Source organism: Ursus americanus, chromosome 9 (genome assembly GCF_024610735.1).
Source record: "Ursus americanus isolate L20-20 chromosome 9, mUrsAme1.1.p, whole genome shotgun sequence".
Taxonomy (NCBI): Eukaryota; Metazoa; Chordata; class Mammalia; order Carnivora; family Ursidae; genus Ursus; species Ursus americanus.
The window spans coordinates 80,989,692-81,061,780 of record NC_142135.1 but is presented as its reverse complement, the minus strand read 5'-3'; the positions used below and the strand labels follow the sequence as shown (position 1 = coordinate 81,061,780).

The window sequence follows — 72,089 nt, the reverse complement described above, 5'->3', positions numbered from 1 at the left end:
ACATTTTTATAAATACAGAAAATGCATTCTATTAAATCCAATACCCATTCTCAATAAATCTCATAACAAAAGTCTCAGCTAACTAGGCATAAAGGGTGTACCGGGTTGAACAGTGTCCCCACAAAATTCACGTCCATCCAGAACATCAGAATGTGATCTAATTTGGAAACAGAGTTTTTGCAGATGTAATTAAGGTAAGGATCAAGCTATCATCACACTGAACTAGGATGGACTTTAAATCTAACACGTGTCCTCATAAGAGACAGAAAAGACACAAACGAGGGAGGCTATGTAAACACAGAGGCAGAGATTGGAATTATTCTGTCACAAGCCAAGAAATGCCAGGAGCCACCAGGAGATGGAAAAAGCAAAGAAAAATTCTTACCTAGAGTCTTCAGAGGGCATGTGGACCTGTTAACTACTTGATTTGGACTTCTGGCCTCCAGAACCTTCAGAAAATAAGTTCCTAGATTTTTAAGCCACAAAATTTGTGGTAATTTGTTACAGCAGCCCTAGAAAAATAAGATAGGAGGGAACTTATTCTGATAAATAGTATTTACACAAAAACTACAGGACACATTGCAGGTAATGTGATATATTAATAGCTTTCCCCTGAGATCAGAAATATGTCCACATTCTTCTTACAACTATTTCTATTTTGTATTTTACAAAGGGTATCACATGTAAAATAAAACAAAAATATTAAATAAAATGTATTAAAATTGAATGTTATAAATAAAACATTTCTTCACAGACATTAGTAGCTACAAGTTAATTACTTTCCCACAGGCTCATGCAGCATACCCTACCTCTTTATAAATAGTATTTAGTACACTATTGCCTGATGCTTTCAATAAATGGTAAAATAAATGAGATAGTCTTAGTACAACAAAATATAAACATAGTTTCCAAAGTGTTTTAAAAGCAAAAATATGCAAGCAATGAAAACTGAGCTGTCATCAAAGCAACACCAAATTCACAAAATTTTCAAAAATCCAACTATAAGTCTTAAAATCAACTGGAAACTATGACATATCAGGAAGAAAATAAATATAGCACTCACATTGTTTTAAGTTGAAAGTACAGTATGATTTTTAAAACACTAGGAAGGTAACCAACTTATGTAAGGCAGGGCATCTCAACTTCAGCACTATTGACATTTTGGGGAGTCTAAGTCTTTGTTGTGGGGAGCTGTCCTACATGTTGCGGGATTTATGACAGTATGTCTCACCTATACCCAGTAGATGCCAGTAGAAGCAAAGCTCACCCCCCACATTGTGAGAACCAAAAATATCTCCAGACATTACCAAATGTCCCTAAGGGACACAATCATCCTGGGTTGAAGATCACTATTTTAAGGGTAATTATGGATTTTCATTCAGTTCCTTCTTATGGAACTCACATTATACGCCAACTTCAAGCATTTAGTCTGTACTAAGAACTAGCAACACATCAGAAATGTATTATTATAAGAAATATATTATAAAAGGCATCCAAATGGTCAAGGAATAGGTCAAACATTCACTACTACAGATGATATGGTACTCTAGAGAAAACCCAAAAGACTCCACCAAAATTTGCTAGAACTGATACACCAAATTCAGCAAAGTCACAGGATACAAAATCAACATACACAAATCTGTTGCATCTCTATAAACTTATAATGAGCCAGCAGAAAAAGGAATTAAGGACTCAATCCCATTTACAACTGCACCAAAAACCATAAGATACCTAGGAATAAACCTCACCAAAGACATAAAAGATCTGTATTATGAAAACTATAAGACACTGATGAAAGAAATTTAAGATGACACAAAGAAATGGAAAAACATTCCATGCTCATGCACAGGAAAATATTGTTAAAATGTCTATACTACCCAAAGCAATCTAGACATTTAATGCAATCAAAATAATACCAGCATTTTTCACAGAGCTAGAACAAACAACCATAAAATTTGAATGGAACCACAAAAGATCCCAAATAGCCAAATAACCAAATAGCCGAAACAATCTTGAAAAAGAAAAGCAAAGCCAGAGGCATCACAATTCCAGACTTTAAATTATATTACAAAGTTGTAGTCATCAAGACAGTATGGTACTGGCACAAAAACAGACACCCTAGAGCAATGGAACAGAATAAAGAACCCAGAAATGGACCCACAACTATATGGTCAACCACTCTTCGACAAAGCAGGAAAGAATATCCAATGGAAAAAGACAGTCCCATCAACAAATGGTGTTGGGAAAACTGGACAGCCACATGCAGAAGAATGAAACTGGACCACTTTCTTATACCACACACAAAAACAAATTCAAAATGGATAAAAGACCTAAATGTGAGACAGGAAACCATAAAAATCCTAGAAGAGAGCAGAGGCTGTAACCTCTTTGACATCGACCATAGCTACTTCTTACTAGATATGTCTCTGAGGCAAGGGAAACAACAACAAAAAAATAAACAATTGGGACTTCATCAAAACAAAAAGCTTCTGCACAGTGAAGGAAACAATCAACAAGACTAAAAGGCAATGCACAGAATGGAATAAAATATTTTCAAACGACATATCTGATACAGGGTTAGCATGGAAAATCTGCAAAGAACTAATGAAACTCAACACCAAGAAAACAAATAATACAGTGAAGAATGGACAAAAGACATGACTACACATTTTTCCAAAGAAGACATCCAGAAGGGCAACAGACACATGAAAAGATGCTAAAAATATCACTCACAATCAGGGAAATAAAAATAAAAACTACAATGAGACATCACCTCACACCAGTCAGAATGGCTAAAATTAATAACTCAGGAAACAAAAGATGTTGGCAAGGATGAAGAGAAAGGGGAACCCTTACACAGTTGGTGGGAATGCAAACTGGTGCACCACTCTGGAAAACGATACGGAGGTTCCTCAAAAAGTTAAAAATAGAACTACCCTATGATCCAGCAATTGCACTCCTAGGTATTTACCCAAAGGATACAAAAATATTAATTCAAGGGGATACATGCACCCTGATACTTATAGTCGTATTATCAGCAATAGTCAAATTATGGAAAGAGCCCAAATGTCCACTTACTGATGAATGGGTAAAGAAGATATGACATATATACATTCCAGATATATATATATGGAATATTACTCAGCCATCAAAATGAATGAATTCTTGCCATTTGCAACAACATGGATATAGGTAGAAAGTATTATGCTAAGTGAAATAAGTCAGAGTGAAAAGAGAAAAACAAATATCATATGACTTCACTTACATGTGGAATTTAAGAAACAAAACAAATGAACATGGTTGGGGGAAGGGAGGGAAACTGAGAAACAGGCTCTTAACTATGGAGAACAAACTGAAGGTTACTGGAGCAGAGGTGCGGATGGGGGAGGGATGGGTTAAATAGGTGATAGGTATTAAGGAGGGCACTTTTTGTGATGAGTTTTGGGTGTTGTATTTAGGTGATGAATTACTAAATTCTACACCTGAAACTAATATTATACTGTATGTTAACTAAATGGAATTTAAATAAAAAATCTGGTGAATGAAATAAATTTAAATTTGCACACATGAAATAACAACAAAAAAGGAAACATATTCGGTCTACAGAGAATGGAAGAGCTTTGTTTTAAAATCCCAATGATCTACACTGTGCTTCACCTATAGGGGCCTAACAAATCCTCTACACAGTATCTATACATGTTTCAGAAACTACCCATTGCATCAAAAACCAGGGATGTACTGTATGGTGACTAACATAATATAATAAAAAATATTATTATTAAAAAATAAAAATTAAAAAAAAGAAACTACCCATTGCATCTACCCTAGACCACTGGTCTCCTGGAAATTATCCCAAAGGGATTGGCCTGTGAATTTGAGGGAAATATATTTCCCACTCTCTGGAATACATGTATGTAACAAAAGTGTCTAAATTTTTGCCACTTCTGGGGTGCCTGGGTGGCTCATTCAGTTAAGTGTCTGCCTTCAGCTCAGATCATGATCCCAGGGTCCAGGGATTGAGCCCCACATAGGGCTCCCTGCTCAGTGGTGAGTCTGCTTGTCTCTCTCCCTCCGCCTGCCACTCCTCCTGCTTGTGCTCTCCTTATCTCTGTCAAATAAATAAATAAATAAATAAATAAATAAATAAATAAATAAATAATAAAATCTTTAAGAATAAATAAAAATAAATAAAATTTTGCCACTTCCTTCTCACCACATCCAATAGCATTATATCATTACTGTAATGGACCTGGATGATGTCCTATGGAATAGAAAATGGAAGAGTTAATAGAGTCCTGAGATAGAACAGTGAGTACATGTTGCTGGATCTTCCAGTTGAAAACAAGATGCTTCTGAAAATTTTTACTAACAAATACAGAGGGGAAAAATCATTTACTAGATCAATAGGAATCAAGTGTATATTGCTTTAATACAGTAATGAACTGATATCTGGAACAAGAGGTATAATTGCAACTACTGCCTGGTTAAGTTTAACATAACGTACTATTGCCCTTAAAGATCATCAGCTTCTGCACAGGTCAAATATCCAAGTTGAAAGAGGAGGTTGGAATCCTCTTTGATGTAGGCATCAAAAACTCTACATCTTGGGGAGAATAATGTCAGCAAGATGGTGGAACCAGTAGCCCCACCTCTCATTCTTCCACAGAAACAGTTATTTGACAAAAATATATGGACCAAAAAAAAATGGACCAAAATACCTTTATGAGAGGTCTGGAATCCAGTTAAGAAGTAGCAGTACCTCAGACGAGCAAAACACCAAGAACAACCACAATTAAATTGATAAAGAAGAGCATTTCTCTCTATCTGAATAAGCCCTTCCACCAAGCCAGCACAGCTCAATGTGTAGAGATCACCTCAGTCTTACACTTCTCCCACTGAGGGAAGAGTGGAACGTGCATCCAAGGACCACAGCTCTTTTGGTGCATCAACCAAGGGGCAGTTTCTATTTTTTGTCACACAAGTGCTGTTGAACCAGCATAGTTTGGGTGACAGGGAGCAACTAAAAACAAAGGAAAAGGGCAGATGGCTCACTGCAAAAATAAGCAGAACAGAGAAAAGAAAGAAATCAGCTACACTAAAAGTATTTTTTTAAATACAAATATTCTCATTAATGATGCCATCAAAAGAATATAATACACAGGAATAAACTTAACCAAGGAAATAAAAGACTTGTACACTGAACACTATAGAACAATGATGAAAAAGATTAAAGCAGGCACAAGTAAATGGAAAGACATCTCATAGTCATGGATTAAAACACTTAATATCATTAAATGTCATTACTACTCAAAGTGATCTACAGACTCAATGCAATCCCTAACAAAACTTAAATGCCATTTTCACAGAAATAGAAATAATAATCCTAAAATTCATCTGAAATGAATAAACACCCCCAAATACCCAATCTTAAGAAAGGACAAAGCTGGAGGCATCACACATCCTGATTGCAAAATATATTACAAAGCTACGATAATTAAAATGGCATGGTACCAGCCAAAAAAAATTTTTTAAAAGCAGACATAGACAATAGAACAGAGAGCCCCTTCAAAAAACCCCACACGTACATAGTCAACTAATTTTTGACAAAGATGCAAAGACTATACAATGCAAAAAGGAGAGTGTCTTCAATGAATGGTATTGGGAAAACTGGATATCCAAATGCAAAAGAATGAAATCGGACCTTTATCTTACACCGCACACAAAAATCAATTAAAAATGAAATAAAGGTATAAAACTCCTAAAATAAAAGCTAAGAGAAATACTTCATGGTACTGTATTTGACAGTGATTTCTTAAACATGACATCAAAAACACATACAGTGTAAACAAAATACATCAAGTGCACTCCTTAATGCCCATCACCCAATTACTCCATCTCCCCATCTACCTTCCCTCCAGCAACCCACAGTTCAATCCCTATAGTTAAGAGTCTCTTATGATTTCCCTCCCTCTCTGTTTTTATCTTATTTTTTATTTCCTTCCCTTCCCTTATTTCATTACTTTTATTTCTCAAATTCCACATATGAGTGAAATCATATGATATTTGTCTTTCTCTGACTGACTTATTTCATTTAGCACAATACACTCTAGTTCCATCCATGTCGTTGCAAATGGCAAGATTTTATTCTTTTTAATGTCTGAGTAATATTCCACTGCATACATATACCACATCTTTATCCATTTATCCATCCATAGACATCTAGGCGCTTTCCATAGTTTGGTTATTGTGGATATTGCTGCTATAAACACTGGGGTGTGTGTACCCCTTCAAATCACTATTTTTGTATCCTTTGGATATATACCTAGTAGTGCAATTGCTAGATCATAGAGTAGTTCTATTTCTAAATTTTTGAGGAATCTCCATATTGTTTTCAGAGTGGCTGCACCAGTTTGCATTCCCACCAAAAGTGTAAGAGGGTTCCAGTTTCTCTGCATTCTCGACAACATCTATCATTTCCTTAATTGTTAATTTTAACATTCTGACAGGTATGAGGTATTATCTCATTGTGGTTTTGATTCGTATTTCCCTGATAATGAGTGATATTAAGCATTTTTAATGTGTCTGTTAGCCATTTGTATGTCTTCCTTAGAGAAATATCTGTTCATGTCTTCTGCCCATTTCATGACTGGATTTTTTGTTTTGTTTTGGGGGTGTTAAGTTTGATAATTTCTTTACAGACTTTGGATACTAGCCCTTTATCTGATATGTCATTTGCAAATATTCACCTATTCCATTGGTTGCCTTTTAGTTTAGCTGACTGTTTCCTTCACTGTGCAGAAACATTTTCTCCTGATGAAGTCCCAATGGTTCATTTTTGCTTTTGTTTCCCTTACCTCTGGAAATGTGTCTAGCAAGAAGTTACTGTGGCCTAGGTCAAGGAGGTTGCTGCCTGTACTCTCCTCTAGGATTTTGATGGATTCCTGTCTCACATTTAGCTCTCTCATCTATTTTGATTTATTTTTGTGTATGGAATCAAGAAAGTGGCCCAGTTACATTCTTCTGCATGTGGCTGTCCAATTTTCCCAAAACAATTTGTTGAAGAGACTGTCTTTTTTCCATTGGATATTCTTTCCTGCTTTGTCGAAGATTAGTTGACCACAGAGTTGATGGTCCATTTCTGGGTTCTCTATTCTGTTCTATTGATCTATGTGTCTGTTTTTGTGCCAGTACCATACTGTCTTGATGATTACAGATTTTTTTTTTTAAGATTGGTTCCATGCAAATTTTAGGATTGTTTGAAGGAATTGAGAAATGCTGCTGTTATTTTGATAGGGTTTGCATTGAATGTGTAGATTGTTTTGGGTAGCATAGACATTTTAACAATATTTGTTCTTCCTATCCATGAGCATGGAATGTTTTTCCATTTCTTTATTTATTCTTCCAGTCCTTTCATAAGTGTTCTATAGTTTTCAGAGTACAGATCCTTTACCTCTTTAATTAGGTTTATTACTAGATATCTTATGGTTTTTTTGGTGCAATTGTAAATAGGATTGATTCCTTGATTTCTCTTTCTTCTACCTCATTGTTAGTCTATAGAAATGCAACTGACCCCCGTACATTCCTTTTATATCCTATGACTTTGTTGAATTCCTGTCAGTTCTAGCACTTTTTGGGTGGAGTCTTTAGGATTTTCTACATAGAGTATCATGTCATCTGCAAAGAGTGAAAGTTTGACTTCTTTGCTGATTTGGATACCTTCTATTTCTTTTTGTTGTCTGATTGCTGAGGCTAGGTCTTTCAGTATTATGTTGAACAACAGTGGTGAGAGTGGGCATCCCTGTCATGTTCCTAATCTTAGGGGGAACGCTCTCAATTGTTTCCCATTGAGGATGATACTAGCTGTGGATCTTTCATATATGGCCTTTATGATGTTGGGGTATATTCCCTCTATCCTTATTTGTTGAGGGTATTTATAAGAAAGCAAGCTGTATTGTCAAACACTTTTTCTGCATCTATCGAGAGGATCATATAGTTCTTATCTTTTCTTTTATTAATGTGATGTATCGTATTGATTGATTTGTGGCTATTGACCCCCTTGCACCAGGAATAAATCCCACTTGGTCATGGTGATTAGTACTTTTGTATTGTTGGATTGAATTAGGCAGTATCTTGAAATTTTTGAAAATTTTTGCATCCATGTTCATCAAGGATGTTGGTCTTTAATTCTCCTTTTTAGTGGGTTCTCTGGTTTTGGGATCAAGGTAATGCTGGCCTCATAGCATGATTTTGGAAGTTTTTCTTCCATTTCTATTTTTTGGAACACTTTCAGAAGAACAGGTATTAATTCTTCTCTTTTGGTAGAATTCTACTGTGAGACCATCCAACCCTGGACTCTTGTTTGTTGGGAGATTGTTGATTACTGATTTAATTTCTTTACTGATTATGGGTCTGTTCAGGTTTTCTATTTCTTCCTGTTTCAATTTTGGTAATTTATAAGTTTCTAGGAATTTATTCACTTCTTCCAAATTGCCCAATTTGTTGGCATATAATTGCTCTTAATATTCTCTTATAATAGTTTGTATTTCTGCAATGTTTATTATGATCTCTCCTCTTTCATTCATGATTTTATTTATTTGGGTCCGTTCTCTTTTCTTTCTGATAAGTCTGGCTAGGGGTTTGTTGATCTTATTAATTTTTCAAGGAATCAGCCCCTAATTTCGTTGATCTGTTCTATTGTTTGTTTTTTTAATTTCTGTATCATTTATTTCTGGTCTAATCTTTATTATTTCACTTCTCATGCTGGAGTTAGGCCTTATTTGCTGTTCTTTTTCCAAGTCCTTTAGAAGTAAGATTAGGTTTGAGACTTTCCCTACTTCTTGACAAAGGCCTGTATTCCTATATACTTCCCTCTTAGGACCACCTTTGCTGCATGCCAAAGGTTTTGGACTGTCATGGTTTCATATACATTTGCTTCCATTTTTTTTTAATTCTTTAATTTTCTGGTTGACACATTCATTCTTTAGTAGGATGTTTTTAACCTTCATGTATTTGTGGTTCTTCCAAATTTTTCTTGTGGTCAACTTCAAGTTTTATAGCATTATGGTCTGAAAATACGTGTGGTATGAGTTCAATCTTCTTGTACCAGTTGAGTCCTGATTTGTAACCCAGTATGTGATCTTTCTGGAGAATGCTCCCAGGTGCACTCAAGAAGAATGTGTATTCTGCTGCTTTAGCATGTAATGCTCTAAATATATCTTTGAATCTGGTCCAGTGTGTCATTCAAAGGCCTTGTTTCCTTGTTGACCTTCTGCTTAGATGATCTGTCCATTGTTATGAGTGGGGTATTAAAGTCCCCTACTATTCTTCTTTATTATCAATGTGTTTCTTTAATTTTGTTATTAATTGGTTTATGTAATTGGCTGCTCCCAAGTTAGGGACCATAAATATTTACAAATGTGAGAACTTGTTTGGTAGACCCATTTATTATGATATAGTGTTCTTTGTTGCCTCTTCTTACAGTCTTTGGTTTAAAATCTAAACCAAATGGATGGCTACTCCAGCTTTCTTTGATGGCCACTGGCATGGTAAAAAATTCTCCACCCCTCACTTTCAGTCTGGAGGTGTCTTTGCATCTACAATGAGTCTCTTACAAGCAGCATATTGATGGACCTTGGCTTTTTATCCATTCTGACACCCTATGTCTTTTGATTAGAGCATTTAGTCCATTTACATTCAGAGAAATTATTGAAAGATATGAATTTAGTGCCATTGTGTTATCTGTAAAGTCACTGTTTTTATTAATTGTCTCTGTTCCTTCCTGGTCTTTGTTACTTTTGGCTCTCTCTCTCTCTGCTCAAAGGATCCCTTTTAATATTTCTAGCAGGCCTGGTTTAGTGTTCACAAATTCCTTTAGTTTTTGTTTGTCATGGAAACTCTATCTCTTCTTGTATTCCGAATGACTGCCTTGCTGGATAAGATATTCTTGGCTGCATGTTTTTCCCATTTAGCACATTGATTATATCATGCCAGTCCTTTCTGGCGTGGTAGTTCTCTGTGGACAGGTCTGCTGTCAGCCTTTCTACCTTTGCAGGTTAAGGATCTCTTGTCTGGCACTGCTTTCAGGATTTTCTCTTTATATTTGAAATCTGCAAGCTTCATTATGATATATTAGGGTATTGACCTGTTTTTGTTGATTTTGCGTGGAGTTCTCTGTGCCTCCTGGATGTGAATGCCTGTTTATTTCCCCAGATTAGGAAGTACTCACCTTTAACTTGTTCAAATAAACCCCTTTTCCTTCACTCTTCTTCTTCTGGGACTCCTTTGATACAGATATTATTTCGCTTTATGGAATTGCTTAATTCCCTAAGTCTACCCTTGTGATCTAATAGTTTTCTTTCCCTCTTCTTTTCAGCTTCGTTATTTTCCATAATTTTATCTCCTATATCATCTATCCTCTCCTTGCTTCTTCACTCCTTTTAGTGATTATATCCACTCTGGTTTGCATCTCAGTTATAGCATTTTTTATTTCAGCCTGACTAGTTTTTAGGTCTTTTATCTCTGCAGCAAGAGTTTCTCTGTTTTTTTTTCTAATGCTTTTTTTAAAGTCCAACTAGTAGTCTTATGACTGTTGATCTAAATTCTTGTTCAAATATATTGTTTAAATGTGTTGTGAAAGTCCCTGGCTGTGATACCTTCCTGACCTTTCACTTGGGGAGAATTCCTCCATCTTGTCGTTTGGCTAAGTTTCTATCTTTTGCACGTTATGAAAGCTGTTACATTTCCTGCACCTCAGAGTAATGCTATATTAAAAAGAGGTCATACACCATTCAAGGCCTGACACTTCAGGAAGTGTTTCTGGTGTATGCTGTGTGCACTCTGCTGTTTTGTTTTGGCTGCTCTTTCCCAATGGTCTGTCCTCTGCAGAGTTCCTCCCTGCTTGTAGTGGGGAGTGTTTGGACCTTTATCTAGCTGCACTTTGTTGAAAAAAGCCTGAAAAAAAGCAAGATAGAGAGAGACAGAGAGAGAGAGACAGAGAGAGAGAGAAGCCTGACCCAGAAAGAAAGGAAGAAAGAAAGAAAGAAAGAAAGAGAGAGAGAGAGAGAAAAGAGGAATGAAAAAATTAAAAAAAAAACCCAGACAATCAAAAAATCTTTAAGACTGATTCCAAAGAAAAAGGGGGGGGGAGAAAAAGAAAAGAAAAAAAAAGAAATCTTATCCAAACAAAGATAGAGAGAGAGAGAGAGAAGTAAATGAAAGAAAGAAACAAACAAAAAACTATGAGCCTGATTCTAAAGGAAAAAAGAGAGAGAGAGAAAATATAGCCTGGTCCAAATTCCACCAGAACTGAAGGGTCCCTTAAAAAGTTAAAAATTGATCTACCCTATGATCCAGCCATTGCACTACTGGGTGTTTACCCCAAAGATACAGACGTAGTGAAGAGAAGGGCCATATGCACCCCAATGTTCATAGCAGCAATGTCCACAATAGCTAAATCGTGGAAGGAGCCGAGATGCCCTTCAACAGATGACTGGATTAAGAAGTTGTGGTCCATATATACAATGGAATATTACTCAGCAATCAGAAAGAACGAGTTCTCAACATTTGCTACAACATGGACGGCACTGGAGGAGATAATGCTTAGTGAAATAAGTCAAGCAGAGAAAGACAACTATCATATGATTTCTCTCATCTATGGAACATAAGAACTAGAATGATCAGTAGGGGAAGAAAGGGATAAAGAAAGGGGGGGTAATCAGAAGGGGGAATGAAACATGAGAGACTATGGACTATGAGAAACAAACTGAGGGCTACAGAGGGGAGGGGGGTGGGGGAATGGGATAGACCGGTGATGGGTAGTAAGGAGGGCACATATTGCATGGTGCACTGGGTGTTATACACAACTAATGAATCATCGAGCCTTACATCGAAAACCGGGGATGTACTGTATGGTGACTAACATAATATAATAAAAAATCATTATTAAATAAAAAAAAAAAAGAACTGAAGGGGACACTGGGAGGCACCTTACGATCAGTAGACTTGGTGCATGTGGTGTGTTGCCTCTGTTGCTCCTCTGGGGTAGAGACCCTGATACACTGGTTCAGAGTCAATCCTGCCTAGTGAAAAAAGCACTTGCAGGGTTTGATGTAAGTGGCTCCCACCTCCACTGGTGATCACTGCATTGTTTTCTGAAGTCCAACTCTGTTGCTAGTGATGATAAAATGGTGCTGCTGCACTCTCTGCACCCCAGACAGGTGCTTTCACATTCCCCGCTATTCAGGAAGCTCTCACCAAAAGGTTAGGGCCCTCAGCACACCCAGTGCTACAGCTCTCCCGACGTTTATCCTTGGCGCCTGTGGGATTTAAAACCCCAAATCCTAAAGGAGCCCACACCACTCAGATCTGCTCCCACCCCCACATTAGAGCCTCCCACCCCCACATTAGTGCTAATGTCCTTTGTTTCGCAAATACAGTCCCACACCCACACAGTGCACAGAATCTATGGTGTAGACAGCAAAAAGTAGCTACCAGGTTACCCAGCCTCTGCACCTGCCTTTGTTTGCAGCAGATGAAACGCCATTTGCTGGCACTTTCAGGGTCTTTTGTCCTTGGAGAGGCAATGTACCCTCTTCCGAACGTACTCTAGGAAAAGGAACAATCTCTTTCAGGGCTACCCATGAGATCCCTACACCACTTTGCACATGCTTCTGGGCCAGAGCCATCCTTCTCTCCAGGAGTGCATGCTGCAGTTCCACTGGGGCGGAAGTCCCACACTCAGTTTGAGCTACACACACTGTTTGCAAAAAACCCTGTGCCACTCAGTTCCTCCAGCTCCCCAGTCTGAGGTCCAAGAGGTTTTCTTATTCTGTGTAACCAATGCTGCATTCTCTCAACCACTCCCTCCTTTTTCTCTCCCCACAGAAAGGATTCCCTCCCCTCCACAGCACAGCACAGCAGATTTTCTCTCCCCCAAATCTCTCCCACACACCTTGCATCTGCCACCCTGTTTCCCTCCAACTGTAGAAATCCTCCTTCCAATCCTCAGATCAATTTCCTGAGTGTTCCAAGTGATCTGAACTCAATACAGTTTTTTCATTTTTACATTTGTTCAAGGGAGGAGGAAAGCCTTGGGTCTCCCTACTTCTCTGGCATCTTAACTCCTCCTTCTTTTCTCATATCTTTAAGTTATTATAGAAAATTGGCCAATACACTTACCATCTAGAAGCCCAGAACTGAGAGCTAAAAGCTAATAATTATGCTAATATTTAATAAAGTCATTTCTTTTTCTCTTAAAGAGAAATTGAGTGGTTTCTTTATACAAGAGAGTAAAAAAGCAGTAGCTATATAGATGGAATTCAATGCAAACCTACACTGAAGACCTAGGTTTATTCATTGGTTTGTGGTGGCTGGCAAATAACACCTTAGTATGTTTAACCTATGAATAGACTCTGAGTTTTTTAAATACTTTATCTGTAGCCAATTCAATATGAAACAATTTGTGGTATTAGAATCCCAAGTGAGTCAGAATAGTAAGGAGCTCAGTAAATCCTTTCTTAAAAGTAATAATCAAAGTGAACAATTCTACAAGACAACCATTTCAGCACTCAAGTCAAGCAGCAAACTAAGAAGTCTTTATTCAAGTAAAATTATGGGACCTTGAGTGACAACAATAGAAGTCCATGGAGTTTTAGCTTGGGGATGCTCCCCCTGGCCTCCACTTCCATCATCCTCATGGTAGTTCTACCAGGACAGGAAAGCCATGAAAATCAAAAATTTCACTGTCACTACCACAAAGGGCTGACTTAATTTGGAGCAGGGAAAAAAACCATCTCTCTGGGTGTGTCAGAAATAGTAGTAATCCCTATAGCAAATGAATATAAAAGGCCACAATCATAGGTAGCTTGAGGAGAGCAAAAACCAATTGTCAGACTAGCCAGAAATTAACAGGGAAACCCAGGGAATGAAACATTCAAAGTGAACTCTGATAAACTCTAGCATACATCTGGTGTCTTAGTTTCTTATTGGTGCTATAGTGAATGAACACAAATTGAGTGGCTTAAAACAACACAAATTTATTATCTTACAGTTTTGGAAGTCAGAAGTCCAAAATGGATTACTTTGGGTGTGTTCCTTCTGAAGGCTCCAAGAAAAAATCCAATTCCTTGCTTTATACCACTACAGTACACTGTTTTCTTTGTTTATGGCCCAATCTTACTCCGATCTCTGTTCTCTTAGTCACTTATCTTAGTTTGCCTCTTTCTTATAAAAATCTTTGGGATTACATTTGGTTGACTGAAATAATCCAGGGTAATCTCCTCACCATAAAGTCCATAAAATAATCATATCTGCAAAGTCACCTCTGTCAAGTAAGGTAACATATTTGCATGTTTTAGGGATTAAGACATGGACATCCTTGAAAATATTATTCTGCCTACCACACCTGGTGACCTAAAAAGCTACACATGTGCAAGGCTGTACACAATTTCAGGAGACCCAAGAGAATACCCTAGCTATAATCATGTCTTTCCCTAAACCTGAGGTCTCATACAAACACAAAAGAATGAGAAGGAACCCCCCCCCGAAGGAAAAGCCAGACACACTTCTAATTGCTTGCATTTTGAATATGTTTCCCAATAGCATACAGATCCACTGCAAAGGTTGGAAGCCCTACTGGCTCAATGTGTTTGGAACAACTTCTGACCACTAATTGGCTGAATATTAATCTGTACTGAAAACAGGAGTGACTCCTAGGATGCTGGCTTAAAAAACAAAAATAACAAGAAGACACTGAATAGAGACTCCTGTGGTCATATACTGCAGAGAAGAGAAATTTTACAGAATCCAATAAAAAAATAAAAAATGAAACAGCCATAAAAATAATCCCCAGGTGTAAGGAAGAATTGGAATCCATACTTACAATAACATGTTACCTAAAACATCCAATTTTCAATAAAAATTTATGAAATATGCAAAAATACCAGTAAATGATATCTATACTCAGAGGGACATAAATAGACAATAGAAACTGTCTTTGGACGGACACAGATTTTGGATTTAGCAGACAAAAACTACAAATCACCTATTATTAATACGTTCAAAGAACTAAAGAAAGCCAAATTTAAAAGACTGATAGAAAGTATGGAAGCAATGACACAACAGAAGAATATCAATAAAGATAAATTATTTCATAATGATTAAATTTGAATTTGAGAGCTTAAGTGTGTAACTACCTTTCTTCAATTCACTAAATAGGCTCAAAAACAGCCATGAGATGGCAGAATAAAGAACCAGGGATTTAAAGACACACTAACAGAAATTATTCACTCTGAACAGCAAAAAGCAAGAAAGTGTATCAATATATCACTGAAGAGAGCCTCAGAGGCCTGTGCAACAGCAGCAAACACACCAATCTAGGCGATGAGAGACCCACAAGAGAGAGAAAAAGAGGCAGAAACAATTATTTGAAAATAATAATAGCCAAAAATTTCTCACAGTGGATTAAAAATAAATCTACAGATCCAAAATTTAAAGGCTCAATGAATTTCAAGGAGGATGAATATAAACCCTTACTTACTCCCATGTGCAAAAAATAACAAAATATATATCTCAAATATAAGAGCTATAGTTTAAAACTTTAGAACAAATCAAGGAGAAAATCTTCCATAAATTAGGCAGACTGTTCTAGGTAAGGCACCAAAAACATGATCCCTGTAAAAATAAAAATATATAAATGGCTCATACATGCTACAACATAGACAAATGTCAAAAAAAGTATAAGAGAAAGAAGCCAGTCACAACAAACTGCATCTTGTATGATTCCATTTATATGATATATCCAGAAAAAGCAAATCTATAGATGCAAGAAACAAATTACTTGTTGCCTGGGTCTAGGAATGGAAGTGGGGATTAATATAAATGGGCATGAGGAATATTTTTTGGGGTGATTGAATGTTCTAAAACTGAATTATGATGACAGTTACACAACTTTACAAATTTATTAAAACTCACTGAATAGTACATTTAAAAGGATACATTTTACGGTATACACATTAAACCTCCATAAAGTTGTTAAAAATACCAACTGAGATTTTCAAATCTAAATTTGCACCACTTTTGTAACTCCCCTGATTTGTTCAAATATCTGTTCATTATTTCTCAAAATTCTGAGGGAGACAAGTTGTTAAGGGTATAAGGTGATAGTTTCCTTAAACTTGATAGTGGTGCTAAACTGATATGATCAGTGGCTCATACGACTTGCAGTAACACAACGGACATCTAAAGTAAACCTAAAATTCTCTAATTTGAAAAAAAAATTATCAGAGCACAAAATTACAGATCATCACATCGAACTGCCCAATTTCCCTGTATCTCTTCTGCCCGTTGTGATAATTTACCCTTGGGAAACCAGTGTGCACAAAAGACCTGGTTTCCATTAGAAGCACTTATGGACTCTATCCAGTCCTACCATCCAGTCCCACTAACTGACTCCGTTCCAAATGGTAGGAACTATTTATAACTTTCTGTCTTAAGAAATGGTGGCAACTCAAAAGGATGTGAACTATCTGTGCGTCTCAATCCCTCAAAGATCCTGCTGAGTGAGACCTGCCCCTGAGCAGGTAGAAATGAAACCTGCTAACTCCCCAGCAACTGGTTACATTTTGTCCCCAAACCTTCCTTCCTCTTTACCTCAAGGTTCCTTCTGCTCCTGCTCTCTACTTGAATGATTTTCACGCATACAGTTTTATATATGTCCTGGTCTCATTTTCATAATTTCAATTGTATTGTGAGGTGAATTATCTTCAAACAACCCGTATCTTCTTTAAATTGATATGTGAAGGGGTTTCAATTGTTCATCGCTTTTTTTCTCTAATATTAGATTCATGGAAATAAAGCATTATGTTTTGGATATTTCATTCCAACAGAGCACAGTCTAGCAGAGCAAGCTATCTCTATCTTTGGAAAGCAAAAATAAGTCTTAAGAAACATCACTGTTATTTTAAAAAACTTACGGAACGCTCATTACGTGCCATAGCATGCTCTGTGGGTCTCCATGTATTAACTCATTTAATTCTCACAACAACGCTATAAGGTAAATACTTTATCATCTCTATTTTACAGATGAGGAAATTCAGGGACAGAGAAGTGAAGCAACTCACTCAAGGATACATAGTTCATAAATCAAGGAGATGGAGATTGAAACTCAGGTAGTCTGTCCCCAGAATGTTTGCTATTAGTTACTAAGTAATAGTGCTATTTATTAAATTGTTCCTATATCATTTTTCCTATTTCCTCCACTAATTTCAAATTTCCTCTGGAAATTAGAAAATCAATAAACATCACTTGTAATAAATATAGAAGTGTTCATATTTAGGAAAAAGTAAAATCACCTATAATCCCACAACTTTAGAGACACTGTGGTATAAAGTCTAAATATTTCCATATATACGTTTATATTACACATAATGTCTTGTTTTATAATCTTTTTTTAACTTAATGACAAAGTATATATCTTTTTAGTTTCATTTAACCAAATTTCCAATTTATTCTATGCACACAGAAATCCTATAAACAGAGTTTTAAGTACATATAAAAGTTCTCTTCCTTATTCATATAGCAAAAGCATCTCATAGGCTATTATGATAACTGTCCTGTCTTTCTCATGACTGGATTTTTCCAAATATATGGTGATGCTTTTCTGTTCAGCAATATTTCTATAACATCCTTTAATACTTCACTGTAATATGAGGAAAGTTCCAGATATTCTGTAATGACTATACGCATTTTATTGGAGGCAAAAAATGAAGAGGAAAGTTTGTACTTTTGCTAGTTTTACTGTATTAGATTTAGGATCTACATGGGAATGTGGTGTGTTGAGGTCACTCTGTGAGGACATTGTCATGACAAGGAGGTCACTGGCTTCAGACTGGTTTCCATTCTCCCATCTGTGTGCAGCTGTCAATAAGTTCAATTCACAAAGTCATTTGGTGAAGATTTATTCTCCATCAAATCTCCCCTAGGGGCTTCTAAGCCCCTGATTTTGCTCCATGTCTTCTTGAACTTCCCAGTATGAATGTTTGGGAAGACTGCCACTTAATAGTGTCTACCTTGTGCCAGAAATTGTGCTAACTACTGGGGTATACAAAGTTAGCTAAAAGCTCCTTTTCTCAAAGAAATCACAGTTGATAATGAAGAACTAATATTATAAAGAAGGTTCAAGATACAACAGTAGTTCGTAGACATTACTCTGCTTGGGGTTGTCAAAAATACTTCAGAGTAGCTTGCATTTCATCTAAGTTTTGAAAAATAAAGGAAAAAGGGAATTAACATTTCTGCTGCATAGTTTTACCCATATACTCTCAAATCCTCATAACATCTGGAGAAGTAAGTTAGACACCTCCCATCTCATGGACAAATAAATGCCATCGGCATAACTGGCTAGTGTACCCTAGTTTATATAGCTCACAAGTGGCAGAACTAGAATGGCGACCAAGCCTATTGGATCAAAGAGCCAAAGGTGGTTCCACACTGTAATGCAGGAATAATACACATGAAAGTATATGAAAGAGCTGAGAAATGTGAAAGAAAATACTAATGTGTTCAGTTCATAAAGGTCTTATGTGATATGCAACTGAATTTTAAATACCCTGGATGAGAGAACCGAAGGATTAAATTGGAAATATGACCATATTTGATTTTTAGATAGACAAATATGAAAGCAGAGTATAGAACAAACTACACTTAGCTAAGATTGGAGGCAGAGAGATCATTCAGAAAGGAAAAATTAATAAACCTGAAATAAAACTGACAGTGGAAATGAAGAGAAGGACACAAAACAGAAATATTCAGGAAGGAGGTAGAATTTCCTATCTGGCATATAAAGTGAAAGAGGAAAAAAGGTGCCTCAGAGATTCTTGGATTAAGCACCTGAGAGATAATGATTATGGTATTTCCTGAGGCATTAAAAAGAGGATAAAATCATGAGTTCAGCCTTGAACAATTTAACTTTGAAGTGCTTTAGGAATGTCCATTTATGTATTACAGTACAATCTTGGATATATTATGCTAGAGTGCAGGAATAGAACTGTAGATACAAAAATCCTTGTAAGTGGAGAGAAGTTAAAACAATGAAACATGTTTGAAATGAAAAAAATATATGTTTTATGTCTCCTGAGTTATATCAGCACTCAAAAATATGCAGGAAAAAAATCCATGCATCGGTGAAAGACACAAAAAAGAAGTTAGAAATATAGGAGAAAAATCAAGAGAGCTCAGATATACAAATATTACAAATACATCCAGCTTCAAGTAATATTGCCTTATTTACAATCTCTTAAAGTAAGTTTTTATTTTTCTCGCATTACAAGATATCAGAAGGTAGGCCTTTGCTGACATGAGTCAAAGACCTTTAAGACTGGATTATTTTTCTCTCTGTTCATAATATCGTCTTTAACATGTAGATACCCCAAAGCTCATGGTTGCTGCATCTTTGGGCATCACATTAATACTGAATGCAGGAATAAAAGAGCCAGAAAGAGAGACTTCTCCACATTAATCTTTGTATTTTAATCCGGGAAAGAAAACTTTCCACAGAAGGCATTGTTATGTATCTCATCAAAACTCGGCTACATGCCCCTCTTACACCAATCCTTGGCCAAGGCACATAGATTATCATATTTCATCCCAGGGTAAGATAAGAACCTACCTTCTTCCAAAATTCAGAAATTTCCATCAAATACCTAAACAGATAGGTAAGTTCTCTTAGCACAAACTGGTATGGAAAAGGCTTTGGGATAGGCAGCAAATACATATACAGCAACCAATGACAGAAGAAATTTCAAAAACAATGGAAGATCAATAGTACCAAATTTGGAGAACAAGTATGTTAGATAAAGACTGAAAACTGATTATTATATATGATATTTTTACATGTAGACTATTGTGTGTTGAATCCCTGGTGACATCTTTAAAAGGATTTCCTGAAGTGCAAGCTAGCTTGTTTTGGTTGTTCAATAAATAGAATGTATGAGATAAATAAATTTACCTGTGAAGGGTTTGAGAGAGAAAGAAAAATAAGAAAGTTCTCCCCCATCCCATTCTTAACAGATCTGATTTTTGAAGGAGAGATTCTATGTGTAACACATCAAGGGAATTGAAAAGTTGAGATGGAAGTAAAAGGTTGATGCATCTAGATCCTTGGGGAGAGCTAGAGTATATTTAGAAGTGCTGGCCTTCAAGAGCCCAGAGCATTGGTTAGGAGCATCATTCCCAAGTCCTAAAACTCTTGATACACTCCTACTTTTGCCACCTCATTTTTCTGAGGCTCAGTTTCATTTATGGAATGGTGATAATAAAAATGAACCTATCTTATAAAGTCATTAGGAGGCTTGAAAGAATGAGAAACAAACTGAGGACTTCAGAGGGGAGGGGGGTGGGGGAATGGGATAGACCGGTGATGAGTAGTAAGGAGGGCACATATTGCATGGTGCACTGGGTGTTATACACAACTAATGAATCATCGAGCCTTACATCGGAAACCGGGGATGTACTGTATGGTGACTAACATAATATAATAAAAAATCATTAAAAAAAAAAAGGAAAAAAAAAAAGAAATAATGTACCTAAAACAATGCCCTAAATATTGAAAACACTCAATTCTGTTACCTGGGATCATTAGAATGATTATTAAGTATTAATCATGATTATATTTACTAATCTTTACTCTGACATATACAATATTTTAGTTTAGTTTATCATTAAATAATCTGTTTACTAAAAGTGGTCATGAACCAAATGTAATAATCATGTCATGAGCTGAGTATTAAAACTATTGAGCCTGGGGGTGCCTGGGTGGCTCAACTGGCTAAGTGTAAGACTCTTGGTTTCACCTCAGGTCATGATCTCACATGTCATGCGATTGAGCCCCAAGTCAGGCTCTAGGCTCAGAAGGAGAAGGGAATCTGTGAATATTCTCTCCCTCTGCTCCTCCCCTCACTCATTCTCTCTGTCTCAAATAAATAAATAAATCTTTAAAAAAAATTAGTGAGCTTGTGCACCTGAGTTCCATGTAAATTTAAAAAGCCCAATGTAGGCAGTGATGGGCTATGTTCAAGTCCTTTTGTCATGGTGATCTCTATAATTACAGTGAAAAGGGAAGAATTAAGGGGCTAAGAAAACTTCAAGTAAGAGAATATAGAATTAGTGTAGAAGTATTAATAAGGATGTGACAGAAGAGATGATAATCATAAGAGAACACACTTAGGGTTAGGGCAATGGTCAGGAAAATGATTGAGAATCTTTGAGAAAACTTAAAATGAGTTTTAACTATGGGAATAAAATTAAAGGAATCCCTCTTGCTCTATTTGCAAAATTTAGTGTCACATTTTTTCCCTCAAATACTCCCTTTATATAATGAATTTGGTGCTAACCTTATTTTTTCCACATCCTTTTTCCTCTCTCAGTCAATAATATCTAACTTAATTTGCAAAACAAACAGGAAATCTATGTTCCTGACACTGATACTTACTCTTTTTCATTTTTATCCTCACGTCACTTGAAAATCAGCTCTCCTGTCCCAGTCAATGGGTGGATTAAATGACTCTGTGGTCACTGAGATTGTGTTCCTGGCCCTTTCTTGTTCTTGGGAGAAAAAATTTTTTCTCATCTTGTTCCATTCTTTGCTCTACTTAGTGATCATGTTGGGAAACGTTTTTGTTTTGTTTCTGGTAATCTTTGATTCTTACCTACATTCTCCTATGTACTTCCTTCCTGGCCAACCTGACACCCATTGACGTGGGTCTTTCATCTATCGTAGTCCCCAAGACAATCAAAGACCTTTCAAGTGAATGCAAAGTAATTTCTTTCCAAAGCTGCATGACACAGATATACTTCATCCACATCATGGGAGGAGTGGAGATGGTGTTACTCATAGCCATGGCATTTGTTTTTTTTTGTTTTTTTTTTTTTTTAAGATTTTATTTATTTATTTGACAGAGAGAGAGACAGCCAGCGAGAGAGGGAACACAAGCAGGGGGAGTGGGAGAGGAAGAAGCAGGCTCATAGCAGAGGAGCCTGATGTGGGGCTCGATCCTGTAACGCCGGGATCACGCCCTGAGCCGAAGGCAGGCGCTTAACCGCTGTGCCACCCAGGCGCCCCATAGCCATGGCATTTGAAAGGTACACGGCAATCTGTGAGCCTCTTCACTATTTAAACATCATGAATCCTAAAATATGTGTTTCATTTGTAATCACTGGATGGGTAACAGGAGTGATTCATGCTATGTCTCAATCTGCTTTCATTATAAACTTGCCCTTTTGTGGTCCAAATGAAGTAGACAGCTTTTACTGTGACTTTCCCAGAATCATAAAACCTGTATGCAGAGATGCAGCCAAGTTTGAGTATATTATTGCTGCCAACAGTGGCTTCATGAGCATGGGCACCTTCTTCCTGCTGATCTTTTCCTATGTCTTCATTTTGGTCACTGTCTGGAAATGTGCTTCAGGCTGTGGTGGTTCTATTTTTCACTCCATGCATGATTCTCTACGTCTGGCCTTTCCCCACATCATCAAGTGATAAATACTTGTTCATTGTCTACTTTGCTATCAACCCTGTCTTGAATCCTGCCATCTATACATTAAGGAACAAAGGCATAAAGGCAGCAATAAATGATTGTGCAAAAAGATATCTTATTCCAGAATCTGTTGACCACATATGTTTTTAGAGCTTTAAAACTAAACATCCAACAGCATGCTGGCCCATCTCAACTTAGGCACCACCAATTTAACATATCCTGAACAAACGCATCATCTGCCATCCCAAGCCTGCTACTATTTCATCTGTGGAGTATAAGACCATTACCATCAACATTATGGGAAATGAAAGTCCACCACACTAAAAATTTATAGTCTTATGGCAAATAGCATGATCGGACAAAGAACATTTTAAATTTGAATTTTTGGTTATTTTACAAATAAAAGGATATATTAACATGGTTTCTGCTATATGAAGTCTAAAAATAACCTGTAAATTTTTTGTGATGAATCTCAAGCATCATCATATTGAATTGTTATGTATATACAGGTTCAATGGCTTTAAAAGAAAACTTCTCAAACTCAACACACAAGAAACAAATAAACAAATCATAAAATGGGCAGAAGATATGAATAGACACTTTTCCAATGAAGATATACAAATGGCTAACAGACACATGAAAAACTGTTCAAAATCATTAGTCATCAGGGAAATTCAAATCAAAACCACACTGAGATACCACCTTATGCCAGTTAGAATGGCAAAAATAGACAAAGCAGGAAACAACAATTGTTGGAGAGGATGTGGAGAAAGGGGATCCCTCCTACATTGTTGGTGGGAATGCAAGTTGGTACAGCCACTCTGGAAAACAGTGTGGAGGTCCCTTGAAAAGTTAAAAATTGAGCTACCCTAGGATCCAGCCATTGCACTACTGGGTGTTTACCCCAAAGATACAGACGTAGTGAAGAGAAGGGCCATATGCACCCCAATGTTCATAGCAGCATTGTCCACAATAGCTAAATCATGGAAGGAACCAAGATGCCCTTCAACAGATGACTGGATTAAGAAGATGTGGTTCATATATACAATGGAATATTACTCAGCTATCAAAAAGAACGATTTCTCAGCATTTGCTGCAACATGGATGGGACTGGAGGAGATAATGCTAAGTAAAATAAGTCAAGCAGAGAAAGACGATTATCATATGGTTTCTCTCATCTATGGAACATAAGAACTAGGAAGATCAGTGGAGAAGAAAGGGATAAAAAAGGGGGGGTAATCAGAGGGAGGAATGCAGCATGAGAGACTATGGACTCTGAGAAACAAACTGAGGGCTTCAGAGGGGAGGGGGTGGGGGAATGGGATAGGCTGGTGATGGGTGGTAAGGAGGGCACGTATTGCATGGTGCACTGGGTTTTATATGGAACTAATGAATCATCGAACTTTACATCAAAAACCAGGGATGTACTGTTTGGTGACTAACATAATATAATAAAAAATATTACTATTAAAAAAGAGATTTGTTCATTAGAACATAAACTCCCAGCACTAGGTATTATATAAGACTGATGAATCACTGACCTGAAACTAATAATACATTGTATGTTAATTAATTGAATTTAAATAATAAATAAATAAATAATAAAGAAAGAAAAAAGTAAAAAAATAAAAAAAAAAATAAAAGAAAACCCAGAGATAAAATCAGGAGGCAAGCAATTTATATAGAAGGGACTGCTAGAAGACACTGGTTCAAAAGTGGAGACATGAGACAGAGAAAAGAAGAAAGGTAATGGAAGAGGTATAAACTAGTATCCTCCTACTGTGGACATTGGGGCACAATTCTGTGGCCCTCTAAGTGACTGTACATACTCTATCACATTAGGTGATTCACTTGAAAGGCTAGGAAGCTGTGTATTTCTGCACTGGGGTAGCTCTAAGGCATTAACTCCATGGCAGTTTCAGCCTACCCCACAAGTGGGTTGAGCGGTTCTGATATCTAAAGAAAAGTCCTCAGGCAGAAAATCTCTGCAGCTTATGGTATAAAACAATCTACATCCCTAGGAATATTAAGTGCAGAGAGATATGTGTGTGGCATCTAAAGCATCAGAAACACTCCACATCTTCCTTCCCATGCTTAGAGCCATTGTGTTCCATGTAAGTTCACTCCATCATTGATCCTTCAAACATAGGACTGTTAATGAACCAAGTGTTAATGGGTTCCATCACTGCACATGTTCCCAGAAGATATTCATCATCTTGCTCCACCACAACCCATCCTAGATTTTCCTCACATTTGTCCAGCACTTTTGCTGATCTAGATCACTTGCCAGATCCATATCTTCCGACCTAAGAAGGCTAAATCCCTGATTACCATGCTCTTGTCAGGCTGTAATTGCTGCAATTGCCCATTCAGAGTTATCACCAAGTATAGCAGCCATTCTATTTCTCTGTGATAATAAAAGTTAATTGTACGTGGCATGATAGTAACAGTCAGTGATCTACAAACACAAGAAAACCAATATAACGAATGAACTACTGAAACTTTAGGTTTACTGAAATGCTTACTCTGTCCCCAGAAGAAGCATTCACTCACCCCAGTGAGGTCAAATTTGTAGGTCTAGAAACTCAAGTTCTCCAAGGAAGTAATGGTGAATGGAGCTATTCTCACTACTTACCTTTGGTTTCCAGGCCTATGCATTCTACAAAACAATACTTTATAATGCTCACTGGTTCAAAGTGTATATCACACATAAAACACAAAGTGTCATTCCCAAACACACTTACTTCCACCATTAAAAGCTATCCTCACGTTCTATCAGACTGACAGTTTCTGCATGATACAGCATATTGCCACAACAGTGGATCACTTGGTTGTGTGCTCACTGTTGTACTTTATTGGCTGTAAAGATATTTCTTTGTCCTAAGCAATGTTGTGAAGGACGTTAGACATTCTTTCTGTCTTTGGATCATTTAATCCCAAGGTACTGCTGTAAGGACAGTCAAAGCCATACTTGGAAAACATGTTTATACCAGTAAGAACCATCTGCTGATCTAATGTAAACAGCTAGCCATCAAGCTGCTGATTAAATGTGTCAACAGATGAAACCACATCAGGGTTCAGCATCCATTTGTCCTTCTAGAAGGACGTTCAATAGTGGCTGTCACTATACCTGACTTACAGAAAAGAGACCATATTGAAAGAATCCATGGAAAGACTTCAACTTTGCCATTTATAACTACTTCATTCAAGGGCCCATTGTACAAAAAGGAACCATGGAAAGACTTCATCCTTGCTATTCATAACTACTTCATTCACCAGCCCATTGTGCAAGTACTAGAGTGGCTGAGCCAGGTTATCAACTCTGCTATTTAACACTGACTTGTGCTATAGTAAAAACAGAAACATAAATAAGAAGTGACATGTATTTCTTCCTGCTTTCTTCTGGCTAAAAAAAGCAATTATATCATATATCAACATGGCCCATGTGTTAATTAGCCACTATCCACTTTAAGTGACAATCATTACCATGACCATATCTAGGAGCTTTTTTCCTAAATTTTCATCTATGAGTTTCATGTTTTCAGGTCTTATATTTAAGTCTTTAATTCATTTAGAGTTAATTTTTGTGCGTTGTATAAGGTAGAGGTCTAGTTTCAATACCACATTTTTTAGAAGACTACATAAGGATGAGCTAACAAGTACAAGCTGTGTCCTTTAATGCCAACATGTGGGTACAGAGGAAAAGAGGGAGAAGCAGAGATGAATAACAGGGTGGGAGGATTGCAGCTGATGAGAAGTGCCAGTTTCATCAGGCCACTGGCCTTGGATTCTTTGAGGACTTACCCTGTTCTCTGTTCTCTCACTGAGAACTGCACTTCTGTCAAATGGTGCCTCACAAAAGGGTAGGGAGCAGAGGGTGGGGAGGGAACAGAAAATAAAACATGGACTGAATTCTTTCTTGATAGGAATCAAGTACATCTGATTTACCCCAGCACTTAGCACGTTGCCCAGCTTCTCAGGGGTAAGAGCTAGATTATTTCTTAAAGACATGAATGAACTGACCTGAGCAGTTATTCTGCACTCCACTCTTCCATTCTCACCCTACTTCTCTTTGTTAGTACAACTGAATTCTAAAGGGGATCTTTAAATCAGAACGCCTATAGGGGAGGGTGTATCTTTTTGACATAATAAAACGGAGAAAGTCTGCTGCATTTAAGCCTTGTTTACCTCATGATCTGTTTCTAGTTTTAAAATGTAACAATCTGAGCTGAACCTTCAAGTGAGGTTGAGATGTCACAGGTTCTCAAATAACCCTTTACATCACATCATCATTTATATCTAAGTGTGGACTGAGACTAATATGCAAGGTCATAAACTTAGTATTGAATTTGTCAGGTACTTGTTCATGATCTATAGAGATGACCATATGATTCTTTTCTTTCATCTATTAATGTAATTTATTACATTGATCTACTTGTGTATGTTGAATCATCCTTTTATATTCCAGGGATAAATCCAACTTGATCATGGTGAATGATCCTTTTTTATTTTTTAAAGATTTCTTTATTTTATTTTAGAGAGAGAGAGAGAGCAAGTGTGTGAGTGGGGGAAATGCAGAGGGAGAGAATCTCAAACAGACTCAAACAGAGTGTGGAGCCCTATTCAGGGCTCAATCTCATGATCCAAGATCATGAACCGAGCTGAAACCAAGAGTTGGACACTCAATCAACTGAGACACTCAGGCATCCTGTGAATAATCCTTTTAATGCTGCTGAATTTGGTTTGCTAGAGTTTAGTTCAGAATTTTTGCATATATATGTATCAGAGATATTGACCTGTACTTTTCTAGTAGTATCTTTACTTGGCTTTGATATCAGAATTATGCTGTCCTTGTAGAATGTGTTTGGGAGTGTTCCTTTCTCTTTAATTTTTTGGAAGGGATGAGAAAGACTGCTGTCTTGCTTTAATAATTTTGTTAACCAAAAACCCTACATATTCATTTTGTGTTCAGCCCCACATGTATGTAGTCAGTCCTGAGTACAATGCATCTGGGAGAATGATGTACAGAACGTTAATGAACTTACTTCTCAACCTTCTTCTGCATCTTTACCTGAGTATACAAGAAGCGATGAAGATCAATGTGAATGATCCTTCAACTATACCCTCTTCTTTTGCATAACTTGCTTAGTGTGGGAATTCATAATGCCTGACTAGATAAGATTTAATAAACACATGCCTCCCTGGGTGAGACTAATTGAAAAGCAAAGAAGGAGCATCCAAAAAACTGGGCCTCCTTTGAAGTTTCTGGGCTGAAAACAGCCGGATCCTTGCTGCGGCTCAATACGCTCATCCAGGGAGTAGATGCTTAGGAGAACCATTTATCTTTGGAGGTCATGTACTCCACGTACTCCCTACCTACATGCCCGTCTCAAGCACAGCTTGTTCTAATCACACGATACTCAATATGTCAGTGTCCTAATTATTAAAGCTTCGCACTCCCTTTTGTTTTTCTTACTCCGTTAATGTAGTGATAATGTTCACAATAAAATGAAGGCAGAGCTTGGCTCAGGACCTTTCACCACCTGAGCTAGAGCGTCTGGTCCCCACTCCCCGTCATTTCTCCTACTAAGGTGTCTGGAGTAATATTTTCATTCACCGCCTCAGGGTTTGCTGGCCAAACCCAACAGCTTGATCTAGGATAGGATCATCAAACATCTGATGGAACAGGCCAAAGACTTTGTGGACCACATGTGAGCCAACTCTGCTTCTGGTAGCACAAAGCAGCCATAAACAATACAGAAATAAATGATTGTGCCTGTGTTTCAATAAATTTATTTGAGGAAGAGCCAGTGCTCCAAATTTGGCCCATCGGTTATAATCTGCCAACACTTAATTGAAAATAATATTTTTTTAGGTTTTCATTTGTCCAACAATTTAGTGTGCTTATGGGAATGTTCCCCTTAAATAAAGCCACTTGCTTGTTCTGGAATAAAACACTGATACCTAGGGTTCACTCTCTCCCACTCCATAAATGAGGGCATCTGCAACAAATGTGGAGGACTTCTCACTCTTCCCAACTCAGTAAATCTAAGTAAGCTCATGTTTCCACATAGGCTATCTTAAATGAGTTATTACCCACACACCCAGAATATTAACTTGCATAATATGCAGGAGATATTCTAACATCATGCACCTTCTCTTACTTCCCATCACCAAGTAACTCTTCTATTTTTCTCTTCAGCCAATTAACATAACTCATGACCCTGATTTCCAGGAGAAACAAATATAAGGCTGATTATTAGAAATCTCAGGAACATCAGTAGGACACTAACACTTCCTGCTACTAACTAACTGTATACTCACTGGAAAGAAACATATATTTTGTCTGAGAGGTGATTATACTACACAGCAGAAATCAAAAGTATTGAGTTTTTTTAAATGCAACTGCACACCCTAGACCAGAACAGGTAGGTCAGACAACTATTCCTAATGTTGAGCAATACCACCTCTTCTTATACTTCCATTCCACTTTTCTCACTTGCATACTTTCCTCCTGTCTCTACTTATTCCAGTCCCTTCAACACTGTTCTAATTACAAAATTATATTATGCCTGAAGAAGTAATATTCTGAAATGACTGACATTTATGATGTCTCCTTGGTGGGTTGGGATCTCAAGGATCTTGTATCTCTCACCACTTGCTTCATCCTCTTAGGTGATACTTCACATTTTTTCACTGTGGGGACCAAATATGTCTTGTCCACTCCATTCCCACCCATGCTCCTAACAGATTACACCAATGGAAGTGATTCTCTGCCCTCATGCAGGGAAAGCTGGAGTGAGTCAGTTCCCTCCACTTGGCATATTTGATAAAGCAGCTGATGATGTTAGCCAATGACTGGGTCAAGAACTGGAGAATGATAAGAACAAATATGACTGAGTAGGACTGGCATCTGTCGGTTATGAAAAGAAGCTCTATTATAAGCAAGCTAAGATGGTTAAGAGTAGGGTTTAAAAGAAAAATTCATGAATATGGTACATCAGTGACAGGACACTGGCAAAATGAATTTTGAACAGCTTTGCTTCCTGTGTTTTCAGTCTTAGGATGGTTATAATGTTTGCTCTTGGCCCCTTAGAGGAGAGGGAATGTTAATCACTAAAGTCAAAGACCTAAATTCTATCTGATTTTCTGCGTTGCCTACTTGAAAAATCTCCCTCCCATGTTCTGAATGTTAAAGCCAAAATATCCAGCAAGGAGAGCAATCAACTCTTACGGGATTCTGCTTTCAGAGATTTTCTGAGTCTTTAATATTTTCTAGGAAAGAAAAATAACTAAATTTTTTAACTGGTTTGAATTCACTCTTCCCTTATGCTCTAAGCAGGAACTCAATATTTCAGGATAAACTAATAAATGTTAGAAGTAATTCCTTGTAAGTCTTGAACAAAAGATGGGGTCCTCTTCAGATGGTAGCTATTCTTGTGGTGAACAAAACATAATGTATAAACTTGTCAAATCACTAAGTTTTACACCTAAAACTGTTGTAGCATTGTATATCAGCAATGCTCAAATGAAAAGAAAAGAAGAAAAAAGAAAAAAAAGAAAAAAGAAATAAAAGAGAGAAAAGAGAAGGGAAGGGGAAGGGAAGCAAAGGAAAAAGAAAAGAAAAGAGAAAAAAGAAAAGACAAAAGAAAATAAAAAAGTAAAGAAAAGATGGGATTCTCTTTAAGCAGGGCAATCACAACAAAGAAGTATGCAGAGTAACTGGGAAGTCTGTTTTCACTACACATTTCTAGCTTCTCTGTTTAGACAGATTTCTTCAGTCAGTCTTAACCTGTTTTAGAAAAACTAAGGAAATATTAGGAACAAGAAATTTCAGTTGGCAAGGTAGAGTGGATCTTTCCTGTTCTCAGTGTACGACTTGCCTATTCTAAACAACAAACACACCAGTGCTCTGTAAAATGCCATCCGGTTACCAATTTTCTATATTCCTTGACCCAAAACTCTTTCACATATATTAATGTCCTCTAAACAAGGAAGCAGGTACATTTCTGGTTAAAATTAAGTATGAAGCATGAAGATTTTCTTTGTAGTATACCCAGGCACTGTCATTTATTTCCCAAAAGATATTGGTTTAACCAGAACTAGGAAAAGTATAAAACTAGTACCAAAATGATAACAATAATGATAATAATTAATAATCGACTTGTATCACATATATGCATACTTCACTGCAACCATATATTTCACAGAATTATTTTCCCTATTCTCTTGTGCTTTCATTTCCTTTTCATAATAATTATTATTTTGATTATGCTCACCACAAGAGTAGCTACCATCTATCAACACACAATGCTATTACAATATCATTGACCATATTCCCTGTGCTGTAACTTTCACCCCAGTGACTTCTTCATTCCATAACTGGAAGCCTGTATCTCCCACTCTTCTTTACCCCATTTTGCCCATCCTCCCACCACCTTCCCCTTGGCAACTACCAGTTTCTTCTCTGTATTTGTAAGTCTGTTTCCTCCTTTTCATAATTTTTATTGCAAGCACATGACCCAGGGAATCTGTGCTCAAGCAGTGAGTCTGCTTGGCTCCCTCTGCCTCTTGCTCGCTCATGTTCTCTCTCTCTCTCACTCTCTAAAATAAATAAATAAGTCTTTTTAAAAAAAACCCAACACATGGACAATATAGAAAACTACTAAACGTAGATGGTCAGAGTTTTTATTATTAAAATTACCTAAAATGTCATTATACAAAGTGTTCTTGCAATATTGATGCATATACTACATATTTTTGTAGTGTATAATTATAAAGAGCACATCACATAACACATATTCCTTTGCAAACAATTTTGTTACTTAATAATTTAGTGGACATCTCAACAACTCTAAATTTGTATCATTTATAATAGCCAAACTCATTTTGGTACTAATTTTACCAAATTCCCCTTTCAGAAATCTTCTCATATCTAACTGTACCTTTTAATTGTAAATTTAATTTTTCACTTTAAATAATGAATGGATCCAAAGATAAATTATATATACACATCTTCACCTTTCTACTTATTCACCATCATAACAGATATTCCCCTTGAAAAAGTCGTGCAATTTTATTCACCTTCAAATAGCATTTTAGCTAAACTAAGCTTCAAATACTTGAAGACAAGGTCTCATGACTTTTATCTTTAATGATTCTCTGGGGTCCTGTAGTTTTTACATGCTCTTAGTGTATCATGATTAAATATTTTGTTTCAGTGAAGACACCATTATCTCTCACTTTTGTGTTGAATTTCCACTCATTAATCCTTGAACAGACCTATCAAAAGCACAAATGTTCTCTCAATCCTAGCGAAGTATGGAGAAGCCCTTCTTCTGAGTCTGCTGACACTCTAGGGTTTAGAATTCCACCAGTTTAAAGTACATCTTAATTCTCCAAGTCACTGGTTAGAGTCACAATATTGGAAACTATCAGAGGACTAAGCCTGTTCATTTTAAGCTATGATTCCTCTTAGATTCAACATTCTTACACTCATTGGCTGGTCACTATTCATTATTGTATGAGTGATTAATGCCTGAGATTTTGCAGATGTGAAGTAAAATAATAATCAGAGAGTACATTCTCCTACAGTATGTGTGCACAAATATGATTAAGAGTTTTAAATTCAAATCATGGCTGACTATTTATGACACAAAAGTTTTTTTTTTGTTTTTTTTTTTGTTTTTTTTTAATAACTATGGAGAAGACTGAAGAAGCCCAAATTATTGCACAATGAGCATGGTAAAGAAGCTCTCTACCAGGAAGATGTTACCCTTTGCTCCCAGTTCCTCCACTTTACCTGCCTTATTCCCACATGATTTCTTACCCCGTCCCTCTAGCCTAACTTTTGATGATCTCATTTCTATTTTTTCTACTGCTCTCTAAACAAAATCTACTCAATTAAGGAAACCAATGCCTATATTTTTGGTCCTGTGTTTCTCCAGGACCTTTAAAAATAATATCTCTGCTTCCTCCATGTAAATTAATCCTTTATACTTAATTTAATGCTTTGGTGTTCATCTGGATGGGAAGTTCTTGATCATTGCTAAACACTCCCTCTTACAAATAATCCACTGGGCTTCTGAGACACTACAGGCTCCTGCTTTTCCTCCAACTCTTTGGGAATTCCTTCCCAGTAGCAGTTTGCTGGGGTTCTCTCACCTGCTCCACCACCAAACTCAGTGCTACTCAGGATTGCATCTTTGGCCTTTTCTCACTCTATATTCTATCCCTAGGTGGCACCCTTCTCAGCTAGGGGTTTCAAAGCTGGGGTATTATTTTTTGAATTCTTACTTCATAAATCTAACTGCCTACTGACTTGATGCTTCAAGGACATCTCCCACTCAGCAGATCTGAAACTTATCAGCTCATCCTTGAACCTGCTCTTCTTTCAGGTCCCTAGTCACAATAAGTGGCACCAATATTAACCCAGTTCCTCAAAATCTAGAAGTAATAACGGACTCCTCCATCCACAATCCCCAATATTCAATAAATCAGGAAATCCTATTAATTCCAACCTCTAAACACTCTTAAATATGTCCTTTGTTTTCTTCCAAATGTCACCATTCTTGTCTAAGTCTTCACAAGTCATTTTTCAAATTGAGTATTAAGTCACTATGTGTCTTCCCCCTTCAAAGCTCATTTGTCTTTATTCCCATTATCTACATACAAAATGAGAGATTTTTAAGTATAAATATAAGCACATGATCATTTCTCCTTAAGACCCTTCACATACTTGCCAATGCTCTTAAATTAAAATACTCCATTTCAAGATTTATCAGGCCATCCAAGACCTGGCTCTCATCCCCCTCTCCAGGCTGAAAGAACAACATGTTCTTGCCCTACAATTCCAGAGGAAATCTGATTTCCTTTTGTTTGCCTAAAAACTTCATTCTCTCCAGGCACCTGGTTGGCTCAGTCCCTTAAGTGTCAGAGTCTTGGTTTTAGGTCAAGTCATAATCTCAGGGTTGTGAGATTGAGCCCCACACGGAGTACTGTGTTCAGGCTCTGTGCTCAGGACAGATTCTACTTGAGATTCTTTCCCTCTGTCCCACACACTACTCATGCTCTCTCCCTCTCTAAAATATATAAATAAGATCTTTTAAAAAATAAACTTCATTCTCTCTCATCTTGATGCTTTGCACTGGGTTACCAGAATTCATTACAAATGGTGAGCCCTAGTCAAAGTGAAGCAGGGGAGATGCTTTGTCAATTATCTGGATAGAAATGCCCCCAAAAGTGCCAACTTAATGATAGTTTTATATAAACTGTAAGAAGCTTAATATGGATAATATGGACCCTTCAGTTACTAAGCTATACTTACTGCCACCACCCCACACACCTTAATAATCACATCTATAAATCAATTTCTGGCAGTTTATGAATATGGCTGATTGAATGTGAGAACTATTAGAGTCTATTACTTCCTCAGTTAATTTGTCTTCCAATAATTATGAGTCAATCCTTGTTTTCAAACATTCTTAGCATTCCTTCAACTCTCCATCCTCTTCGATTTTTTTGAAAGACTCATTTATTTATCTTAGTGAGAGACCACGAGTAGGGGGGTGGGGCAGAGGAATGAGGAGAGGGAGAGACTCTCAAGCAGACTCACCACTGAGCTCAGAGTTTCATGTGGGGCTTGATTTCATGACCCTGAGATCATGCCCTGTGCTGAAACCAAGAGTAGGACAGAACGAACCACTCAGGTGCCCCTTTGATGTTTTTATCAAAAAACCAAAATATGTGTACCAAAAACTATTTCAAACTCTAAAAGGAGATTTTTTTTAAACTCTAAAAAAATCAAAATCAACTACTGTTATTTAATATATTGGACTATGCAGTTTGTTTACTTTTACTACACTTAATATTCTAAAGAAAAATCTTCCTAGTGCTATTATAAACTCTTTGATAAACATTAATTTTAATAACTGTATTACATTACATCATATGCAAATATTATACTAGACTTAAAACTAATGTCTGGCATTTAAATTGTTCAAAATCTTCCACTGTAGAGTGTAATGAACATTTCTGTGCCAGAAAATTTATCTGTACACAGAGAACTGCATAAGGAGTATTATTGCACCAAATGATATGGAGTCAAGATTCCTGGTACACATTTCAAAATGTTTTCTTTAATGCTTGAATTATTCTGTATGTCCCCTAGCAATGTATGAGGATATCTATTTCATTAGGGCTTCCCCAGTTTTGATAATAACTACAAAATTGTTTTCTAATTTAATAGGAAAATAATATATATTTTATCTTATTTCCTTGATTTGAAAGGAAGAAATGAATATACCTACACACAAAGAGTTGACATTTCTGAATTTTCTCTTGATATCAATTCTGTCTAGCAAGTTTTAGAGGTTTTCCTGAATAGTTTGATCTATTTTTTTATATAAAGACATAAAGCTTTTGTCTCTCTATAACATTTCAAATATAAGTATGATTTATGTGTGCCTTCAGGGTAAATAATTTTACGGACTTAAGAGAAACAGACTTCAGAAGTGCCTTAACTATTGTTACGTTAACTGTTACTATTCTATGCTCATTTCTAATTTTTGTTTATTATTCTTTTAGAAACTTTGTCTATTTTTTAAAAATATTTTTTATATGCTCATGTACACTCTCCAGTTTTCTGGGAGTCAGTACATATTATTTTTGTTTTCAATTTTTATTATTTTCTTTCACCTGAAATCCTTGAGTTTAATTTGTGCGTCCTTTTCTAACTTCTTAAGATGCCTGACTACTCCATGTACTTGAATGAAGAACAGCACTTTAAATCAGTAGATGACCTCTGAGTGCACCAAACTCATACCCTGGGTTCCCACTACTTTGTAAATAATTTAATTTCAATTAAATAAAAGATCTGTCAATAGCCAATTTAAATTATCAACATTTAACACATTGTGTGAAGCACTCCTCAAAGTTAATTCCTTCTCTTATTTCTTTCACGTCACTTTAGAGTCTTCCCTTCCTTATGATTCAATGGACCAAGGAAACGGCTCTATGGTAACTGAGTTCCTGTTACTGGGACTTACACAATCCTTGGGAATGCAGGTTTTCCCTTTTCTTTTCTTCTCTTTGTTCTATGTGGGAATTATCTTCGGCAACCTCTTCATTATGCTAACAGTGATTTTTTATTCTCACTTACACAACTGTGACTCATTGACCTGGGTCTTTCATCCACCACAGTTCCTAGGATGATCTCTGATCTTTTCAGTGGTTGCAAAATCACTTCCTTCCATAACTGCATGATACAAATGTTCTTTATTCATGTCATGGGAGGAGTTGAGATGGTACTGCTCATAGCCATGGCATGTGACGGGTACACAGCCATTTGCAAGCCTCTCCACTATCTAACTACTATGAATCCCAAAATGTGCATGCTTTTGATAGTGGCTGCTTGGATCATTGGGGTGATTCATACTGTGTCTCAGTTTGTTTTTGTCAAAAATTTACCTTTCTGTGGCCCAAATAATGTGGGGAGCTTTTATTGTGATTTTCCTAGAGTTATTAAACTTGCATGCATGGACACTTACAGACAACTGCCAACAGTGGCTTCATATCTATGGGCACCTTCTTTTTCTTAGTTGCATCACACATCTTAAATCTGATAACTGTCAGACAACATTCTTCAAAGATTTATCCAAAGCATTCGTCACTCTATCAGCTCACACCACTGTAGTGGTTTTGTTTTTCACTCCATGTATGTTTCTCTATGTGTGGCCTTTCTCTACCAAGTCAATGGATAAATTTTTTGCTATTGTGGACTTTCTCATCACTCCTATATTAAATCCTGCCATCTATACTTTAAGGAGCAGAGATATGAAGGTGGCAATGAGAAAGCTGAGTTGACAAGTTGTAAGTTCTAGGGAAATGCCATAACAGATTTCACTGGTAAGAGCACAAGATGAATGTCGTGGACCATCAGGACCCTTGTGATCACCATGAACACTATGGATTATATACAACTTTATTGCCTTTAAAAAACTGAGAACTCTACATAAAAGAGGTATTGAATTAAAGAACTTCACTTCCAAATAGAGCTGCAGTAATTTCTGTTAAGTATGAAAAATAAAGTGTTATATATTCCTACTGACCTATAAAATTAAATTGCCATTTCATCAATGACTACACTCAATTTTCATGTAATTGTTTTATATCTCCATGTAAATACATACGTGTACATATGATTGAGCTTTATTTATCAGTACCTTCATACTGATTATAAGCATCACTAGGAATCAATTAATATTTCTTATGGAAATTATGTGGATCCAATGGATAAAATATGAGCTTACATCAACCAGCAGCCATTAAAAATCAAGAAAGAAATAACTCCCAACCTAATCATACTTTAAGTTAGATAAATAGGCGGGGAACACTCTATTACAACTCTTAAGAATCATCTTCAGTCTTTGATTGTCAGTGTACTCTTCACGATGTTACTTTAGAAACAGAATCTACTATTTTGCATTATGCAAAATTTGTCTATGTTCCATTTTGTCAACAGCAAATTTCTGTTTTCTTTGCAGTCTTCCTCGAAGCATTTCTTGATTCACCCTAAAAGAGTATCTATAATTATAAAAGTATTTCAAGGATCTTATTACCTAAAGAAAGGCACCCAACACAGATCTCACCTTATGTAATGTACCTATACTTAAGCCAGGGTGCTTAGGAAAAAGAAGATGATTGACATCTTTACTTGTACTTTACCTTTCCAAGTAAAACTTGGGAAGTCTGATGAGTCAAGGAGCACAACTAGAAATTAGCTGCATGCATCCCAATGACTGATTTAAGAAACATTAATTGTGGTGATTCAGCTCAGTTGTAACTGCTGCATTGTAATTAAAGCTGCTCAATAAAATGGTAAATAATCAATGAGACTTTCTTATTATTGGTCAAAGTATTTCTTCCTATATTTTATACAAAAGTAGTCATAAATGCTATAAGCTATCCTCTTTGTATAATATCTAAAGCATTATTATATATTGTCTCCTTAATCCATCTGCATTTTAATTTGAGAACTTTATCTTAATTGGTTTCACCATGATTCTTTTAAAAGGTCACCTTTAACAGAGAAAGACAAATACCATATGATTTCACTGAGAGGTGGAATCTCAAACACAAAAACAGACTCTTAAGGAAAAGAACCTGGTGGTTGACTCAGGGCAGATGGGTGGGGGGATGGGAGAAATAAAGGGGATTCAGAAGTACAAACATCTAAGGGGGGTGGGGGAATGGGATAGGCTGGTGATGGGTAGTAAGGAGGGCACATATTGCATGGTGCACTGGGTGTTATACGCAACTAATGAATCATCGAACTTTACATCAGAAACCAGGGATGTACTGTATGGTGACTAACGTAATATAATAAAAAAACATTTTAAAAAAGTACAAACATCTAGTTATAAAGTAAAGAAGTCACAGAGATGAAAGGTATAGCATATGGAATAAAGTCAATAGTATTGTAATAATGCTCTATGTTGACAGATCATGACGACATTTAGCACACTGAGCACTGAGTAGTGTACAGAATTGTCAAATCAATTCATTATACACTTGAAAGTAACAGCACATTGTATGTCAATATACATCAATATAAAGAAAATTAAGGGAAATATAGATATAAGGAAATAAAGTTTCATTCCCTCAGATAAAAAATCACCTTTAGATCCAGTAAGTTACTAGAAATACCTAAAGGGCCAAGAAATTGTGACAACAGCCCCTGACTCAAGATGATTCTGTGTATATCCTCAAGGGAAAACCTGTGAGACTATATGACTTAGTCTCAGCACTCAAACTTCAGCCTGGCTATTTCCAGATCTCCTAACCTGCCTCTGGTCATTCATAAATGGCTCTTAACCAAGTGACTTACTAATAAGGAGGACCAATCAGACACACTTTATTCTCTTGGAAATTTTTCCTTCAAGACAAAGTGCAAAAAGGAAAATCTGAACTCTTCCATGGTCTGAAAATTGCTGTAGTCTCTTCCAGATATGAAGGAGGTAGGTGGAATGATGAAAGTAAAGTATGTTAGCAGAACTAACCAACATGTAGCAATTTATTAATAAAGAGATGCTTCTATTAGTAAGAACCCATTTGGCAGAATTCAATTGCGCGTGCATCTTCAAGAAAAATGGAAGGATCCAGAGGTCAGTTAAAATACTTAGAAAGTTAGTGTGAATATTAACAAGGATCACCCTTTACAACTTAGCATATGTTATACAAGTGTTCTAAGTGTTGAGTCCTTCTGAAACTTCAAGGTTAATCTCTTCTTTCCTTTCTATTTAAGGATCCTTTTTCCATATACCGGGATGCAGTATTCTCTCACCCACCTCTTTCCCTCTTTCCTGCAATTCCAATATAGTCTGGTTTCGTGTATTTTTCACATAAAGCTGCAAATCATACTCCTAGAGTTGTGGAACATTGTCTTTGAGAGCTTTTGATACAATGAGCTCATTTGTAAGCAGGAAAACTAAAGGCCTGGAGATTCTGAATGATATGCCAAAATCGCACTGTAAATTTCTACTAAAAATCCCAAGTCTCCTGACTTCAATCTCAGTGAAACTTATGAAGACTTCAGGGACTCTTCTTTAAGGAGGGGTAAAAGATATTTAGGACAAACATGACACCCTATGTGTTGAATTTTAAGTTGAATCTAGTACAGAGGGAAAGACTTTCCTGTTCATTTGTAGCTAGCTCTTCAGGAATGCTATGGCCAATGTGTAAGATTCTGGAAAACGTCTTCGATAAACTTAATGTTTAACGTAGAATCAACGGAATTCTTCTAAAACTCCTTGAACCATTTTTGAAGAACCAGATATGAGCTTTGAGAGGATTACAGTGGTGAAGGGTCCCCTGTAACTGAGAATCCAACATCATCACTCACTGCTCAGTAGTGTACACTCAGGAAATGAGATGTCCTAACTAAGTGAGCAAGAAATTCCTTTGATGAAGAGCAGCGTATCTGTATTCTTACTTGTTACCATGGTATAAAGTCTTTTTGCTGCAAAAGAGAAACCACTGGTCAGTTATCACCGTTGGTATATTTCTTATGGAGATGTGAGTATTGAGTTTGTCCTCTCAGTGAAATGAAATGGTTGCACATAAGTAAATTCTGAAGTTCCATTCTAAGTTGCATACTTGGATTCTTAAGAACCATCTTAACCAATCAGTCACATCAGAAATGATCTCACAACAGGAATCCCATTCTCTTTATTGTTAATGATTAGTATGATTAGCATTTATTTCTGTGCTAAGCAGAAGGGAAAAGAGGGCTTATGCCTTATTTTATTATTTGACTTATTTTTATACATGGAAATAAAATTAGAATTGCTAAATTCAGAGAGAACTTTGAAAACAGTAATATGGGGCATTGGTGGATAGAGCTACGGAATGGAATTGGGATAATAAAGAGAAAAATGTAATTTCCAAGGGTGATGCAATAACCATGATTAGGGAAGGGTAGAAAAGAAATAATACTACTCCCCCAAGAAATTTGGTAAGAATAACCCACTATACTTTCATGCCTCCTTAGGACCCATCTATTTCCACAATTACTCAGAATAAAATCGTTTACATCATCTTTTTTTAAATCTCCCACATCCTGTTGACAAACATCCTGTTATTTCTATCTTAATAACGGCTACTAGGTATTGACTATTCACTAGTTGTTAGAAATGTATTGAACAATTGCATATAATTCTTCAGTACTTCTGTGCTGTATTCATACTAAAACACACATCCTTGGCAGCCATTCCAGAATCCTTTTCCAATTTTATCTCCTATCAAACCCCTTCACGTTGTCTCTCATGCACTTTTTTCTGCGTTTTTCTCACTTTTCATTTCACCACTGAAGCACCTTTCTTTTATTTTTTTCCTGCTATTTTACTTATTCTACTCTTTATCTTTAATTTTATTTTGGACTAATTCTTTTTCTTCTAAGCATTTCAATATTACTAAATGATAGGTATAAACTCCATGCTCTGTAAGGCCTCTTTCCTTCTTTTCTAGAATCTTTATTTATTTTAACTTCCCCTACGACTGGATCTCTACATCTGTCTTACCTCTCATGTTTCTATCCAAGCTTCTCAGAGACTATGAAAATTATTTTGAAATTCTGTCCCTTGCTCATGCTCCATAGACTATTAGCCTAGTGGGCATTTTGAGAATTTTTGAGTCAGTGCATTCATTCTAAAGATGGGAAAACAAGGATACAGGGAACTGAAATTCAATCATCTTGTTATTTCTAGAATACAAGTAAAATTCTTTAATGATTATTGGGGAACCGGGGTTTCTCTGTGAACCAGAAGGAGATAAATCTTACTACTAATAATTATCTAAATCTCTTGTGCACTCACTAAATACAAAAACTGAGCAAAACACTTTACTTTTACTACTTCATTTAAAATTCATAATAACCATAAGAATTGAATATCATTAGTATCCACATGCATAAAAATGGTAAAAATAAGTCTTAGAGAGGGACCTTAAAAGGTCCACAGACTACATTCAAAGCTTCTACACTAAAAATTGCCTCACACAGCAAAACTGTGAATAAGGATCTGTCTTAGTTTGATAGAGAGGTTTCCAACAACCAAAATATAAAATTATATTGTGACGGGCTACAAAACCACTAAGAATACTTTTTCAAAAATGCATGTCATAAAATGCTATTTAAATGTAAAGATCATACAACGTTGCATTTATTTAAGAGCTAAGAGAGTGGTAACAGAATATAAACTGTTTTGAAGCCCAAGGAAAAAGAGCTAAATGTAGGACGGGGTATAGACTTAATCTGGCAGAGAGGGCAGCATGAACAAAGGTATTTTATGAGGAATAAGCCTAGCATAAGTGCAAATACTAAGAAGGCTTGGATAACTGCACTATAACTCATCATCAGGGAGGAGTGTGAGACAAAATGCTGGGTTTAGCTTCTGTGCCTTTTGAAAGTCTTTGTGTAATAAACCACAGAAAGTCAAATTGTGAGTAGGCAGAATAACACAAAATGAGACTTAGAATTGGAATCTAATAATTCTGACTTCCTTCTTACTCTATTCTCCAAGGTAACTACAGAGGCTATTTCCTGGATTGAATCAATAAGTGACACAAATTACTCCATGGTGACGGAGTTCATTTTTCTGGGACTCTCCAATTCTCAGGAATTGCAGATTTTCCTATTTGTGTTCTTTTTTGTATTCTATGTGGGAATCATGTGCGGAAACCTTCTTATTGTCATAACTGTAGCCTCTGACTCCCACCTTCACTCCCCCATGTATTTCCTGCTGGCTAACCTCTCACTCATTGACCTGTGTCTGTCTTCAGTCACAGCCCCCAAGATGATTGCTGACTTTTTCAGCAAACGCAAAGTCATCTCTTTCAAGGGCTGCCTTGCTCAGATATTTCTCCTTCACTTTTTTGGTGGGAGTGAGTTGGTGATCCTCATAGCCATGGCCTTTGACAGATACGTAGCAATCTGTAACCCCCTTCGCTACACTACAGTTATGTGTGGCAATGTATGTGTTGGCCTTGTCACTGCTGCATGGGGAACTGGCTTCCTCCATTCAGTGAGCCAGCTGGCCTTTGCAGTGACCTTACCTTTCTGTGGTCCCAATGAAGTTGACAGCTTTTACTGTGACCTACCTAGGGTTATCAAACTTGCTTGTACAGACACCTATAGGTTGGATATCATGGTCATTGCTAACAGTGGTGTGCTCACTGTGTGTTCTTTTGTTTTCCTAATCATCTCCTATGCTATCATCCTAGTGACCATCCAGCAACGCCCTTCAGACAAGTCATCCAAGGCTCTGTCCACTCTGACTGCTCACATCACAGTAGTTCTTTTGTTCTTTGGACCATGTATCCTCATTTATGCCTGGCCATTCCCCATCAAATCATTAGATAAATTCCTTGCTGTGTTTTATTCTGTGGTCACTCCTCTCTTGAACCCAATTATATACACACTGAGGAACAAGGACATGAAGACTGCAATGAAACGGCTCAGAAAATGGAATGTGAACTCTAGGGAAAAGTCTTAGATCTCCAATAACTGTAAGCCTAATCTAAGAGAATGACATAGACTAAAGTTGGTGAATTATGAAGTAAACCTCATGAAAATCTTACCTTCCATATCCATATCACTTAGTAATTGTCTAAGAACTTATACCTACACTGCCTCAATTTATCCTTTGACAATTTTGCATTTTATATTTTGGATACAGATACAAACTTGATATGCTTTCAAAATATTATCTCACTAATCCTCAGAACAATGGCATAAATCTGTCAATATTTGTACACTCCTATGGCTACCCGAGCAGTACTGAGCATAATACAGGGAAAGAAAGAAACTAGCCTGACTTTTAATTTTTTCTACATTTTCACCAGGCTCATTTTCCCTAAAAACATCAAGGAAGCCATGGTCATATACCTCGCCTCACTCAAAAAATATGCTTAGTGATAAGAATATTTATGAGCTAACTTTTAAGAGGTTTAGAAAAGAAACTCCTCACACTGTAACAATTCATATTTCCTCTCCAGTCACCATAGCACCCCATAATCCCTGAGTTCATTATCAGGAGTGACAGGAAAAGGGAGTCTTCCAACATGAAACTTGCCTGCTAGGCACTTGACATCCTGTGGCATACAACAAGAGCTCATATGCAGTAAAAGGTACATAGATGGATCCAAGTCTCTCTGCAGGTTGGCACAAAGTACATCATTTTGGTCCATCCATGTCATTTTCCATCGCTATCTTTTAAGACCATAGACTCTTGAAGTCAAAAAGAGATGGGCTCAACTCTACTTATGCTCACCACTACTTATCATGACCAAGCATTTTGTTTAACTTGCCTAACCCTCAGGTCCATGTGTGCAAAAGGAGGATAATAATACCTATACATATGGTTATTATGACGGATAATGAGACAATAGATATAAATCATAGAAGTAGCACATTTTGTGGCAAATTATCAGGATGCAATAAATATCAAGTACTATTATTATTATAGTACTTGATAGTACTATAGTACTATATAGAAAGCCTATATACCAACAAGCTAAAAGTTCTCAACCTTCATTTTATCCCAACATACTTGAAAGACCACCAATCTTAACAGATGCTCATTTGAGGGCATCATAGTTGTAAGTGTGTGTATATTTATCTGCAAGGGTGTACTCATGCTCATACACCCTACCATCCTAGGAAGACATGCCACAAAGTCAAGATAGAAGGACAGGGAATATAATTTTTTAAAAAAACTTGGCAAATGAATCTGAAAAATAGTTCCACTCTCCAGCAAGAATCACTGAATCAGGCTAAAAAAAATTGTAGATTAAATATTCTAAGTAAGAAAAGAATGTAGTTTTCTAAAGTGAGGCTTGAAGTAATAAATGAGAGTCAAACAATAAGAGAATTAAAATTATGTTTGCCACAGGAAAAAAAAAAAGAATAGAAACTCCATTAGCAGGTTAAAAACACATGAGAAAATACATATGTGATAATAAAGATATCTTGTTTGGCACAAACAAAAATTGTTTGGCACAGGATTTTCTCTTTCTATTTGAAATTTGCAAGCTTCACTATTATATGCTGAGGTGTTGACATATTTTTATTGATTTTGAGGGGGGTATCGCTATGCCTTCTGGAGTTGAATGCTTCTTTCCTTCTCCACATTAGGGAAGTTCTCAGCTATCATTTTTTCAATGTTATTTTCACTTTATGGACTCACTGAGTTCTCTACATCTCCCTTTGTGAATTACTAGTTCTCTTTTGCTCTTGTTTTTAGCTTCCTTAGTTTCCACCATTTTATCTTCTATATAACTGACTCACTCTTCTATCTCATTCATCATTTTCATGGTCTTCATTTCAGACTGCATCTCAGTAATAGCATTTTTTATTTCAGCCGACTGGATTTTAGTTCTTTTATTTCTACAGTAAGGGATTCTTTAGTGTCTTCTATGCTTGTTTCAAGCCCAGCTAGTATTAACAGTTATAATCACTGTTTTAAATTCTAGTTCTGACATCTTACTTATATCCATATTGATTAAAACACCGGCGGTGAGTACTACCTCTTATTATTCCTTTTGGGGAGAATTTCTCTATCTTATCCCTTTGTCCTAAAAAGAATAGAAGAAAGAAAGAGAGAGAGAAAAAAAAAAAAAAAACAACAATGACAACGGGAAAATAAAAGAAAATAAACCAGAAAAACAAAACAAAACAAAACAAAAAAATAGATCCTGGGTGTGGTTTGGTCTGCTTGTTAAAAGAAACTAGAGCCCAACATTGGAAATTGAAACACACTTATATATACACAAAAAAATTTTTTAAAATAAAATACAACGAAAGGAACCAAAAATATATCTATATCTATCTGTCTATAATCTCTCTCTATATATATGTCTATATATATGTATATATAGCACAAATAAAATTAAAAATTAAAAAATTGAAAAAACAAGAAAATAAATGAAAAAATAATACTGAAATACTAAAGAATGAAAAAATCCCATGAATGCTATACACTATTTTCCCCAAGAGCTGAAGCTTTCCAGCCCTCTGTGTTCAGTAATCTTGGTGTGAGCCAGTTCATGCTGGTCTTCTGGGGGAGGTGTCTGTTGCACTGATTCTCAGGTGCACTTGCCCCAATATAAATGCACCTTCCTTTCCAGGAGGCTCGGCTCAGCGTAAGTGGCTCCAGATTCCACTATGTGGGGCTGTTTTGATCCCAGAAGACTTTCAGCAAGGATGGGTGGGATGAATATGGTAGTGTCCGGCTCTCTAGCCCTGGAGATGAAAGTTTGCAGCCCCCACTCATCAGCGGACCTCACAGAAAAACAGTCAATCATTCTTGTTTTTAAAGAACTGTGTTCACCCAGCCTATGGCCTAGTGTTTGTATCTCAGGTATGGGACTGGGTTTCAAAATTCCAAATTATATAGACTCCTGTGTCATGGAACTGTGCTGTTCCTTGCTGGGGAAGGTGGGGGGGTCTTGCCATGCTTCTGCCTTTTGCTGGACCCCTGCGTGAAAAGCAGTCACAAAACTGTGCAGCAGTTTGCAGTTTATGGCAACAAAGAGCAGAAAAGCAGCACCTGGACTCGCTGTTTTCAGCTGGCTTGCCCGCTCTTCTACCTGGGAATTCTGCTTCACTCAGGCACCCCCATTCTTCTTGTGAATCTGAGCAACCTGAGACCACACTGTCACACCTGGATCCCACCCCACTTCACCACCTGAGCACCTTTAAGATGGGGATGCACCCCACTGCACCAGACTTACAAAAGTTCCAATTTTGTGCTCTGCTACTTACAATACTTTGTGGTGGCCTCCTTAAGCAGACTCCCTCCCCTCCACTGTATCCTCAGATATATCACCCCGGACTCAAGTCTCTGTACCTTCTACCTTCCAGAAGTGGTCACTTCTCTACTTACATAATTGCCCCATTTCTTTTCTCACATCATCAATTCATTTCACAAGTGTTCAGAATGATTTGATAACTAGCTGTATTTGAGGGAACAGACAAACTTAGGGTCCCCTACTCCTCTGCCCTCTTAACTCTACCCCACTGGAATACCCTTTTATTTTTAACTCCTTAGCATGTCCAGTCGTTCCCACACGGACTACTGTGCATTCCAGGAAGCCAGAGGAGAAAGCATCAGGTAGGTGTTCAGGTACCTGCGGTAGAGAAACATCTCCTTGTTTGGAAGCAAGAAATGCCACAGCATATCCCTCTTTTTAAAGAACTTAGTTCCCTTTACCTTATCCTGTCATAGATTCTTCAAAGTGGTGGCTGTTTTAACTTTCACAAAAGGAAGACTTAAAACAGGAGTGACAGGCTACAGCAGCACTGTTGCTCATAGCTGATGGTTAGATTCTCCTCTATCACCCATTCTAAATCCCCCTGGCCTCAGACGGTTCTTCTGATGATCTCTGTTACTTGTCTGCTGAGGTGAGCCAGTGTTTTATGAGCAGGTTTGCCCTGGTTGAAGTGTTCCTGCCCATCTACTGTTGCTACAGTTGCTCCACTACAGTTATCATCCATCACGGAGCCAACAAGGCATGCCTCAGTGGATCCCTAGTTTTAGACAAACTCTTCACTGTATCACCCATTAACAAGCAGCAACCTGGTATTTATCCAATATGGGATAAAAATGAGGTAATTCGATCTTCTGAATGCTCGTCTTCCAATGTGAGGAACCCCAAATGACAGAAAAGCAGGTAAACACTTTAGGTTTATTATAACCCGTACTGGGTCTCCCAAAAGAAGCAGTCTCCCCACTACAACAAAACCTAAAATGTGAGGGCAGAGAACAGAAATTATGCAAGAACTCCACTGAGATTTGTGGTAAGATTTATGATTTTCTCTACCCCTTTGCTTGCAAAACTTATGTATTTTTACCAACAAGGGACACAGCACCATCTAAAGGTCACAGGATCAAAGCATATACATTGAAGCATAGACCCCAACTCTGCAAGGTATCATCTTCACTGGTGCCTCAGGTGTAACTGTAACAGGCTATTCCAATGTTCTATCAGATCAACAGCTCCTAGTCATGCAATGTAGGAAAAATGGGTTCCTTTGTTCTGCATGCTTATGTGTACTTTCTTAGATATAAAGTGGGTAGTCTTGGTCTAAGGAAATATTATGCAGGATTTCATACTGGAAATCAGACACTGCAAACACTTGGAGAGTGATGCAGGCCAAAGCACTCAAATTAGGAAAGATAATACATACTCAAAATACATATATGAATCCCCATAAGGATAAATCTCTATCTCCTCCAGTTTAGAAAGAGTTCAGTGCCAGCAACTACTGTCAACTGATTGATCTCAGTCCTTGAAACATGGTACCATTTCAAAGATCTCCCCATGCTGCTGACAGGTCAAAGAGTCTACAGTGGCAGTAACAAGCAAAAAGTCACAGAAAAGCTCACTCTGTAGAGACTACCCATAGCCTTCCTTTCTACCACATCTCTTTCATTCAAGGGTCCACTGTGCCAGCATTAGGTTAGCTGAGGAGACTGCAACCATTTATCCTTTCAATTACCTAGTTCAACACGTTACACCTAATGATTCTTTAAATTAAATTCTCACTGTTCAAGTAAGTGGTGTAATTTCACTCTCCTGGTTGAAACCTGACTGCCACATTCCACTCCAATGAAAAAGAAAAACTTAAAACAATTCCACTAGGGAATTCTCCAAACAAGGAACAAGAAAAAGCATTCTAAATCTCTTTTGATTAGAATAAGAAAATGGGAGTAAAGGGGTCATTTGGGGTGAATGGCAACAAGGGTTTATGGAAAATGAGAAGAATTATTTTAACTGAGCAGATACAAAACAGAAAAAGAATTAAATGGGAGTCTTGACCCAATATCTTGTGTGGAAACTGCCCACTAGCCATCACAATTTGCCTGTTCTGAAAATCTTGGGGAAACTGCCTGCTTCTGAAGACTGGCTATTTCCAGAGGATCTCTGAGAAGCCTCAGTTTGAGTAGCCCTCTAATTGTGTGAAATTCTGATTTTTTAAAATTATTTATTTATTTTAGTGGAGACATATGAAGCCAAGGGTGAACTCCCAGGAGTTACACTGCTTTGTTTTTAAACAGTACCTGAAGGGGTCCCTTCAGGGGATGTGTAAGGGCAGTTTTTCTCTGATGTCTCTTCCTGAGGTTGAAGATCATGAAGAGGCTTCCAGGAAGATTTCAGGAATGGAGGCCTGAGCTGTTGGTGAAAAACTTGGGCACTATTACAAGAGCTCTTTGCAATATGCTGCCATGTCTGTGCATAGTAGGGTAGTGCAATCCAGTCTGGGTAGCGAAATTTCTAGAGATAAGGAACTTCCATCTACTCATTTAGTGGGAGAGCCCGTGTGTTCCCAAGGGAATGGACTGGAGAGCCATCATCACTAATGTGTATTTGCACCCAGGGAGCTCATAGGTTTTTGAAAGTTTTGCTACTTTAAATGGAAGGATGAAAATGTTTTGCCCACTTGAAATGGTTTATGTCTTAAATAATGAACTGTGTTCCAGCAAAATTGTAATTTCTTGTGAAACTCGATATTTCTTTTTGGCCAAGGTTGAGAGCAAGTAAAGAGAACCCTTTTTAGAGGCTTTTTTGTTCTCTGGACAAAGTCGGAGATCATTCACACATTGTATAAGAACTGAATTACAAGGGAAACTTAGATTTCCTTTTTCAGTCTTGATTGAGCACATGGGTAAAGGAGAGGGGCCTTCAGTGAACTCCTGGGCCATGACTGTCCAGGTATGCCACTGTTCTGCCCAGGAGAGAACAAAAAGGATATACCCTTCTGGTCTCTTAGTGAAACAACTTTGGATTCAGAATTTCTTTTGGAGGCCTTAACATAGCATCCAAAATGTGCTGCCCATTGGGCTTCCTCCTTTCCAATGATGCTTCTGAAATGAATGATTTTGCTCCAATCAGGTTGTCTAGAGTTGGCCCTGAAAAGCCAAATCATCGTTGGTGAAGTTGTGGGGAACAAGAATTCGGATTGTGATGAATGTGCACATGAGCATCAGACATTTTTTTCTGGAAGAGGAGAGGGGTTAGGTTTACAGGATTCCCAAGAGAGCTGGTGAGAGTTGGTAGAAATAGAACATTTGTGCATCTCATGCCTTGAGCCCCAAAAATGACAGGGCTGAAGAGAGAGATGATAGATTTGAAGATCCAAGAACATCAAGTGCCTGGATGAGCCCCGGTCCTGCAGGAGGAGGATCATAACAAGCAGGAAAGAGCAACTTGGCCAAAGCTACATAAAGGACCTTATCAATAAGAGAGAGGAGAGGGGTACCTGGGTGGCAAAGGCAGTTAAGCATGTGACTCCTGATTTCGGCTCAGGTCATGATCTCTGGGTCCTGGGGTCAAGTCCCATGTCAGGCTCTGCCCTCAGTGGGGATTCTGCTTTGGGGTCTCCCTCTCTCTTCCTCTGTCCCTCCCCCACTCGTGCCATCTCAGTCTCTCCCAAAATTAAATAAATAAATCTTTACCAAAAAAAAAAAGAGTATAAAAATGAAAGAGGAAATAAATTACATGCGGATGGTGGATCTATGGGTCCGAGTCTTCGCAACCTGCGAAGTTGTCTTCCTTACGGATGACAGTGGGCATCGTCATGGCCTGGTCTTCACAATCAGGGTGAAGTGAGGACTCAGGCCACTGCCCCTGGGATTATGTCCCCAACCCCAAAACTCAATGCTGCCCTCAGCTCCACAGTCCCCCCACCTCACCACCCATGGGGCTGTGATCCCTTTACCTCACTGATGAGAAAAGCGTCCAGGGTCTCTGGGCCCTTCCCAGCCCTCAGATTTCATAACTGGGACCAGGAAGCAGTGAGTGTCAGCCCATTCTATCAAGAGGCAGCCATGGTGGTGCCCATGACTTTCTGTCCCCATGATTTCCTACCTTCCTCTGCTCCCTCCTGCTACCCTCCCTCCTCTCTCCCTGAATCATTAATTTCTTATTTCCCTTCTCCTGTCACCTCCAACAACCACATTGTTCTCTGCAATGGGAACAGTGGAGGAACGATCATGGGTTTACTGACACGCTCCCTAGTCAATCAGTTGATCAATGAGCCAATGCAGCTAAAATGGAGGTGGCTGCCACAGGCCTGGGGTGATGCTGGGCCATGAGAGTGACCATCAACTGGGCAATCAAGTGACTGCCCTGTGCCTGGGCTCATCTTGGGCACTTGAGACACACTTCCTATTGATGACAGCCCGTAAGTGTCCTAGCCCAGAGAGGAGATGAATGTGACAGTAGAGATAATGGTACTTGTCCGAATTCCCCTAGTCTGTCAGTGGGGAGATGGGCATTCTCCAGCTGGTGTGACCACATAAACACCAGCACCTGCAGTGTTCACCAAAGACCCTGAGACCTGGAAGGACTAGGGGAGGCCCCGAGCAGATGGATGGAAGGTCCGAGGGTGGGCTGTGACCACGATGTGGGGACCAGGCCCATCACTGTCAGTGGGATCTGACAGGAGCAAAGACCCTGGCCCCGCTTCCCAGAGCCTCTGTCCTGGGCCCAGTCAGTCCCAGGAGACCAGCTCAGAGGGACTGTGAGAGCCAGTGTGTGCTGCCAGCCCAGCAGCCTTCACACAGGCCTCTAGAATTCCCGTCAGCCAGGGAGGGTCTCCAGGCAGCTGCATATGAGCCTCTCTCCCATGGAGCCAAGTGCAGGTCTTGCTCTGGTCCCAGTATAAGGGATGTGGTGAGGAGAAGAGAGAAATGTACTCCAGGATGTGCCTCTCACGTCACCTCTGCAGCAGAATGACTCGGGAAGTATTGCTCACTATGAATGTGGTTAGAGCATATGGAGGCATTTGGTTTCCAGGCATGAGCTGAGGGCCACTGCTTGGCCTCCCGCGGTAATAGGGCTATAATGTGTGCCCTGTGACGAGATTTCTTTATCTCGTCTCGTCTTTTCTTTCTTTCTTTCTTTCTTTTTCTTTCTTTCTTTCTTTCTCTCTTTCTTTCTTTCTTTCTTTCTTTCTTTCTTTCTTTCTTTCTTTCTTTCTTTCTTTCTTTCTTTTTGAATGTGGACAATGGCCATTAAGAAGTGGCAGTGGGATACACCTCCTGGAGAAATATGCAATCTCTCTCTCTCTTTCCATCTCTCCCTCTCCCTCTCCCTCTCTGCATCTCTCTTTCTGTGTCTGTCTCTCCCTGTCTCCCACACAAAAACACAAACAATCATACCACATAGAGCCACAAAAGACACCCCAACCCCAAGCCTCATGCACACACACCCACACCACACACAGGGAATCCAATGGCTTCCTAGGACTGTAGACACATGGACACACTTTTTCACCTGGGAAATCTCCTGTCCACCACACCCCCACAAACCAATCAGGGCGGCTCGCCAGACTGAGGATTGCAAGGATGCATTAACATCTAGAGTTTTATCTCAGGAAGAGACTGATTCCAGAATATGTACCACATTCAGTGGATGCTGCTGTCACCTGCAGGTACAGAAAAGAGGACACCGTGAGGCTCAGGTCATGCTACACAATGTCTGTCTGCATGAGCTTTATTTCCCTCAATGACTTTAGGAACCCAGATGGAACACAGTGGTTGAGTTCAATGACCCCAAAGTAAGTGAACTGGATGCCTTAGGAAGTTGTTTTTCCTGGGGGACATGTCTGTCCAGTCCATTCAGGACAGTGACTACAAAATGCTTCATCCGAGCAGGAGAAAGTGTTACTGAGGGACAGGATCCTACCACAGCATTTAGAACCACGTTTGGTGTCTCCAATGCTAAATGTCCTCTCGAATCAGCTAACAGTTGGCAAGAGACAACCACTCAACACTCTCCCCACCAGGGAAATTACATATGTATAATGTCAAAAGTATATATAGCTTTTTACATAAAATCTGTATATAAAAATAATTTCATTTCCATATACAAGCAGTTGACATTAGGAAAATGATTTTTGTTTTAGTATTATGTTCAATTCACCAACACAGAGTATACTGTCTGAATTTCATCTGAATTTGATTGGAAAGAAACCCAGAAAGCAACATTTGTTCCTCGGGGATAGACAGGGGAGCTCACCTTGTCAAGAGGCAGGCCCTCCTCCTCTGTGATCCTCTGAAAAAGCCATGACTAGACAGCGCCATCATCAGTCACATCTAGAAGGACACAGAGTACCTGTCAGCGTATTGGTGGTGCTGCTCAAGAAAGATGCGGGGAGGGGCGCCTGGGTGGCTCAGTTGGTGAACCATCTGCCTTCAGCTCAAGATAGGACCTCAGGGTCCTGGAATCGAGTCCCAGATGGGGCTTCCTGCTCAGCGAGGGTCTGCTTTTCTCTCTCCCTCTGCCCCTCTCACCTGTTTGTGCTCTCACTCACTCTCTCTCAAATAAATAAAATCTTTTTTAAAAAAAGAATGCCTCAGGGAGTATTGATCTCTATGAATGGGGTTAGAGCATATTGAGGCATTTGGTTCCCAGGCATGGGCTGAACGCCAACGCTGGGCCTCCCGCTGTAATAGGGCTATAATGTGAGCGCTGTGATGAGATTTCTTTATCTCGTCTTTTCCTTTCTTTCTTTCTTTCTTTCTTTCTCTTTCTTTCTTTCTTTCTTTCTTTCTTTCTTTCTTTCTCTCTCTCTCTCTTTCTCTCTTTCTCTCTTTCTTTCTTTCAGAATGTGGACAATGGGAATTGTGCAGTGGCAGTGGGATACACCTCCTGGAGACATATGCAATCTCTCTCTCACTCTTTCCATCTCTCCCTCTCCCTCTCTGCATCTCTCTGTCTGTGTCTGTCTCTCCCTGTCTCCCACACAAAATCACACACTCACAATCACACCACATAGAGCCACAAAAGACACCCCAACCCCAAGCCTCACGCACACACCCGCACACCACACAGGGAATACAATGGCTTCCTAGGACTGTAGACACATGGACACACTTTTTTCACCTGGGAAATCTCTGGTGCCCCACACCCCCACAACCCAATCAGGGCGGCTCGCCAGACTGAGGATTGCAAGGATGCCCCACCTGCATTAACATCTAGAGTTTTATCTCAGGAAGAGGCTGATTCCAGAATACGTACCGCTCTCACTGGTAGATGGTGTCACCTGCAGGTACAGAAAAGAGGACACTGTGAGGCTCAGGTCATGTTATACACTGTCTGTCTGCATGAGCTTTATTTCCCTCAATGACTTTAGGTACCCAGATGGAACACAGTGGTTGTGTCCAATGACCCCAAAGTAAGTGAACTGGATGCCTTAGGAAGTTGTTTTTCCTGGGGCACATGTCTTTCCAGTCCATTCAGGACGGTCACTACAAAATGCTTCATCCAAGCAGGAGAAAGTGTTACTGAGGGACAGGATCCTACCACAGTGTTTAGAACCACGTTTGGTGTCGCCAATGGTAAATGTCCTCTCAAATTAGCTAACGGTTGGCAGAGACAACCACTCAATGCTCTCCCAAAAAGGAAAATTGTAAGAGATCTATATGTATAATCTCAAATATACATTGTCTGATTTTCATCTGGATTTGATTGGAAAGAAACCAAGAAAGTAACATCTATTCCTGGGACAAAGAACTTCAAGCTCACCATGGCGAGAGGTGTGCCTCCGGCACTGTCTCCTTTGATGGGATCGATGTCTTCCTCCAAGGCATCTAGGACACAGAGTACCCGTCAGCACATTCCTCTTGTTGCTCAAGAATATTCATGGAATGTTGCTTGATATGGACATGAGGCTGGGGTGTATGGAACCAGCTGGTTTCCAAGCATGGACTGAAGTGTAAGGCTCTAAAGTACGCAGTGTGATAACATGGCTTTGGAGAAGGGTGATATCATGCAGTATCTGTCTGACATATCTTCTGGAGAAACATGTTTCTCTCTCTCTCTCTTTCTGTCTTTTCTCTCTCTGTCTCTGTCTTTGTCTCTCTTTCTCTTGCTCTCTCTCTCTCTCTCTCTCTCTCTCACACACACACACACACACACACTCACAATCACACTACACAAGACACCTAACCCCCAAACCTCATGCACACACACCCACACCACCCACGGGGAATGCATTGGTTTCCTAGGACTGGGGACACATGCACATAGTTTCTCACCTGGAGTCTGCTTTTCCCCACACTCCCAAGTCTCAGTCCTACCAGGAACCTGGAATCAGATGGCTCTCCAGACTGAGGACAGTGAGGACATCCCCCCACCTTCCTTACCATCTAGAGTTTTTCCTCAGCAAGGGACTGATTCCAGAATACGTACCACTTCCACATGGTTCTGGGGCCACCTGCATTTACAGAAAAGAACACACCCTGAGAGTCAGGTCATATGCATACTCTGTCATCACTGGTTCTCTTGGTGACTACTGAAAACCAAATAAGAACCATCAGGAAAGACAAAGGCCCGGAAAGGAAGCGCAGCGTGCACCTGTGGAAAAGGCATGAGCTTTTCCTGGGGGATGAATCTCTCAAATTCCCTGAAGCACAATCACAAAACTCTTAATTCAGGGAGGAAAAACCGCTTCTGAGTAAAAGGTCCCCTACCACACAGTTTACAACCTCCCCTCCCAACACCCCAAGAAAATGGTACCTCACGTCTAAAAACTACACTGTCATGTTGTCATAGCTGAACTCACTTCAAAAAGAGGAAACTCAAGTAAGAAACATTTCTTTTTCAGGCAAAGACAGCCAAGCTTACCCTGGATGTGTTAGGCCACAGTGCTTTCTTGCCAAGGTCCTCCTTGGTAGACTCTAAAAGGACACAGAGTAAGTGTCAGTCCATTGTTGGTCCTACTTGGGAATTACTCTGTGATCACTGTTGATATGGACACGGGACAAGACTGTATGGGAGTGACTGGTTAAGAAGCATGGGATGAACTGCTGCTGGGCCATTCTCCTTGGTGGGTGAGGAAAAACAAACAAGAGGATGAGAAAACGAAGGAGAAACAGACCTTTGACTTTCTAGCTTAAGGCAACCTGGTCGATGTGAGTCAGTTAGTCTACAAATAGGTCGCCTGGTTGCACACTGTGGTGTCATGAGGGAGCCCCACCCCTCCCTCTACCCATAGCGAAGTCTCTCTATTTGTTCTGCCAGGACGAACCTCCTCCAACTGGTCATCCGAATGGGAGACAGACTAAAGGACACAGAGTACCTTCCCGCCACGGTGCTCTATCTCATGAATGACTCAGAGTGCTCTGCTTGACTTGAACGACAGAACAGTGGAGATGGATGTGGTTGGTTAAACAGCATGCTGTTGCCAATGGCAAGATTTGAGTCCTTCAACAGTTGAGTAATATTCCCATATATCTAGAGAACACACTGAAGCTGCTGAAGTGGGGGGATGGGGTAATTGGGTGATGGGCCTTAAGGAGGGCACTTGATGGAATGACAACTGGCTGTTACCACAACAGATGAACCACTAAGTTCTACCCCTGAAACTACTAATATAGTATATGTTACCTAATTTGAATTTAAATTAAAAAAAAAGCCTGCAGTTGGCTATTGGTGAGCCCCCTTCTTCATGGAAGGAGATGCAGAGAAGAGAAGCAGCAAAGAAGGGAGAAACAGAGTCCTGGCTTTGCCATTGAAGGCAAAGGTACACCTGAAATGAATGGAATATGGTGTGTCAACTCAACTGCTTCCATTAAGAAATAATGATGATGAAAAATAAAGACACCCTAAAGACAGAAGATAGTCCAAAAATTTAAAAATATGAAATAAATAAAAATAACATCATTAATCTGATGGTATTTTTCCATCCAGTGTGTGTCTCATGTATGTGTTCACTGAGTTGGGTGGCTCTCTGTGCTAGCAGTAGTCATTCACTAATGGGATGGTCCTTTACAGTGGGAGGCCTGGGTTCCTCCTGACGTCCTCTACCCCAGCTCTGTAAGAGAGGTGCAGGAAAAAGAGTAGACCCTGGGTTAGTAACCAAATGTTACTTGGAGTTCTTATTTGTCCTTGTTGCTTGGGTGTGTCATTGCCAGCACTGGAGGCTTTCTGCGGCTCAGGGGGATCACACAATCAAAGAGCACTAAACTATCTCTTGATTCCTGTTTGGGGCCAGCCTCTGAGAAGTGACCCAACACTGAGAGAGATTTACCAGGTTTTTCAATGTTGTGCTTCCCAGTCTCAAAATCTGTGAGCTGGACAGACAGTTTGGACCTTCTGTGTGCTTTTCACACTAAGGGCTATGCCCAAGTCTGCCCTCCATGTGACCACTGAGGCCACCTCATAATGGTAGACAGTACTTGGGATCTCTGTAGACTCATGCAGTTCAGATATATACACAGGCCTTGGAAAGATCCTGCATGGTTTCTGTTGAACCCATGGCTCAGAGCTATGCTTGTCAGTGTGGTAAGTGCAGTTCAGTATCTCAGAGTAGCAGCATGGGCCCAGCCATCTGGGTAAACATTTTGGCATTTCCATTTAAGAGCTTGTGTGCTTGGGCGCATTCAGCTCTGTGCCTCAGTTTCTCCATCTGAACAGTGCCCTTAGCAAGCAAAGTACTGCATTGGTGGTGAGGGTTGAATGGTTAGTGTAAGTAAAGCATGCCGTGAAAATGCTCAGGAAGGTTCCTTGGAGGTGAAATGTCTCATCTGAGATGCCATAACTTCACAAAACTCAGAGCTGCAGTCAAACTCTGCTGTTCAAGCTCCCAGGCCAGTGCTTTCTCCATGACACACACCTGCTTTGTCTAAAAAGGACTCCTTTATGTTAAGCCAGACCCGGTGTTTAAGGAGTCACATAAAGGTCTCAGAAATGCTTTTGCTGACTGCCTGAGGACACACTAAGTGGCCATTTCCCAAAATAATGTGCATGATGCTTCCAGAATGAATTAGTTGCCTGATCTGACAGCTATCTGGTCCAACATGACGAACACCAGTTTACTGGTGGGAGAGAGAGCTTATGTACATAACATACTCGTGTTCTACAATGTGTGAAACTCTATCATCTTGTGTGATTTCCTCCTACATGTGAGCACCTCAAGCTAAGACCTGTTGCCCAGTCATGCGAATGACCAGAGCTTCGCCTTTGAACAGCGCGCTGGAGGAAGTCTAAGGGGACCTGACCTGTGCATTACCTCACAACCACATGAATAGAGGCTCGTGCTTTTCTAAAGCTGGAGCTCTATGTGCACAAGGATGCAATTGTCTATGTACAGAAATTCATATGTCTCTTCATCTCAAAACGTTACCTTTTCTTTTTTCTATGTTACTAACTCCCTATGTACATGCGTATCTATCCATCTCTGTCAATGGGTTTCTTGGTCTGTCATTGTGTGTGAAAGGCTGGATACTCAATGGATATATGTAAAGACACATATATTCTCTATTTTCACTAGTCCATACCTCTGGGAGGGTAACACATTGAGTGAAAGCCTATGGCTGATATTTCTGTAAACCTCTAACTTAGGATAACAGCCAATGTAAAAGGTGGAATGTCAAAGAAAACATGTGTTTTGCTACGTAAGCTGACATCTAGACACAGGCTTCTCGGCTGTTTTTGGAGACCTGGTTATATGAATGGAAGCAGCGTGTGCCCAAATATCTTGAAGTTAGGACACATTTCAGGAGAAGGGAGATTGAAGGCACATGAAGACAAAAGTAGAGGGCTCCACATGCAAGGATCATGGAAATCACTGTCCACCCTACGGACAAGAAAAAGCCTGAAGACACTGAAAAATCAACTACTCTCAGATCCATGGAGAGGGGAGGACACAGGACAAACCATGGCCCTGAGGAGACAGGAAAGGGAACACAGGGAATCCAGGTTTCCTGGAGCACAGACTCTCTAGCACAATATACTGTTTCTCCAGCTCACCTGGAACATTCAGCAAGAGACCACATGCTGGGCCATAAAACACACCCCAACACATCTCAAAGAGTAGAAGCAATACAACAGCTGCTCTCAGACCTCTATGAAATTAAACTAGAGCTCAACCACAACAAGAAATCTTGGGAAATCCCCAAATGGCTGGAGATTTAAAAAAAAAATGGTCAAAGAGGAAGTTTCAAGAGAAGCTTGAAAAGATTTTGAACTAAATGAAATGAAAATATACGTTGACAAAAATGTATGCAAAGGCAGTGCTTGGGAGAATTTATACTACTGAATGTCATCGTGTTGGAAAGTAAGAAAGATTCAAAGTGAATAGGCTTCCTCCTTAGAAAACAAGGAAAAAAGAGTCATGTCATATAAAGCAAGTAAGAGAAAAAAATAATATAATTGCAGATACCAATGAAATGGAACACAAAAAACTCTCAGACAAAATCAACCAAACCAAGACAAAAGCTGGTTCTTTGTAAATATCAGTAAAATGGATAAAGCTCTAGCTTGACTAACCATGAAGAAAGAGGGAAGACACACATTAACATGAGATGAAAGAGGAGACGTCACGTTGAAAGGATTCTAAAGGAATACATGGAAAAATTCTAGGATTCCTGAAAGGAAAGAGGCCAATTCCTTCAAAGCCACAAAACTACCAAAACCCACTGAAAGAAAATAGATGATCTGAACAGGCATGTATCAAAGACATTTAACTGATAGTTAATACATTTCCCAGAGAGGAAGAGCCGGCCCCAGATGGTTTGACTGATGAATCCTATCAAATCTTACAAAGCAAAACACAGTCCTGCTGTGTCATCCAGCCATCTCACTCCTAGGTATTTACCCAGTTGAGTTGAAAAATGTGTCCACATGAAAACTGGCCCAGGAGTGCTTCTATAGGCTTGATTTATGAACACCAAATCTAGAGGCGACTAAGCTGTCCTACACTAGGTGAATGGAGAAACAACCGGCAATACACCCTTACAATGCAATACGATTCAGTAATAAACATAGCTGAGCTACCAGAGCACATAGCTGGCTCACTCAGTTAAGCATCCAACTCTTGATTTTGGCTCAGGTCATGATCTCAGGGGCATGATATCCAGCCCCACGTCAGACAGGTTCCCTGCTGAGCGTGGAGGCTGCTGAAGATTCTCTCTCCCTCTTCCTCTGCCCCTCCCCACACACTTTCACTCTCTCTCTCAAACAATAATAAAAAGGAGATTAAAAAAATAATTGAGCTATCAAGTCACAAAAAGACATCGAGGAATGTGAACTGTATAGATAAAAGTGAAAGAAGTCAGTCTGGAAAAGCAACATGCTTTACGGTTCCAACTAGATGACATTCTGGAGAAAGGAAAGCTGTAGAGATGACAAAAGGTCAACGGTTGTTAAGATTTCTAGAGAAAGGGCAAAGGCATGAATAGGTTAAACACAGGATTCTCAAGGCAGTGAAGTTACTCTGTACATGGTGGATACACGACTTTACGCATTTGTCAAAACCCATACTCCTGCACAACACAGAGCAGACCTTCCTAGCGATGCTGTCCTTCAATGAGTATTAATATCGCTACACTGGTTTGTGATTAGTGACATGAGTTCCACACTGATGAAGCTTTTAAGGATTGTGGGAATTGTGCGCCAAGGGATAAGGGTGATAGGGAAACTTTTTATATTATCTGCTTAATTATTATCTTAATCTAAACCTATTTGAAGTAATAACGTCTATTCATTAAAAATAAAAGATCTATTTTTCCTAATATTTAACAACAGACTAATGTCCATTTGTTAGCTTCACTATACCTACCGTGAAATGTGAACAGACTTGAGTTGCAAATGCCATTTGACTCCTGTGGTTATAAACTAATGAGTGACCAGCTAAATTAAAATTTTCACACGTGAAACAAAAATAATATGGCTTGGCATTTTTGTCTTAAGTATGGGACACTGAAAACTAGTGTAATGATTCTTCTTTTTTCTTTTAGAGACAGAGAGTGTGAGCAGGGGAGGGGCATAGGGAAAGGGAGAGAGAATCTGAAGCAGGCTCCATACCCAGCATGGAGCCCAACATGGGGCTCAGTCTCATGACCCTGACATCATGACCTGGGCCAAAATCGAGTTGGACACCAACCAGGTGCCCCTAGAATAATTATTCTTGAATCAACTTAATGAATGAATTTCCACGGTACCTTCAACAGGGTCAGAAGTGGGGTGAACCTTTGGCTTTATTTTCCTGGCCAGCTTCTGGAGACCTAGAGAAAATATGGATTTTTTTTCACTTTTGTTTTTTGTTTTCTCAGAGACCGTGGGAAATGCATGACAACAGAAAGAGCTGTTGACATCTTGCTATCAGAAGATCATAGAAAAAGGGGTGATAAGTTCATCAGAGTTCAAACTTCTGATCCCATGGTTCATCATTTGCCTAGCAAAGCCACCTGAGTCAGAGAGGGCTTTAGGAAGGTCTTAGGGTTCATATAGCCTTCAAATACCCCACAGAGAATGTAAACTGATGCAGTCACTATGAAAACACAATATGGGACTTCATCAAAAAAATTCACAAAAGAAATACCATTACACCCAGCAATCCCACTCTTGGATAAGAAATCCATTTGAATTCAAGTCTAGATTTCAGAGAAATATCTGCCCATGTTTGGCAGCACTATTTACCAAAGCCAAGCTATAGAGACTACTTAATGTTGAGTGGGGGAGCCGGGACAGGAATGGAGTTGGTTCCTTGGGGAGAGAGGTCCCGGAACACCTGACACCTGCCCAGACACCTGAGATCAAGCCCTGCAGCCCTGAACCAGGGCTCCCTCATCTCTTTCTCATATTCTCCAGCCCCAAGTTGTCTGTGGGAGACAGTGGATGCCCTGGGGGAGGTGCCTGAGCCAACAGCAAAGTCCAAATCCTAGCTTACCTTCGCACATCTAGGTTTCAACCGCTGACCCAGAACACAGTGCAGATGCCCCTTGACAAGCCCCTCTGAAGGGCCAGGGGAAGCCCAACTGTGGCCATCCTCTCACAGCATTCACCCTACTAGCTGTCTGACATGGAGCCTTCCCCAGGACCAGTTGAGCACCCTCAGGGACCAGTGGTCTGTGGGGCTCCCAAGCTGATTCAGAACCCAGGACTTTCCAAACTAATTTTCACATGACAGCTCTACCAAGAATTAGCTTCCCTTCAACTGACCAACCCTGGCTGAGCAGTTCCTGTGAATTAACTGGGAAAATGGCCACCTGGGCTAGTGCTTTGCTGGTTTAATAAATTAAGCCTATGACCTCTAGTATTTCACTGGTATTGATCTAAGTAGGTCTCCAAACTGCCTGGGCTAAGGCCTGGCTAAGAGTGAACCAGGACTGCACTGGCTCTGAATGGGAACCTTCCTTGTTCCTTCCTTCCTCCCCCAGATCCAGTCTTTAGACTCCCCATCCTTCTCTAGACCCTGCAGTGGCAGGGGACCAAGCCCCACCTCCTTTGAGAGGGACCTCTCAGGGGCGCCGGTGTGGCTCAGTGGGTCACGTGTCTGACCTGGCTCAGGTCATGATCTCAGGGTCCTGGGATCGAGCAGGACTCTGTTTCTGCACTCAGCTTGGTGCCTGCTTGTCCCTCTTCTCCCTCCCCCCCCACATCCCCCTTACTCACCGCTTGTGCTCTCTCATTCTCTCTCAAATAAAATCTTTTTTTAAAAAATCAGGGAATATACAAAGGACACATAGAGAGGGACCCTTCCATACCCACACCCTGGAGAATCTCCCACGTCATGACTGTCCGTAAGGATCACCCAGACCTGCTTTTGCATTTAAATCTATCATCTGCTGTATACTATTTTGCACGTGATAATAAGCAACCTTTTATTGAGAGACTTAGATTCAGATCTAAGCACGACTTTCTGTTGCATTTCATCTCACATCCTTTGTGAGGAAGCTCATCAATTGTTGACGATTTGTCAATAATGAAGTTCTATCATTGAAAACCAAGCACCATTATTCATTTGATGCTGTTTGACTTCTAGTCTTGCTTTGCAAGGCTATGTGTATATAGTCATGAAGCATGGCCTCTCTCCATGCTTGCACTTACTAGCCAACAATGGGAGAGCTCTGGAAGGAGCAAAGGCCCCCACTGGAGCATGGACACTCCCTGGCCCAGCTGGACAAGTGCGTCCAAACAAGGATGATGGACAGCAGGCTGTTATGAGTATTTGAGTTCTTGTTGGTCACTGTCCCTAAAGTGTGTAGTTCATGGCATTCAAGCATTTTTTTAGGGCTCATGGGGAGAATGTTATCAAATCTACAACATTATGTCCCCGATTCTTTTCTCTCTGTTTTTAAAATAGGCTCCATGCCCAACATGGGGACTAAACTCATGACCCTGAGATCAAGAGTCAAATGCTCCACTGGCAGAGTCAGCCAGGCACCACCCAGCATGCTCCCTATTCTTATTCTATTTGTGCCATGCCCTGAAGAGTGACCATGCCATGACACTGATTGGCCAGGCACTGACCAGCTCTGGACAGAAGGTTAATCATGAACTGGTTCTTTGAGTCTTATTTTTCCTTGTCCCAGGAGTGTCCCTAAGCTCACAGGATTTCGGCATGACTAGGGCTTACTCATACTGACAATGCCATCAAATACCATGAAAGGGTTTCCTCCATTCTGACCAGATTGAGGTCAGGTGCTGAGGAGTAGCCCAGCGTTCAAACAGAGTTTGACTGGCTTGTCCTAAATGGTGCCTCCAAACCCTCAGAATCTTTGAACTGAACACAATCATGGCTTCAAACGGACCAGGCTTTCTACGTCCTTTTCAGATGAATGACTATGGCAAGATCTGGACTTCTATGGCTCAAGAGCTTCCCTGGGCTATGTGACCATCGAGCTGACCTCATAATGACAAACAGTGTTTGGGATTCCCCTTGGCTCAGGGAATTCCTGACATCCACACAGATGCTAAAGCTTCTTTGCACAGTAACTACTGATCCCATGGCTGAGTCATAAGTGCAGTTCAGTTCAGTAGTTAGAGCACAAGCACTGGACTGCAGGCCTGGGTTCACCTCCTGGCTCCTTTACTTAGAGGAGTTCATGAACCTGGTCACATTCATCTCTGTGCCTCCGTTCCTCCACCTGAGGAATAGGGAGAGGAAACAAATCATCACATAAGTGTGTGATGAGCATTGAATGAATGAACACCTGTCACATGGTGAGAAAGGTGAATTAGAGGGTCTAGCTCTTGTTTGAGATCTCACAATTTCACAAGTTCCAGAGCTGGATTCAAATCTGGGAGTCTGAGTTCCCAGACCATTGCTCTGTGACACACAGCTGCTTTGCCTAAGTACAAGCATTTTACCCCAACACGATTTCTTTTGGATGGAATCAGAGGCAAACAACAACAACAACAACAACAACAACAACAACAACAACAACAGCAACAACAACAACAGCAACAGCAACAACAACAAAAAGCAAAGGAGCAAATCTATTGCTGTCTCCCTGAATCCACTCTCTGGGGCCCTTGTCCACAAATATCCATGACTGTTCTCTAGAATGTTCCAGTTGCTTGTCTTAAGGTCAGCAGATCAAATGAGATGAATCCCAGTGTAAAGGAAGGGAGGGTCACTGTTACAAAGTCTTGTGTTTTCAAACATGTGAAACAATGCCATCTTGCATTATTTATTCCTCACACAAATAGAAGTGCCTCCAAACAAACTAGGAGTTCCTGAGACCCTTGTCAACTCATAGAAAAAAAAAAAAACATAGCTTAACTTTTTGGAAGAGATCTAGATGAAAGTTCAGGAGAACTAAGAAACACATTACATCAAAACCACTTCGTTCTGTTTTCAAGCTACAATCCTATGTGCAAATGTATGCAATCATCTATATATACATATATACTTATATATATATATATATATATAATGTGTGTGTCTCTGTTATTGTGTCTACATCACTATTTTTCTTTGTGCATCACTAATAATCTGTGTACTTGGTTATCAATCACTCATTAACTCGATCCATTAACCAGTTACCCATCTTTCACCATACATTAAAGGCCGGCTATTCATTGCATCACCAAGAAAAAAAGGTCATGCTATTGTCACCATACTTACGTCTGGGGCGCAGAATGGGATGGGTGGTAGCATACCATTGAAATCTCTAGAAAATGTCATTTTGGATAACACCCAAAGTTCTTAGAAATGGAAATGTGTGCTTGGGGGTCATAAATTGAAATGTAGACTCTCATATTCTGAGGATCTCTTTGGGGCAACTATTGATAGGAACGAACCCCCATGTCCCCAAAATCCTGAAATCCATACCCCTTTGGGGATGAATGGTACAGGGCAGACATTGTAAGACACTGAGAAAACAATGATAAATGTCCTCCATATAAACCTTTTTGGGTTCACTCTAAATTTCAGAAATGCATAATGTGAATATAGAATTTAGGATGCTTAAAAAAACTTAAACTAGGGGCGCCTGGGTGGCACAGCAGTTAAGCGTCTGCCTTCGGCTTAGGGCATGATACCAGCGTTATGGGATCGAGCCCCACATCAGGCTCTTCTTCTATGAGCCTGCTTCTTCCTCTCCCACTCCCCCTGCTTGTATTCCCTCTCTCTCTGGCTGTCTCTATCTCTGTCGAATAAAAAAAAAAAAAAACTTAAACCAACATAGACACTGCCGTATTTTCCCCCCTTGAGAACCTAGGGGTGACAAGCGAGGGGTGCAGGATATCATAGGAAGTAGTCCATTGTTCTCCATGGAGGACAAAAACCAAGGCTGCTAGCTCAGTAGAACCTCCAACAGTAGAAATCAAGGGATAGAACAAAACTATAAAACATATGTAGATGAAATTGGGAGAGAAGATATTTTCAATGATGAGAAAAATGGTTTGAGAAAGAGTTAACTGAGTCATAGCAAACAGCATTCAGAAGATCATTATGAACATACCATCACAGCAGGAACCACAGCAGGAACCACAGCAGGAACCACAGCAATTTCCCATTCTGAGTTGGAGCAGCAGAGCAAACACCAATCCGCAGGAATGGGTCAGCTCAAAGAGTCCCAGCTGGAAAGGACAGCAGAGGTGTGGCTCAAGTCACCATGGTGACGGTGTCATCATAGACCTTTCAGGGTCAATGCAGCTGCACAGCGGCCAACTTCTGGTGTCAACAGGGGCCTGTCTTCACAGACAAGGGAGGCATGGGAGAGTAAACGCTTTGTTTCAAAAGTTGAACCCCAGTCTCACACATTCTCACTTTTATTTTTTTTTGAAAATAAACGACATGAGGGGGGATGACCTGCCACCCACCCAAATACAGTCACTAGCCAAACTTCAGGGTGAAGAGGGAAAAGAAAAACAGATTGAGAATAAACAGAGGTCCCAGTCTTGATTTAAAACACCATCCCCACCCATTTTATCCTTCAGAGTCACCAGACATTTCTAGAACAAAGTTTAAGATGGGTCCCAGATGAAATGAAGAGCAGTGTTCACAGAAATTCCATTCTTCAAATCATATTTCTCTAAGCATATACTAATGAAATTATGTCATTCTCTCACCGTCTATGCATACTACCTGATTTTTCTCTGTGTATAGCTGAGAGGACGTACTTAGTTACCTCTCAACCTTTGTGAATTTCTTGGTCAGTATGTGTATGTAAAGCAGACTCTTCACTGAATAATGAGGAGGGAAATATCACTGTATTTTCACCACCGCATTTCTGTAATAGTGAACGGGTTGAGGGCAATACATACAACTAGTACTTTTCTAAATGAAGTATTTTAAATACTCCTCAAAATGCAGGGTTCAGTGTGTGTTCTGGCTCATGGATGGGCACTCAATAGACACAGGATTTTGATCAGTTCATGAAAAGTAGCAATGGAAATGGAAGGAACCAGCTCCAAATATACATAAAGAAGGAAACCTTTTAGAACAAAACCAAGCTCCATGGACTTAAACAAGCAACTACAATACATGGTAAAAAAAAGAAAAAAAGTGTATGTAGTCGGGGAACCTGGTGAATCCTTGGACTCTGAATTTTGGCTCAGGTCATGATCTCAGATTCGTGAGATCAAGCCTCAGAAAATAATGGCATAAAACAACCCCTTTACTTTGGTAAAGTACTACTTTAGTAAACCTGGTCACAATGTTAGGAATTCATCCAGGACACAATGCTGACATTAGAAAATGAAACGTTTCAAATATCCACACCCAGGATGATCCCCACTAGGTAGAACTTGGGGTCCATGAAAAGAGCAGCCCTAGGCCCAGTGCCAATAAATAAACGAGGGCTTTCTATTTCTCAAATCCACAATCCAGAATCCAAGTTTTGCAGGCAGTTGGAAGTTCCTGTGTTAGTGAACAGATTCTTTGCAAATGCCCACATCTATTCTTTGCATGTTCCCTGGATCTACTTCCCAGTAGGGTGGCCAGAGGGCAACCAAGGGGAGTCCATGATGCCAGTTGTGTAGCTGAACCTCTCAGCACCTCTTTCAGATTCTATCTGAACTGAATGCCCACTTTGGACACTCCTCAGGGTAGCAGAAATCATGAGGTTGTCATTGGGTGTATCTACATCTGAGGTCATACCAACTGGAGAGAAAAAACAAATTCAGCCACTGGTCAGAATGCAGAGCCTGGACATAGAAGAGGCCCACATATTCCTTTTGCATTTCAGTGGCTTATCTCTGCTCTTTCCACAGTCAATAAACCTTCCCACAGAAATCTGTTCTGAACATTGAACTCAGGACTCAATTAATGATGCCTATAAGAGAGACCTTGTCTCACGATCATTAAGCAGTGAATCAGTAAAAATGTTGTAAGGAGGGAAATAAGCAAGACCAGACATAGGGGACAGTATGATTTCTGAAGCCTTTGCTTTTTTTTTGCACTCTGGGGTAGCCACACCCTTTTCCATATCAAAAGGTTAAGACACACATTAGTAGTATCATTTTCCCCCCACAAAGCCAAGAAAAAGGACAAGACTGTGTTACATGTCTTGCGAGGGAAATCAAGAGACGAGGAAGGTGCTTTCCATAGGGAATAGATTCCACCTGAGGTTTGGCATGGCAGGGAGACCTTCCACAAGGGCACCAATCAAGAGACCAAAGGAGGTGGGGAAGCAACGGGAAAGGAAGAGTGTATGAGGCGATCGCTCCTCCAAAGAATAGATGTCTCACAAGAAACCAATCTGTCCTGATAATGGACTCTGTCAGGTGGCTCACTTGTGTCCAGAGCAGGTCTCAACCGTCAGTCTTTATCAGAGACCTACCAGGTCACTCTACTTTGCACTTGGGACTGAGGGGCACAGGCCCATAAAATGCCCAAAGTCAGATAATTCCCACCTTTCGTGGGGAACCAACTGTGATATCACAATCTCTGAGTCCTTAGTGAGGAAGGGGGCAGTGGGGTCATTTCGGCATCCATGGCTTCACCTAGGGAATAGCCCTCAGCTAGGCTCCACATCTTTGATCTTGGAAACCAACTTCCCCTACTGCCAGTCGAACCTGACTCCATTCTTCCAAGAGACCACAGAGCACAGAGGACCCCCATGGGGGGGCTTTATGTAGTCAATTGGTGCAGTAGGGAGGAGATGTGTTCATGAGCCATTCGAAAGGATGAATTCTTACCACTTACATCGACCTGGACGGAACTGGAATGTATTATACTGAGTGAAACACACAACCATCAAGACCTGAGCTGAGATCAAGAGATGGTCTTTTAACCAACTGAGCCACCCAGGCACACTAAAAATGTATTTTTAATTCACTATCCCCCAAATGTTCACATTTCCACATGTGACACAAGAAATGTGGCCACATTTCAAGGGCTCAAGAGCCACTCCGAGCTGGTGCTACCATATTGGACAGGGCAATATCATTTACATCACAGAATCCTATTGGCCAGTGCTGTTCAGGCTGTCTCAGGCTATACTGCACTTTGATTTATGAACATCCTGAAATAATCCACTTCTTCAGACTGAGTGCTGAGACTCACATCTGTGCCTGGGATTCTCAAACCCAGAGTCAATGTGGGACAAAATTACGTACATGTTGCCACGCATGGGTGGTAGTGGCTCAGTGGCAGTTTAATCAACCTCTTCTAAACTCTCCATCTTGCTCTCGCCTTAGCCACCCTCTGTAGAATGTGAGAAACCCATGAATGGAATGAATGATTATCATTTTAATGAATGAAAATAAATTAATGTAGGGCTCCTCTCTACTTGCCTTGAATCCTGGCCTCCAGGCGTTTACACGGTGATGAGGCTTCCATTGGAGTTCTCACTCTCCCTGTATTTACATCCCGTCAATGTCTCTTCGGTCTGAGATTATTTTTACTCCATTAAGGGGTACATAATAGGATATTATACCCAGAGGGTGTATCTTCCCAATTCTCTGGACACATTATATTGGCTTCCAGTGGTCCCCAAGCAGGGAGTGCTTTGGCCCCCAGGGAACACTTGGCAATGTCTGGGTACATTGAATGTTCCCAACTGTGGGGCGGGTGCTACTGGCATTTGGTGGGTAGAGGCCGGGGATGCTTCTCCACATGCTACCAGGCTACCTGCAGCTCCCACAAGAGTTCCCTTGCCCCAAATGTCAACAGAGCCAAGGTTGAGAAGCCCTGTCTTAAGCCATGTCTGCTAACACCCTTTAAGAAAAATGGGGGTTCCTAGGGGAGCCCCACATTGGGCTCTGCATTCAACATGGAGTCTGCTTGAGATTCTCCCTCTCCCTCTGCTCCTCCAACTCACGCTGTCTCTCTCTAAAATATACAAATAAATCATTTTTTAAAAAAAGAATGAAAAATGGGGATTCCTCCTGATCTCTTTTAACCCAATATTAAACGGTCAATATCTACCTCTATGGAATTAGTCACAGACCCCACTGATGTAAAAAGGAATACACCTATTCTTATATTTCAATTTTTTCAAAGTAGCGAAAGTGTTTTGGGAAGTGTTCTCTCAAAGCTCACTCTCTGGACCCAGTCATTTCTCCCCAACTGTTTTTCTCCATGATTGCAAATATGTATTTTCAAGCATTGTTAGACAAACTGGAACGGGCCCCAGACCACCCGAAATTGGACAACAACCTTTCCTTTTTGAAAATTTTGCAAGAGAGGGGCGCCTGGGTGGCACAGCGGTTAAGCGTCTGCCTTCGGCTCAGGGCGTGATTCTGGTGTTATGGGATCGAGCCCCACATCAGGCTCCTCCGCTATGAGCCTGCTTCTTCCTCTCTCACTCCCCCTGCTTGTGTTCCCTCTCTCGCTGGCTGTCTCTATCTCTGTTAAATAAATAAATAAATCTTAAAAAAAAAATTTTGCAAGAGAGCATAATAGGAATGAGACATCTAAAGTTGCAGTAAATCATATCGTGTCTTTTATCCAAACTAAAATTCATATTCACAGAACAATTATTACTGATCAGCCATTTCACACAATTTTTCACCCCTTGTTAATGCTAATAAAGTGTATGAGTTTTGAATCTGCGGGTGGCTGACCAAAGTGTGACCCCACAGCATTTATAGCCTGTTAGAAGGAGGTGTGCCTCACAGTCAAATCCAACCACCATTTCTAAGTATTGCAACTCATGAGTTTCATATTTGCTTTCTTTTGTTCACCACAAGTTTGGATACATTTGAAAATGTCCAAGAATAATGAGAATTGTAGACTTTACTTCTGAGATGGGAAATTACAAATAATTTTCATAACATCTTCATATTTCCCTTCTTTTTTTAAAAAAAGATTTTATTTATTTATTTGACAGAGATAGAGACAGCCAGGGAGAGAGGGAACACAAGCAGGGGGAGTGGGAGAGGAAGAAGCAGGCTCATAGCGGAGGAGTCTGATGTGGGGCTCGATCCCATAATGCCAGGATCACGCCCTGAGCTGAAGGCAGACACTTAACCGCTGTGTCACCCAGGCACCCCCATATTTCCCTTCTTGACATCGTACCACAACTTAGGTAAATGGCCTTTGGTTTATTCTTTGCATAATGTCCAATCAAGTTTTCTCCCTTCAATTATGTTATATTGTTTTACAGTACTCCTAGATAAGCAGGAAAGTGTAGGGAGCATGAAAATCAAGAGATAATATAAGGGAAATCAGATTGATTTCAAGTTATAAAATTAAATTCTACATCAATCCAGTAATAACTATTTGCTGTCTACTTTTTGTTGGATACTCCTTGTAGTTAATACCCAAAATCAAGACCACAGACCCAGCTATTAAATTTGTCTCATTCAAAAAGAATTAAGACCACACCCATCCAAAAAGAAAAGAATAGTAACCGATTCTATTAGAAATGTTTATAAGTTGGGTACCTGGGTGCTTCAGTCAGATGGGCGTTGGATTCTTGGTTTCAGCTCAGGTCATGATCTCAGGGTCCTGGGATCCAGCCCTGTGTCAGTTCCACACTCAGGAAGGAGTATGTTCCTCTCTCTCTCTGCTCCTCTCCCTGCTTGTGAGTGCTCTCACTCTAAAATAAATAAATAAAATCCTTTTAAAAAGAGAGAAGGGAGAAAGAAGAAGCAGCAGCATTTATAAGTTGTTCTGGGAGAGCAACATAAAGAAATGATTTGTCTTGGGACAAAAGGAAAGTTTCCTACAGGTAGGAATAATTGAGGGGAGACTGGATTTAGCCGAGTTTTGCCATGTCATTAAGGTTTAATGGGGTGCCTGGGTAGCTTAGTCACTTCAGTGTCTGACTCTTGATTTTGACTTGGGTCATGATCTCAGGGTGGTGCAGTCATTAAGTGTCTGCCTTCGGCTCAGGGTGTGATCCCAGAGGTCTGGGATCGAGCCCCCCATCAGGCTTCTCTGCTGGGAGCCTGCTTCTTCCTCTCCCACTCCCCCTGCTTGTGTTCCCTCTCTCTCTGCCTGTCTCTTTCTGGGTCAAATAAATAAATAAAATCTTTAAAATAAAACAAAATAAAAAAAGATTCCCTCTCTCCCTCTTCCTCTGCTGCTCCTCCCTATAAAAAGGATAAAGGTTTCCAGAAAGAAGGCAGGCTGAACATTTACCTATGAGTTTAAACTGCTCTAATTTTTAGTAGTCTTGTGAGGAGCGGGTGAAGATACCCCTCATTATCAAGAGACAGAAATGTTTACTAAACTGAGCAGTTGTGGAATCAGATGGGTCCTTGCCCTCTGCTGGGCATTTCAGATAGTAGAATGGAGGAGGGGGTAAGCCTGGGTGGGGACAGGGAAGAGGGAAGAGCTGGCATAGTTTCAGACGCAGCACCACCTAGCGGCCAGCTGTGTTTGAGACCACTGGACTCACCAAAAGTTCAGGTGTCTCTCAATCCCGAAAATCCACCAGGGCTTTCTCTATTTGAAGAGAAAAACACAAAATAAGTGAGGCACAACAACAAAAACCCCTCAAATTTCTCCGAGGGTTCGCCAAAAAGGATGTTTAAAATATGTATAATTTATGAACTGTTGTTATGACCTTCCCATATTATGAATCTCACATATATTTGGCTTCATGGTTTTGATACACCTGTATTTTTATATTTCACTGTGCAATAAAACATGGTACCAATAAGAGATTTCTTTTTTTAGTCACTGAGTGGCAATAAAATCAACGTGAAGAATCCATCTCAGAGGATGGGAACGAAGCAGAGCCAAATGCCATCCCCCTTGCTTGGTTCCCCATGATTCCTTAGCAAATAGGTTGTGTGTCCATCAGTATGGACCTGCATGTTCTAAATAGCTGAGCTAAAGTGAAAGAGAATTTGTACCGATATTAGTGACGGGTGACTATTAATTAGTAAAGCTGAAGGCTTTAATCTTAAGAAAATATGAGTCAAGTTGAAATTGGAATTTTACCTTCCATGGTGTGGATTAATGATGAAGCATGAATTTTTACAAGTATATATATGGAATAATATATATGGAGTAATGTTGATGAAGTTAAATGCATGACTGATTTTGTCCAGAAGACAAGAAAAAAATTATACTTATTGGCCACAGGCAATTCTTGAGATTTGTAAATACTCAAATCCAAATTTTCTGAACGTGTAGCTCCCTTTGAAATTTTGGCCAATGCTGAATAAAACCATTTGTGGCACAAGCTTTCTGTCATCAGCAAATTGCTTTTCTCCTAGAATTAAATTAAAATGAATCAGATTCAAGAGGTGAATGCTGTTATGGTAGGTGGGAAGAGAACACTTTCACAGAAAGTGCCCCTTGTGGATCATTCTTTTTTTTTTTTAAGATTTTATTTATTTATTCGACAGAGATAGAGACAGCCAGTG

At 39.4% G+C, this 72,089-nt stretch overlaps 1 protein-coding gene and 2 pseudogenes across 1 annotated transcript; all 3 read left to right on the top strand.

The window, feature by feature from the left end:
* Nucleotides 1-21,539: 21,539 nt before the first annotated feature.
* LOC123786336 (olfactory receptor 4F21-like) lies at nt 21,540-22,663 on the top strand (annotated as a pseudogene).
* A 12,859-nt stretch (nt 22,664-35,522) lies between these two features.
* Nucleotides 35,523-36,422, top strand: LOC123786339 (olfactory receptor 4F17-like; annotated as a pseudogene).
* A 5,186-nt stretch (nt 36,423-41,608) lies between these two features.
* Nucleotides 41,609-42,577, top strand: LOC123786340 (olfactory receptor 4F4). Its single transcript, XM_045788572.1, has one exon. The coding sequence runs from the start codon at nt 41,660-41,662 to the stop codon at nt 42,575-42,577; it is 918 nt and encodes a 305-aa protein (XP_045644528.1). The 5' UTR covers nt 41,609-41,659.
* Nucleotides 42,578-72,089: the final 29,512 nt, after the last annotated feature.

Excerpts from the sequence above, each read along its gene's own strand:
- LOC123786340 (XM_045788572.1), top strand. The coding sequence starts at position 41,660 with ATGGTGACGGAGTTCATTTTTCTGGGACTCTCCAATTCTCAGGAATTG.